The sequence below is a fragment of the Oryctolagus cuniculus genome, chromosome 14, assembly GCF_964237555.1.
Source record: "Oryctolagus cuniculus chromosome 14, mOryCun1.1, whole genome shotgun sequence".
NCBI classification, from domain to species: Eukaryota; Metazoa; Chordata; class Mammalia; order Lagomorpha; family Leporidae; genus Oryctolagus; species Oryctolagus cuniculus.
Genome location: NC_091445.1, coordinates 18,781,611 through 18,853,699, shown reverse-complemented (window position 1 = coordinate 18,853,699; position 72,089 = coordinate 18,781,611). Strand labels below are relative to the sequence as shown.

The 72,089-nt window shown below is 43.0% G+C and overlaps 1 long non-coding RNA gene across 3 annotated transcripts; it reads left to right on the top strand.

Annotated features, from left to right (window-relative positions):
* The first annotated feature begins 35,647 nt into the window (after positions 1–35,647).
* LOC127492853 (uncharacterized) lies at positions 35,648–68,712 on the top strand. Of its 3 annotated transcripts, XR_007922668.2 has the most exons (4): positions 35,648–35,880; positions 37,279–37,383; positions 56,924–57,054; positions 66,631–68,712. It is a non-coding gene; the product is annotated as an uncharacterized lncRNA (long non-coding RNA). The 3 variants fall into 3 exon arrangements; XR_007922667.2 differs by lacking the exon at positions 56,924–57,054 and having other exon boundaries at positions 66,631–68,707; XR_007922669.2 differs by lacking the exons at positions 56,924–57,054; positions 66,631–68,712 and adding an exon at positions 40,192–42,055.
* Positions 68,713–72,089: the final 3,377 nt, after the last annotated feature.

The following is a 72,089-nucleotide window of genomic DNA, read 5'->3' as shown; positions in this document are numbered from 1 at the left end:
AGAATAGGAATAACCATAAAGTAATTAAATTAACTGACATATATGATATACTTTACATATGATGCTACCAGCTTTATATATGACTATATATATTTATATATACTTACATTTGGCTATATATATGTACCCCATGTATACAAGGAATCTTAATAGGATCCATTAGAATGTGTCCCATGAAAAAACAATGCATGGATTTCAATATTTTTTGTATCACAATGAACTTATCTCTTAATTATGTTTTTCATGAACTCTTTGGAGTATTTTCACTTAGGGACGAATGGATAGGATTTGGTGTTATGGCCTGAATAACTGTCTGACTCGTGACAGTTATTCATAGGATATAATCACTCTGCCATTCTAATATACTTGTAAGGCCACCAAAAGGCTAAAGAAGTATTGATCTCTACAGCATTTCCTCATGCCCCCTGAAGAAATCAGTCAGGAACCTGTAGCCTGACATCGAGTTCTCATAGTCTAAGGTCACTGCCAGCATCCACAGGCAGCTGTGATGTTGCTCCCGCACTAGAATCCCTCCCAGGTCCCTGCTGCTGGGATACGGAACAGAGTCACTCATGGGCAGTGAGCAGCCAAGGGTGGGCGTTACGTGCTCCAGCCCCTGCGTGACTTCCACAGAGGAGTTTCAGAGGCAGCAAACTGTGCAGATTCCAAGAAGATATTTGAGAAATTTCTTTCCCCAGAGGGAAGAAACTAGGTCATGTGGTTTTAACCCACTGAAGCTTGGGGTGACAGTGGGTCGGAGAGGGAACTGACCTTCATCAGCTCTCTGAAAGCCCAGAACTACTGGGATTAACCCCACGTCAAGTGGGACTTCTAGGGGAGTGATCCAAACTCCCAAATTGAATGATGTCAAATCTAGGATGGATTCTGAACAATTACCCTTAAACTAGCATCACCGGTTGTGAGCACTAACTGTCTTTGCTGCACCTCTGGCTCACAGATAGGCTCAGCCACCCCCGGAGAGTGTGTTCTGTGAAGGGTGGTCCATGTCTGCCCTGTTACTGCTAAATGCCAAGGCAGGGGCAGAGTGACTGTCTCAGACTTGATAACAAACGCTTATTGTACTCAATTGCTCAAAGTCACACAGTAAGTAACTGATTTATGGAGTACAGTGTAATAATCCCCTATATGTATTCAATGATTATTGATCAGATTGGGTTAGTTAGCATTTCCATCTCTTTAAACATTAAAACTTTGATTCACATTTAATAATCATAGCTATTTATGGTACAGTGTGATATTTCAGTGCATTTATATAATGTACACTTATCAAATCAGGATAATCAACATTTCTGTTTCTTTGTCACTACTTGATGTTTGTCATCTTTGTGAGCCACTCTTCTATTTATTCATAAAATACACAACAGCTTACTGGGAATTACAGTCAGCCCACTGTGCTATAGAACACTAGAACCAATTCCTTCCTGCTGTTGTTACTTAATCCATTATGCAACCTTTTTCTATCCCCCTCCCACCACTGTGCTCATCTTCTAGTAATCATTATTCTATACTCAGATTAAACTCTTAAGTAAAACTTCCATATAGGAGAAACAACATCTAGTAGTTGTTTTCTGAGTCTGAATTACTGCACTTAACAGTTCCATCATGTTGCTGCAAATGATATATTATTCTTTTTTATGGCTGAATAATATTCCACTGTGTATGTATACAATTGTTTTTTTAACCATTAATAGGTTGACAAGCTTCTAGGCTGACTCCATATCACAGCTCTTGGGAATATTACAGAGGAGAACAGTAAAGTGTCCCTGATGGGCTGATTTCATTTGAACCCTGGTCTGACTCTAAAATCCACACTCACCTCTGTATTTCATATTGCCTGCCAAGGCAGCCAGCTAGAACTATCCAAGGCAAGCCCCTACTTAGCTGCTTCTCTAAAGTTTTCCTGGAAACTGAACCAGAAAAGCCAATGGAAGAGGTGCCCTTGAGAGAATTTATAAATCTACAAATTCTGGCAAATTTTTCTATTTGCCTCTAAAATATTGATTTTCTTACTTTATTCTGGTGTTAAAGTTCCCATATAAAAAATATTAAAATATTGAGGCCGGAGCTGTGGCTTAGCAAGTAAAGCCACTGCCTACAGTGCTGGCATCCCATATGGGTGCTGGTTTGAGCCCTGGCTGCTCCACTTCTGATTTAGCTTCCAGCTCTCTGCTATAACCTGAGAAAACAGTAGAAGATGGCTCAAGTCTTTGGGCCTCTGTGTCCACGTGGGAGACCCATAAGAAACTCCTGGCTCCTGGCTTTGGATCTACTCAGCTCCGGCCACTGCAGCCATTTGGGGAGTAAACCAGTGAATGGAAGACCTACGTCTCTGTTCCTCCTTCCCTCCCTCCCTCTCTCTCTCTGCCTCTCTGTAACTCTGCCTTTCAAATAAATAAATAAATCTAAAACAATGGTCATCTCCTAGAAATATTTGGCATAATTCTGCTAATGATCATACAAGTTTACACATGTCAAAATTCATCAAATTGTACACTTCCTACATGTGCAATTTATTGTATGCAAATGTTATTTGAATGGAGTGGTAAAGAACACAGAGATAACACACATCTACCAGGCCTTCCTTGTGATCAAGATGTAAGCAGGAGTCTGCTGGATCGGGCGTCAATCAAAGCTCAGGTACAACTGTAAAATGAGATTTGGCTCCACAAAATACTGTGCCTGCCTCTTGAAATTCCCTTTTCTTCTGCCTGCAGGTGGCACACCGTCTGGGAGAATTTCAAGGGAAAAAAGTCTTCAAGCTAAGTAAGGATGGAGGAACAGGAAGCTGATTTTCTGGAGAGGCTGCCCCAGCTTTGGTCTTCTTAACTCTTAATGTCTTCCTTGTAGCCAAAGAAAACCCTTTTCTGGTTGACTTGATACCATATGGTTTCTTCATATGTTACTGCTTATGGTTACTAAATGCAGGATGTCATTTCTCAAAAGTCTTTAATTATTGCAGAGTAAATCCAAAGACTCTACAGCCTATGCTCCTATCGTGGCCTTCCATGGACACTTCCCTTAACTGCCAGCAAGTTCTTGGCCATTTTCCAAATAAGAAATGCATTTTAAGATTGTTGCTGATCTTGCCTTTTAACTATGAACTTCACAGACCCTGGAAGTTTCAAAGAATTGATGTAGGCTGTGGTTAACCAGTGAAAGACTTGAGAAGACCATTCACTTCTCCTATATATAAGCCCAGAGCTCTTTGCCCAACCTACCCACTCTTGAAACTTGAAACACTCTGGTAAAGAACCTGATTTACTATGGACTTTAATTTCAAAAGCTCTCACTTTAAAAAATGATTAACTATCCTGATCTTGAATTATGTCAGGATGGGAAAACTTTATCACAACAGTCATGAGAAAATCTAAAATTCTGAAATGAATTTTCCTGTCCCACAGTGCCAGATTATACATAAAGATACAGGGTCTGTTTTATCTATATATTGAGGCTACTTACAAATGTAAATCTGTTATGTGTCTCACAGTAGACACTATAAAGATTTAGTATTGTATTCTAGCATGCTGTGTGGAGGCCAAACCCCCAAGTTACTGACCAAAATATTTTATGTCAAGAGAAAAGCTGCTCCTTATATAAGTAGGAGAAAGTGACTAGACTTTCCAGTTCATTCGTCAATACTGTATTTGCCATCTGTCCAGCCTCCAAAGATGGCAAATATTGAGAGGCTCTAAATCAATGCAGGGCTTTATATCAGTTTATTTAAAAGAGACGACCAGTGGGGCTGGCGCTGTGGCACAGCGGGTTAACACCCTGGCCTGAAACGCTGGCATCCCATATGGGTGCCAGTTCTAGTCTTGGCTGCTCCTCTTCCAATCCAGTTCTCTGTTATGGCCTGGGAAAGCAGTAGAAGATGGCCCAAGTCCTTGGGCCCCTGCACCCATGTGGGAGACCCGGAAGAAGCTCCTGGCTTCTGGTTTCAGATTGGCGTAGCTCCAGCCATTGCGGTCATCTAGGGAGTGAACCAGTGGATAGAAGACCTCTCTCTATGTCTCTACCTTTGTAACTCTGTCTTTAAAATAAATAAAATAAATCATTTTTTTTGACAGCAGAGTTAGATAGTGAGAGAGACAGAGAGACAGAGAGAGAAAGGTCTTCTTTCAGTTGGTTCACCCCCCAAATGGCTGCTACAGCCGGCGTGATCCGAAGCCAGGAGCCAGGTGCTTCCTCCTGGTCTCCCATGCAGGTGCAGGGCCCAAGCACTTGGGCCATCCTCCATTGCCTTCCCGGCCCACAGCAGAGAGCTGGACTGGAAGAGGAGCAACGGGGACAGAACCGGCGCCCCAACAGGAACTAGAACCTAGGGTGTCGGCGCCGCAGGCGGAGGATTAGCCAAGTGATCCGCGGCGCTGGCCTAAAATAAATCTTTAAAAAAAAAAGAGAGAGAGATATCAGTAGTGAAAGCTCTTCTCTGCAAATGAGTTTTTATTGATTGAATTTGCTTCTGAAATATTTCAAAGATAAAAAAATGTAATACAGCAGAAATTACTAATTTGCCACCCATTTCTAACAGATATTAGTATTAGTCCATCTTTGTTACATATTTATTCTTCCAATAAAACACTCAAGAGAGTATTAGAGCTAAAACTATAATCTAATCCCTTTCTTTCCCTTGTGCCCAAAGGTGTCCTAGAGTTTTGAGGAATCAATTCCATGTCAGACTGTATCATTTTATTACATATGTATGCATGCTTGAGTATACAGTATTAATTTTGGCCTTTAAATTTTATATATTTGATTTCACTTGTATACATCCTTTTGCAACTTTTTTTTGCATTGAATACTTTGTTTTTTTGAATTTATTCATTATGGATACTTGAAGATTAATGTATACACTCCAACTTAATCGTCAAATAGTAATAATCCATAGTTAATTCATCCATACCCTTCCTGATGGATAGTTAGGTTGTGCTCCTCCAACTCTTTAAATTATTCCAAACAATGTCATAATAAATATCTGGGTATACATGTAAGTTTCTCTAAAATATATAACTTTATTTTAAAACAGAATTACTGTGGACATTTATATTCTTTTATCAAAAATCTACTATTAATTTGACTGGAATTCAGGAAAATTTAATATTTTTATGAGTCTTCCTATCCATGGACATGGTATATCTCTCCAACTGCTTAGAAGCTCATCTCTTTTGTGTCTTTATATAACATTTCATAATTTCATGCACAAAGAAAAGTTTTTGTGCTACTTTTTCCTAAGCATCCTATAGTTTCCTTCACTCTGACTCTCATTCTCCTTCTCTCATAGTTTATTGCTCTTCTGAATACTATTTTAAAATATTTCATTTCTACAACATTGTACTATCACACACAAACCTTATTGATTTTTTGTGTGTACATTGAATTGTGATGATTAAAGTAATCTTACTGAACATTATAAATTCTTTTTTATCAACTTTCATTTAATAAATATAAATTTCCGAAGTACATCTTTTGGATTATGAAAACTATAAATTCTAAAGATGCTTTTATCCATGGTTTTTCTTGGATTTTAGAAATTTCCTTGTCTGTAGATTTCCATGGGTTTTCTTTCTTTTTAAAATTTTATTAGAGAGAGAGAAAGAGAGAGATCTTCCACCTTCTAGTTTAACCCCCAAACGCCCAAAACAGCCAGGCAGGGCTGGACCAGACCAAAGTCAGGAGCCTAGAACTCAATTCAGGCCTCCCATGTGGGTGTCAGGCACTCAAGGACTTGAGCCGTTTCCTTCTTCCTCCCAGTCTGCACATAAGCAGGAAGCTGGAGTTGGAAGCAAAGCTGGCACTTGATACCAGGCACTCTGATATGGGATGCAAATGTGCTAGGTAGAATGTTTGTTGTTATGCTAATTATATTTTCTAGATTTTCTTTCATTCAAACACTTTTGTGGATAAGGACAAGTCATTTCTTTTGTTCATTTTTCCAGTCTTAGTTTGCTAAGTAAGATTTCCAATATCATATATAATAAAAATTGTGAAAATGGGTTATTCAATTTTGTATCAGTGTTTTCTAATTTTGCCCTAGAACCACCTGGAGAGACTAATTTTAATTGCTAATTCTCAACTTCCATAACCCCTATCCTCCAGAGATAATGATTCATAGAAAGGTCTGGAGGTGACTGATAAATTTTCATTTTTAATAAGTACCCTCCCCAAAATTCTGATAGAAATTCATCCCTACTAACACTTAAAGAAACACCTTTCTAGGTAAGTAAAGTATGCACCCAAGGTTGATAGTGGTCTGTGCTAAATCTCTGCTTGTTCAGTTCTTTCACCACTAACATGTGCCATATTTTCTTCAATGTACTCTTTCTTTTCCCAAGTCCAACCATGACCAATAAAAACAACATAGGTACCCACTAGTAATTGGGATTGACAACATGAACCAGATTCTTCTTGTACATTGCCTCCTGGTAATCTCTCTGTTCTGACATCCGGTGGCTAAAATATGGGGTAGGATCCAAACAACTGGATCACCAACAAAACTCAAGGTGCACTTTTTTAAAAAAAATTTTTATTCTAATCATTGTTATTTCACAATGAAAATGATAAATCACATAGTATTCCCAGTGTCACTGTAACCATCACATGTTTAAGTGTGTGCTTAAGTGTACCACTTAAAGCTGTTCAGAATTTTTAATAATGCAACCATCACCGCAATCTAATTTAAAAACATTTTCATTATTCCCCAAAGAAACCCTAGGATAACTCAATTCCCACTCTCTTCTCTCCCTCCCTTGCAAACCCTCATCAACCATTAGTCCAGTTTCATCTTTGGGGATTTGTTTCTTTGTTATTTCTACACTAGTAGACTCATGCACTCTGTGGTCTTTTGGGACAAGCCTCTTTCAGTCAGCACAGTGTTGTTGTTTTTGTTTGTTTGTTTTTTAGGTTCACTCATGTTGCAGCAAATATTTGTGCTTCATTCCTTTAGGTGGTCAAATGCCATTCCATTGTATGGATGTGCAATACTTTGTCCATTCAGTCTTCAGCTTATGGATCTTTGGGTTGTTTTCACTTCTTAGTTATTATGAATTATACTTCTACGATGATTCATGTACAACTTTTTATTTAGACTTTTTTCTATCCTTTTGGGTAACTACCTAGAAGTAGAATTGCAGGGTCATATGGTAATTATATATATATTTAACATTTTGAGAAACTCCCAAACTCTTTTCCAAGATGGCTATATTATTTTACATTCCCACCAGCAAGGTGTGAAGGTTCTAATTTCTCTATATCCTTGTTAGCATTTGACATTGTCATTTTGATTGTAGCTCTTCTAGTGAATGAGATGTAGTATTTCACTGTGTTTTCTATTTGTATTTCCAGCTGCACTGGAAGTGGATCCGCTGGAACAGGAAGCAGTGCCCATATGGGATACTGGCATCACAGGCAATAGCTTTACCTGCTATGCCACAATGTTGGCCCAGAGTTATCATTTTAATATGGAATTTTAAGAGTTATTTATGTGGTCTGGATGCAAGCTCATTTTCAAGTATATGATTTATAAATACTGTCTCCCAGTCTGGAGTCTGCCTTTTGTCTTTCATGATGGTGTATCTTACAGCACAAAAGTGTTTAATTTTCATGAAGACCAAGTTAACAGTCTCCTCTTTTATTGCTTATGTCTTTGGAGTTATATCTGAGAAATCATTACCTAACCCAAGATGATGAAAATTTATTTCTGTGTTTTCTTCTAAGCGTTTTATTATCATAATTATTTTTATAGATGGGAATGGATGGCAAATGAGAGCTAACATGGTGTTATCAAAGAGCTATCAAGGGGGAAAAACTTCAATTATTTACTTCTACTGATAATAATTATTAGAATTATGGGGTGATTTCCAGGCATTCATAAAACTACAGATAATCTGATGAAGAGAAGATAGTGCCAGTGATGAGAAAACTGTAGTCATGGAGGACTTAAAGAGGAGGTAGAGCATCTGGGCTTAGGAGAAGTCAGAGGAGGACTTTCTGCCTCTGCCTAGGGCAACTCTGGGGCACAGGAGAGAAGCCCCGAGCCCTGACTTCTGTCCTGGCAGAGCAGGACATCTGCTGGAGGGAATGGAACCACATCCAGGCTCAAAAGCAGTTATCCCATGCAGACTTGGTCATTCGTGTGCCACCGTGAGACGGTGATGTGTAACCTTCCCCAGATGATGGCAGAAAGTGGTGCTGAGTACAGGAGGTACTCAGCATTCCTGAGGCTTTGTATATGCTCCCTCTTTTGTCCAATGGCCAAATAACAAGGGTCACTGATCAACTGACTCCCAAGTCCAGATGTGAGAAGGACTAGAAAGATAAATTTTTTTTAAGACAGAGAGAGAGAGAGAATCTTCCATCCACTGGCTCACTCCTCAAATGGCCACAACCACCAGAGCTGGGTCAATCCAAAGCCAGGAGCCAGGAGCTTCTTCTGGGTCTCCCATGTGGGTGCAGGGGCCCAAGGACTTGGGCCATCTTCCACTGCTTTTCCAGGCCACAGCAGAGAGCTGGATCAGAAGTGGAGCAGCTAGGACTCGAACCAGTGCCCATATGGGATGCCATCACTGCAGGTGGCAGCTTTACCCACTACACCAAAGTGCCAGCCCCCTGATAATATAACAGAAGAAACATGAATGAGGGTAAAACAAGAATTTACTGAGGGCCTGTCAAGTACCTTCTTCAGAGAATCATTTATTATCATGGGAGATTCTGAAACAGGTTTTCACTTTGATAGCTCCTAAGAAGAAATGAAATGTGTCCTGATTCAGAGACTAGGTCACACAATATTGAAATATTATTCCTTCCTTTCAAAGCACAATACAGGGGACCAGCATAGCAAGTAAAGCCACTGTGTGCAGTGCCGGCATTCCCATATTGGCACTGGATTGAGTCCCGGCTGCTCCACTTCCAATCCAGCTCCCTGCTAATGCTCCTGGGAAAGCAGGGAAAGATGGCCCAAGTGCTCGGGCCCCTGCACCCACGTGGGAGACCCCAGAGAAGCTCCTGGCTCATGGTTCCTGGCTTCGGATCGGCCCAGCTCTGGCCGTTGTGGCCATCTGTGGAGTGAACCAGGGGAGAGACCTCTCTCTCTCTGCCTCTGCCTCTCTGTAACTTTGTCTTTCAAATAAATACATCTTTAATAAAAAAATTTTAAAAAACACAATACAGAATAATCATGCATAATGTTCATTGTGAACTTGACTGTTGAACTACTCATTCAATAAATTTAAGACCCTCAGCAACTTAAAAAGAATCATTCTATAAAACAACTCTCCTACAGTACTTCCTTGGCTATCAGGCTCAGGATTTGCATCCCTCTGCTTCCCCATACTGCACTAGCTTTATGTTGCTGCCACTTCCATGGAAGTTATGTCTCTTTTTCCAATGGACACTCTGCAAACCAAGACACAGTATGTGAAAGCAGTCTCAAACTACAGTCACAACATAATGGTCAAATGGGAAAGGTCATTTGAGGTTTAGTAGGGGAAAATAAAATCTTCCAAGGACCAGAAGGAAAAAGAACAAAGTGTCCCTGGTCTCCGGCATCTTTCATTTAAAAACCAAAATTCTTAGAATGTGATTTTATTTATATTCATGAAACATGATTATTCTCTATCCTGTAAACTTCCAATTTTCTTTTCCATGGAATTTTTGGGAAGTTCATTCATTCTCACCTGAGTGGCATGGTTTGTTAAGTCTTTTGTTGGAGACAGGTAGTAGACAACATCAATGTTTTGTCTTTTCAACCCTGGAATTATTTTTCTTAATGTTTATTTGTTTTTCTCTACTTGAAAGGCAGAACAACACACAGATAAGGGGACAGAGAGACAAAGAGATCTTCCTTTTGCTGATTCATTCCCCAAATGCCTACAACAGTCAGGGTTGGTCTAGGTCAAAGCCCGGAGCCAAGAACTCTACCTATCTCTCACATGGGTGGCAGGTGCCCAGGTACCTGAGCTGTCATCTGCTGCCTCCCAGGAGGTATTAGCAGGAAGACAGGATAACTGGGACTCACATTGGCACTCTATTACAGGATGCTAGTATCCCAAGTAGCAGCTTAACCCACTGTGCCACAACACCCACCCCAGTCCTAGAATCCCATGGTGCCACAAAATGATTGTTTTAAACATAAAGAAAACTCAATCAAGTAATGTTTTTATTACATAAAAATAATTGGTAAATCCAGGAACACAGCACCATTTTTAAACAATTTAGATATGGCATTTCTTATACTTGAGATACTATTACCAGTCTGTTTTATTCTTACTCTTTTTAATTTTTGGCTATATTTTAAGTATGGAAATGAATCATCCCATAAGCCTGAACTTACTATGTCAGTCTTACTATGTGAAGATCCATGATAAACTTGATGAAACTTCCTTAGCAAAAATTAACACAAATGCAGGCACTAATGTAGAAGACATCTGAAAACAGGCTTAACCAAGACAATTACCCATTTATTTCTGCAGGGACTAAGATGGTGATAGAACAAAGGGTGAGCCAGAAATTATAAGGCCTGAAATCCAACTGAGACATGGCTGCTCTGTATTCTATGAACTTGAGCAAATTAATTTCCCAGGGCTTATTAGTTAGGAATGTTCAGAAATATGAGGAATCAAAAAAATGACTAAAAACTAAAAATAACTTCAGAAATAAAGAAAATTAATCACCTCATATAGGAGAAAATTCAGAGGTCAGATGTTCCAGATTTGGTACAGTGGCCAGCTGTGGTCATAAATGATCCAACCTCTTTCCATCCTCTTATTCTGTCATCTTTCCATCCTTAGTTTTGCCACCTCATAGGTCCAAGATGGCTGCTAAGCTCCAGGTCTCAAGTCCTGTTCAAAAACATGAAGCCAAGGAAGCTAAAGCGAATTTTTATCAAGCTACTCTTTTGTTCCAACATTGAACAATCCAGCAGATTTCTGCTATTTTGCTGTTAAAATTCAATCACATGGCTATCACTGGTTCATACGGGAACATAATCTGGTTTATCCAGCCTCTACAGAGAGGAAGAGATGGGAACCTCAAGGCTTTGTTTAAAAGTTGTGAGAGTTGGGCAAACTGATGGTATAGCTTCAGGCTAACAGGGGGTTTTCCAAAATAAAAAGTAATGAGAAATAAATGTGCTGACTTCCATGTCCCATTTTTCAAAATATATTCTTTTTTAAATTTGTATTTATTTGCATTGTAGTTGAAAGGCAGAGAGAGAGAGAGAGAGAGAGAAAGTGAGTGTGAAAGAGAGAGAGGTGGCCGGCACCGAGGCTCAATAGGCTAATCCTCCGCCTAGTGGCGCCGGCACACCGGCTTCTAGTCCCGGTCAGGGCGCCGGATTCTGTCCCTGTTGCCCCTCTTCCAGGCCAGCTCTCTGCTGTGGCCCGGGAAGGCAGTGGAGGATGGCCCAAGTGCTTGGGCCCTGCACCCCATGGGAGACCAGGAGAAGCACCTGGCTCCTGCCTTCAGATCAGCGCGGTGCGCCGGCCGCAGCGCGCCAGCCGTGGCGGCCATTGGAGGGTGGACCAACGGCAAAGGAAGACCTTTCTCTCTGTCTATCTCTCTCACTATCCACTCTGCCTGTCAAAAAAAAAAAAAGACAGAGAGAGATCTTTCACCACTGGTTCACTCTCGAAATGCTCACAACAGCTAGGGCTGGTCCAGGCTGAAGCCAAGGGCTGGAAACTTAACCCAGATCTCCCAGGTGAGTGGCAAGGATGCAAGTTCTTGAGCCTGCATTTCCTGCCTCCCAGGGTGCACTGTAACAGGAAGCTGGAATTGGAGGCAGAGCCGGGGCTCCACGCAAGCACTTCTGTGTGGGAAGTCCCAAGTAGTGTCTTAATTGTTGGGCAAAAGGCTTGACCCAATGGGACATGTTTTAGGAGGCCTCTGAGTTCATTCACATATCCTGTGATGGCACTACCCCCTCTCTCTAAAAACAAAACCCAAGCAAACTTCTTCCATGATCCCAAGTCACTGAAGTCACCAGCGTCCCCTCCCCTACGAAGATCGAGGTGGCCTGGACACTATTTCACCTGATCTCACTTTGGTGGGACTGCCTCTGCTTTTGAGGTCGAGCCATCGTGGTTTGAGAAAACACTGTCTGGGTGCCGACACCTCTCTGACTTTACACTGTACTAAATTTAAATCACAAAATTGAAGATGTAAAAGGCTAAATAAATAATTCTGCTGGAAAAGAAAGCATGGGTGATCATCTTTTTTTGCAAAACTCCAAAGAATTCCACATTGTGTGAAATTTGTCCAACTGACATTGCATTTGTGGTGTCTCATAATCCCATGGAATATGACAACATTTCCATTTGCTACAGAAAATGACACAGCTGCCTCTTATTACTCAAAGCACCCTTCCTCCTCCATCTCCCAATAAATACGTGTTCTGAAATTACAGCAAGACGCTACGCAGGGAAGGTTCGGGAGCCAGAACGTGGCCGGATGTGATTACAGAGCGCCGCTGCACAATGTTGCAGTCAGAGCCGGTGGGCACAGGAAGAGGTTCGGTCTGAACACACAGCTGATGGCGTGTTAACACGCTATCATGCCAAAGGCCTGCTCTACCCAGATACTCTGCGGGAATATTTAGCTGCCACATGGTAAATGCTGTTATTTTGGTTTCTAAAAATGTCAGGACAGGAAACAGCTCCAGGGAGGAGTTGCCAGGATGGCTGGTGGGTACAACAAGAGGGGGTGGGTGGAGTTAAAGCTAAGAAACCAGAAGCTAGAAAAGGTGAATATATGGATTGCTCTTGGCAATGAGATGGATTCTTAAAATCTGGATTCGGCTGAAGTATTTTGTTTCTCTTCACCTTCTCCCAGAAGGTGCCTACGTACTGCTGGGTACTAACACGAGTTGTGAGGTCCCACCCCTCCAGCTCTGCCTCAGTGGCCACGCTGAGATAAACAGACTGAGGAAGACAGCCAGTTCATGTGGGGGCAGGGGAGGCTCCCCGCTTCTGTATTCCTCCCAGCTACAGCCAACCAACACTGAGGCCCTTGGGTGAGAATTTCTGCCGAATCAGAAATCATGTGTGCACTAATTTTTTAAATCTTCTCCCCATCTGCAGACTACAAGACACGGACAGGTAAGTAGTGGCTAGTATGGCTACATTAGGAGTTGGACGGGTTTTGGAGGGATGCTAGGATGTTGAGTGTAGCATCTGAGGAGGGGTAGAAATTCAAAGAAATGAGAGGGAGAGAGAGAGAGAGAGAGAGAGAAGGAGGAGGAGGAGGGGGAGGGAAGGAGAGAGGGAGGGAAGGGAGAGGAGAAGAGCAAAGATATGGGACGAGAGACTATTTGGGTTTTCTCCATAAATCTGTTCATATGAGTAGGCCAGCTCCTCCAACTGTGGAATTTCTGGTTTAGCCAACTTCTCACAGATGCTGTTTGTTAGTTATGTGTCTATCTTTGAGTAACAGTATGTCTTCTTTTGCTGCTGTTTCTGCCCGACTGACAAATACTCAGCCATCGTAACAGACGCCCAAGAAAACCACTTCAGGTAGAAAGTGGTATACATCATGTATATACAGCCATCAGTATATACATTAGTCTGCCCTTCTGGATGGCTTTTTTTTTTTTTTTTTTTTTTTTTGGACAGGCAGAGTGGACAGTGAGAGAGAGAGAGAGACAGAGAGAAAGGTCTTCCTTTTGCCATTGGTTCACCCTCCAATGGCCGCCGCGGCCGACGCACTACGGCCAGCGCATCACGCTGATCTGAAGGCAGGAGCCAGATGCTTCTCCTGGTCTCCCATGCGGGTGCAGGACCCAAGGACTTGGGCCATCCTCCACTGCACTCCCAGGCCACAGCAGAGAGCTGGCCTGGAAGAGGGACAACCAGGAAAGAATCCGGCGCCCCGACCGGGACTAGAAGCCGGTGTGCCGGCACCACAGGCAGAGGATTAGCCTAGTGAAGCCACGGCACCAGCACTTAACTCTGTTCTATCTCGTATCCGCCTCTCTGTTTTCAAATGTAAGTTGCAAATAATTTGATAACTCAGACTGTTGCAGCACTGTCTTCTCGCATATTGCACGATAGGTATAAGGTGTGTAGATCCTTGTGAACTTCTGTAAATCTGCTTTTTAAAAACCAAGCAGGAGGGAGGGAGGAAGAGATAAGAAGCTAAATCACTAACTACTCCTGAGCACCATGGCTGGCCAACGGCTCAGAGGTGGTACAAGGCCTCCACACTCAGGTTCCTGAGCAAACTCCAGTTCATCTCATGTAGATGACAGAGTTTCGGCTTAGAGGCTGACGTATGAGCAAACCTGGAAGAGTCATCTTGCCATCTACTTGTAAGGCAAGAGACTGACAGGTGCACCACTGGCCTTACTCCGGCCCTCCCACCTTCCTGCAGTCCCCAGGTACTCAGAGCAGCCACCCCTCTAGGAAAGTTTTCTCCCTCCTGAATGTCTTTTCTGCAGATGTGTGTGTGAGTCTGATTCTGGTTCAGTTAGGAACGAAGTGCTCGTGGTTGCTAAGTACTCAGTGAGCCTGTTCATCTCATTATTTGTTCATGGATTTATATATAACAATTAACTTCTTAAAAATCTTTCAACAGTTAGGATCATCTCAGATATCGGGAAAATACACTGCAAGTATCCCTCATTCTTGTAGTGATATGGAATTTTTTTTAAATGTGGTTTTTTTTCCCCCTGGGGCTGGTGCCGTGGCGTAGTGGGGTAAGCCACTGTTTCTGACTCCAGCATCTCATGTAAGTATCAGTTCCAATAGCTCCACTTCCCATCCAGCTCCCTGCTAATGTGCCTGGAAAAAGCAACAGAAGATGGCCCAAGTACTTGGCCCCATGTCAGAGACCAGAATGGAGTTGTGGGCTCCTGGCTTTGGCCTGGCCTGGCCCCAGCCATTGCAGCCATCTGAGGAGTGAATCAGCAGATGGAAGATTGTTCTCTCTCTCTCTCTCTCTTTCTCTCTCCCTGCCTCCCTCCCTCTCTGTAGCTCTACATTTCAAATAAATAAATAAATCATTTTTAAAAATGTGGTTTTCTTTCTCTTACCTATCCCAAAGACATTATTTCTGGATAGGCAGATTAATAGCCAGTTTTAGTTTTTTTTTTTTTTTTTTTAGTGCTAAAGTTTTTTTTTTGTTTGTTTGTTTGTTTTTGGACAGGCAGAGTAGACAGTGATAGAGACAGAGACAGAGAGAAAGGTCTTCCTTTATCGTTGGTTCACCCTCCAATGGCCGCTGCAGCTGGCGTGCTGCGGCCAGCGCACTGCGCTGATCCGAAGCCAGGAGCCAGGTGCTTCCTCCTGGTCTCCCATGGGGTGCAGGGCCCAAGCACTTGGGCCATCCTCCACTGCACTCCCTGGCCACAGCAGAGAGCTGGACTGGAAGAGGGGCAACCGGGACAGAATCCAGTGCCCCGACTGGGACTAGAACTGGGTGTGCTGGCGCCGCTAGGCGGAGGATTACCCTATTGAGCCACAGCGCCAGCTTAAAGTGCTAAAGTTCTAAAGAACTAAAGATCAACTGATGTGTTAAAAAATATTTTCTTTTGGCCGGCGTCACGGCTCACTGGGCTAATCCTCTGCCTTGCGGCGCCGGCACACCAGGTTCTAGTCCCGGTTGGGGCGCCAGATTCTGTCCTGGTTGCCCCTCTTCCAGGCCAGCTCTCTGCTGTGGCCAGGGAGTGCAGTAGAGGATGGCCCAAGTACTTGGGCCCTGCACCCCATGGGAGACCAGGAGAAACACCTGGCTCCTGCCATCGGATCAGCACCGTGCGCTGGCCACAGCACACTGGCCGTGGCGGCCATTAGAGGGTGAACCAATGGCAAAGGAAGACCTTTCTCTCTGTCTCTCTCTCTCACTATCCACTCTGCCTGTCAAAAAAAATATTTTCTTTTAAATAATTTTAAGAAAACAAGACTATTACTTGCATTGGTTGCTTCAGTCTGTGGAAGAAAATTCTCCTGTTATATCCATTTTTACCATGGTCCAGAGAACATAATTCAAACAGTCCTGGGACTTGATTTCTTTTTCCTCTCTCCACAAGGTTAGTATTGAATTTTTATTATTTTTTAGTCTCTTGTGATTCATCTAGTATTGGTCTATGTTTCAGCTGTGAGGCATACCTTGTAAAAATGCATTCCCTATCAATCAGTCAACAATTTGGGTAAATGTCAAGTTCACATCCCTGGGGAGAAGAAATGGGTTTCTAATGGTCTCCCTTTTCCCTGAGGACAGTGTGTTATCATTGAGATGCTGGGTAACACGCATGGACCCGCCTGAGAGGTCTTGGAAACGGAATGTGCTTCCTGAGTTCCTAGAACACAAACATCAGAGGTCGGCAACCAGCACCAGGACTGCCTGGCTGCTGCGACTGGGGCGCCTACATGACTGGTGATCAGGTGCAGAAAGGAAAAGAAAAAACGCGTCCTGCTCGAAGTCCCAGGGAAGAAGCGAAACGTGGCAGAGCTAAGGCCATCTTGCACTGAATGAACCTGAATGCATTCTAGATGTTTTCTTGGCTAATTTCGCCATTACAGTGAGACATTTAGCACTAGAAACGCTATAATTTGCTGGTAGTTATTCATTTAACATTAAATTCAACAACACCAACAAGAAAATATTATGTATAATTTGGGCCACCGGCTAAAAATAAAATGTGGTCACCAACCTCCCAAAATTTACGACGTGGACGAGAAACCACATAAATACAAACTTCACCAGCGGGTAATACTTTGATGCACTGATCTCTGAAGCAGCACTAAGGAGAGACATAAAGCGCCCCTGATGGGGACCCTCAGGTGGACACTTGCTGGTTTGGATCAGTTGGCCAGATTCCTGTAGGAAACCATGCGAGGCCATCCCTCAGTCCATGTGGACGGCTGGGCCTTCACCCATGAACCAGGGAGTGGAGCACAGGACCCAGTCAGAACACCTGGTTCTCTAGACACACCAATTTAGCACTTACCCAGACGACCTAGAATAACCTCCACATGGGGGACCCTCAACTTGATCACATCTACAAAGACCATTTTTTCCCTTAAAAGGTCACAGTTACACATTCTGGGGATTGGGACTTGATTTTTCAAGGTTCCCAGGATGCAACCTGCAAGGGAAGGCAACGCAGACAAGAGCAGAGATACGGGATGGGACTCTCTGGCCTCTGACACCATCATTCAAAAGCCTGGGTTAGTCTTGACCTAACCTAGTCCATCCCTGCATTTCCCAGCTGTCAGCCCAGAGGTCTGTCAGTTTAAATCCTCAGTCACCTGAACCCAAAACAGTTCTGACTGACTTGGGTCTAAGTAAGACCCCAAGTCTCTCTCTACTTGCTGGGTCACACTGTGCACTCCCCACCCCCTTTCCTTTGCTGTGCACCGGAGATTCTCTGCTTTCTCTACCTCTTTGTAGCTACCGCATCTATTTTCTTTTTCTATTCCAGATCTACTCTGCCCAAACCAATGGTCTAGTTCGCTGTTTTTTCTGTATTTCATATCAGCACATTGGTCATATTTTGTTATTAAGCTGCTTGTTAAATCCATGGAGTCTGAACAGATTTTAAAGTTTCAGTAGTCTCAAAGACTTCTGATAGTTATTATCAGACACATAACATCTGTTAACCATGAGATTGTGAGTCCAGGAGAGCGACGGTTGCTCAGAAGACAAATTCAAGTGCAACCAGACAAGCAGAGGCAGTGCCACGTGACAATGCCAGAGACCACACATACTAGTTTGCTAGGGCTGCTGTAACAAAGGACCAGAAACTGGGTGACTTCAAATAATAAACATTTATCCAAGAAAGTTTGAATTTAGAAATCTGAAGTCCGAAACCAAACTTTTCATCAAAACCAAAGACTCCAAAGCAAACCCCTTACTTGCCTTTTCCTAGCTTCTGATGGGTGCTGGGTGCTCCTGCCTTGTGGGTGCATTGCTCCAATACCAACCTCTGTCTGCACATGGTTTTCTCCCCATGTCTCCTCTGTGCTTGTGCGTCCCATGTCCCGGTCTCCTTTTCTTTATAAGAACACTGATCACTGGCTTAGGTGATTAAGCCCAGTGTGACTTAATCTTAACCTGCTCACATCTGCCAAGACCCTCTCTCCGAATAAGGTCATGTGTATAGGTGCCAGAGGGTACAGCTTGAACACTTATCTTCTGAGGGGACAGAAGTCAATCCAGCAGGCCAACCGAGGACAGAGTGACATTCAAGTCATCCATAGTGACGTGATACTGCCAAATTTACCAATGAAAAATGTATGCTGTGAAGGAAAAATACTGTGATCTCTGTTGGTGGAGTATCCACCTGTAAATAATGACACTGGGAGTGACACGGCTCCTTTTATTCTGTTAACTATCAGATTAAGAAAGTGCCTTGGAGATAAATGTTGCTTCTTTGCTGTGGAATGACTCAAATCACGGTGTTTTTATTTCAAACCATTTCTTAAGGAATATCTCTGAAAAAACAGAATGTCAGATCATCTCACTAAACAGTCAACTACGCTTGGAAATATTTAGAAACAAAATGAACGGACCAAACAAGTTAAATCATTTCAGATGGTCACTCACTAATCCCACATTTTTAAATAACTCAGCTATAGCTCTGGGTGATGTCTTATTCATCAAGAAACATCATACTGATCTAACATTGTAAATAGAGTTAGATTGCCTAGCTCCGATGCCAGACTGTGCCATGAGCCAAAGCTGTACTTCAGGGGAAGACTTCTTTGTTTTAGACCAAGGTGTCTTTTTTTCCCATAAAACAAAGGATGGATAACTTAGATAATCTCAATGGTTCCTTCCTCCTCAAAAATGTTTTCATAAAAATGATCCAATTCATTCCCAGTCTCATTTGAAGATTTATGTATCATGTTCCACACAGCCCAATAAATGGAATGAATTCTAGGAAAGTCCAGTGTGCCTAAGGATCTCTTTTACCACCTGAGAATAAGAAGCATGAGAAAGGGGTACAACAACACATTACGGACACAACACAGCTGCCACAGCTCCAAGCATCACATCTTCACAAAGCAATGTTCAAAACGATAAGGGTAGAGACTTACCTTAGCTATTACTGTACTTTTTTTTAAAGATTTATTTTATTTATTTGAAAGAGTTACAGAGAGAGGCAAAGACAGAGAGGTCTTCTATCTGCTGGTTCACTCCCCAATTGGTCGCAACGGCTGGAGCTGCACCAATCCGAAACCAGGAGCTTCTTCCATGTCTCTCACATAGGTGCAGGGGCCCAAGGACTTGGGCCATCTTCTACTGCTTTCCCAGGCCACAGCAGAGAGCTGGATGGGAAGTGGAGCAGCTGGGACCAGAACCGGTGCCCATATGGGATGCTGACACCTCAGGCTAGGGCTTTAACCCACTGCAACACAGCACCGGTCCCAGCTATTATTGTATGAAGAAGACAAGCTCTTCCCAGAAACCCCTGAGCATACTATTTTCACATTCCATCAGTCCTGAGTTCCATGCCACAGCAAGAAAGGAGTCAAAGAAAGCCAGTATTTAGCATTTTTCAGTCCCTACCACAGGAGATAGACACTACCATCAACTTAGAAAGGGGAGGGGCCAGGCTGCTCATCAGGCCATAGTCAGCAGGGACTCCCTCTTCCAAAAGAAAATGACCTTAGAAGCTTGGTACAGGCTCTGACAGTCCCTTAGCAGGAGACAGGGCAAGATTTCAGTGGAAACAGAGAGGGAGAAGGAATTTGAAAAGTTATCCATTTTTGTTCATCATGTTAACAACTTTGTTGTGTCCTAGGCAATGCTACTCACTAGCTCTACGACCTTGGGCAAATCAAGCAGTGTCTTTGGTGCTCAGTTTTCTCATCTATGAAATGGGTATAATGGCAGTCTGACAGATTTGTTCTCAGGATTAAAGGAGACGACAGTATAAAACATGGAGGAGTGCCTGACATGTAGTGGGTACATGATAAATGTCAGCTTTTCCTTTCCCTCCTCCTAAATACCCTCTTCCTCTCCACCTTCTCCTTCTCCTTACCAAGACCTGCACGTACTTTCTCTTGTGCATTCTTTGACACACAATCCTCTCTCTCTCTCTCTCTCCCTCTCTCTCTCTCTTCCTTTCTTATCTCTTCTCTCTCACTCTCTCCTTCCTAACTATGCACTTCTTGGAAAGGGGTCATAGTCCACCAGCACCTCAAAGTGGGTCATTAGTAGCCTGGCCACATGCACACTGTGATGTCCAGCTCCACTCTCTCAGGGGATATGCTGAGCTGATATGCCTCCAATGGCCAGAGCTGGGCCAGGCTGAAGCCAGGAACAAGGAACTCAATCCAGATCTCCCATGCAGATAGCAGGAACTGAATTAGTTAAACAATTACCTCCAACTCCCAGGAAGCTGGAGTCAGGAGCTGGAGCAGAAATGGAACCTGGTTCTACAATGTGGCTCAAGCTTCTGAACTGTTAAAATTAAATGCCTGATTCTCAAAAATAGTTTTAAATGATGAGCCTTAGGAAGAAAGGGGTAGGCCCAGCTCCTGAATGGGAGGAGGTGGGGAAGAAGAAAAACAGATTTTATTGAAGAATGTGACTACATGCTAGGCTTGTTCCTTGATGAGTTTTAGAAATATGCTTTAAAATGTTGCATCAAAATGAGATGACATATTTGGTGTTGTGAGAGAGCTGAGTCACCCACATGGCCATGGAATTACCTACATTTTTTAAAACGTTGATAATATTTAATATTCATGGAGCACTCACCCTATTCCAGGCATACACAATGGGTACACCTATGAGGTCCTTTACTCCCCGCCATGCCCCTAAGATAGGAATATCTGCCATTTCCCCTTCCCACTGAAGGAGACTGAGGTCTAGAGACCTCACAACTTGCCCAACACCCCACAAGGTAAGAGCAGAGCAAAGGCTCCAGATGAGCTTTGTCTGCTCGAGGCCCAACTCTGAATTCCATCTGCTCTCACCCCAGCTGGTGCCTCGGTGTGTGGCTGGTGTGTGGCAGGCCCCTGGAGCTTTTCCAGTGTCATTTCCCAGACCACAGGGAAGTCAGCTTTTAATCTGCCTTTTGATCCTATTGGTTTGGGCCGATTGTCTTTGGATCCTAAACCAAATACAGCAAAGAAATCAGATACATCTGTAAACATCGATCGAATCCCAACACAAGCTGGCAACCAGTCAACAGAAGAGCTGAGTTCAGAAGAGGGGAGCTAACCACAGGCTGCAGAGGCTGGGAAAGGCTCTGTGGGTGAGGCAGGGCCCGGGCCAAGCCTGGAAGAGGGAGAGACCTTGAATGTGTAGGGAAGGTGGGGGAGGATTCTGGAAGGGGAGTATTATTTTAGCAAAGACCAAATACCTAAAATGTCTTTTGGTACTAATTCGGCCTCTCCAGCAGAGTATTTTTAGTCACATAGCTCATTCTACCATAGCTTGAATGAGCACATTGCATTATTTCCACGTCAGCCAGCCCCTTCCACTAGACCACAGGCATGAAATGTGGCCGGGGCTCCATTCTGAGCCTTTTCCAGACACAATTCACTGAAAGTATAAAAGTGTCCTCAGGGTCAGAACCCCCTTGGACAGCTTGTCTCCAACCACATACATGAGGGTACCTCCAAAAGTTCATGCAAAAATGGGATTAAGATAAGTTTGTTTGAGTGCAAGAGTTTTCTTGCAACTCATGTAGTTATTTTATGATCTTTGTTTTCCACGAACTTATTGAAAATCCCTTGTAGTACATTAAAAAATTCAAGGGGCAAGAATGATTAATGTTGTCCAAGTTGACCAATTAGTCAAATATAGATTACTATGTGAAAAAACTTATATGGAATGTCAAGTGGCCCAAAAAAAATCCCACAAATTCTTGGTGTAAGTTACCTAATATCCCAAAAAAAAAGAGAGCTCAAATTAAGCCCAGGCAAAACCTTTCAATAACTGATATTGGCCGGCGCCGTATCTCACTAGGCTAATCCTCCACCTAGCGGCACCGGCACACCGGGTTCTAGTCCCGGTCGGGGTGCCAGATTCTGTCCTGGTTGCTCCTCTTCCAGTCCAGCTCTCTGCTGTGGCCCAGGAAGGCAGTGGAGGATGGCCCAAGTCCTTGGGCCCTGCACCCCATGGGAGACCTGGCTCCTGGCTTCGGATCAGCGTGGTGCACCGGCCGCAGCGCGCCAGCCGTGGCGGCCATTGGAGGGTGAACCAATGGCAAAGGAAGACCTTTCTCTCTGTCTCTCTATCCACTCTGCCTGTCAAAAAAAAAAAAAAAAAAAAAAGAACTAACTGATATTACCAGTGTTTTACAAAGCTTGGTCTTGGTTATTATCACCTGGAAGCCTCAATAAACTATAGAAAGAAACAAAGGATAAGAATATTTTCTGAATATTTCACTGAAATACACAAAGTAAAAACACTAGCTCATCGAATTTCTCATTGTCTGATCTCACCCACATGACCAATGCCCTGCTCAAGAACAAAGCATTCACAGCAGTCTGTACTCCACGCCTCCTTCTGCTCGGTACCCGAAGGATAACTGCTCTCCTCATTTCTAGCATCAGAGGTAAGCGTCGCCTGTGTGTTAGTCATCTCTTCATGACTATCATGAAATTCCCGATGTAGGCTATTTTAGAAGGAATAGAGGTTTATTTTGGCTCACAGTTCTGAGTTTCAAAGTCCAAGATCGAATGGGCTCCATGAGTTCTGCATCTGGTGACGCTGTTTTTGCTGGCAGAGTCCTCGGGTAGCACAGAGAATCACCCGGCAAGAGACAGAGCACACTGAGGTCTGTCTTTTTCTTTCCTTACAAAGCTGCAGGATTCAGACCTGGGGGCTCTAGCCTAATGGCCTCATCCAATCCAATCATTTTCATTTCTAACTGCCATGATTGGCTTAAGTATCGTACTCCCATGAATGTGACTTTGGGGACTTAATTGCTGAGGTCAAGGGGACACATTTTTAAACCCCAACAGCCTGTTTTTATGTTTTACATATAGAAGACCAGCAGCACATTTCACAGGCCTCTGGCCTGCTCTCAGAATGGCTTTTCTGAGGGTCATCTGTGCTCCTGTGTGCAGGTACAGGTCATTCACTCTCCGTTCTGCCCACCTGCAGTGCTCCAAATGCATTCCCAAGTGCGGTCCAGCAGTAAACTGTCTTCACAGACATGGTGAGATGGAAGTTCCCCTTCTCACTCTGTTTCTAGCACAAAAGCAACAGCATCAAGAACTCCTGATGCCTTAACACAAATAAAGGCAACTCAGCTTTTCTGGTCATCACTCTACTATTGTTCCACATCAGGCACTACTAGTCAACAAAAACAAGACCCCAAACATGGCAGTTTTACTTAATCACATCTTTTGTTAATATATATTATATTAATTATAATATATAATATTAATTATATTATATATTAATTATATTATTATATTATATAATGTATTATATCATATATAATATTATATTAATTATATTATAGGTATTATTATATATTATATAATATATGTTATTATATATTATATATTAATTATAATATATAATGTATATGGAAGCTATTTATATTATTATATATGGAAGCTATGGTTCTTGGCAAACATTTTCTTGAAAATAAGTGAGCCTATAGCTTCAAGGAAAATAACTGGCAGAAATTTATACCAATGGTAAAGTTAAACTTTGAAACAAAAAGTGGAAATTGAGAAAGCTTAACAATTTCCCTGTATTAAAGACTTTATGTGATTTTTAAAAATATCATATAAAGAAATATATAAACCTTTGGAACATTTGAGTAACTCAATGGACTGATATTGCCCAAATACCCAATGCAAACACGTGTGTGGGTAGAAGATCCATTCAAACCACAAGACAGATCAAAGGATATATATGTTAAGATTTATTTGAAAGGCAGAATTAAGGTGAGGGAGAGGGAGATGGGGAGGGGAGGGAGCGGGAAAGGGTGGGGAAGAGGGAGAGGGAGAGGGAGAGGGAGAGGGAGAGGGAGAGGGAGAGGGAGAGGGAGAGGGAGAGGGAGAGGGATCTTGCATCTAAGGATTCACTCCCCAAATGGCTGCAATGCCTGGGGCTGGGCCTGGCAGAATCCAGGAGCCAGGAATTGCAACCAGGTCTCCCACATGAGAGCAGGGGTCCAAGAACTTGAGCCATTTTCTGCTGCTTTGCCAGGTGCACCAGCAGGTAGCTGGAGATCAGAAGTGGAGTAGCCAGGACACAGATCAGTGCCTACATGGGATGCCAGCAGTGCAGGCAGCAGTTTAACCTGCTGTGTCACAATGCTGGCCCCAGACCAAAGGATATTAATGTAGCAATATGAAAAGTTCATTGATATGGCTTCAAAATCTACATTACAACTAAGTTTTCAGAAACTACTAATTGTCAAGTCTGGGTGGATTATAAAATAAGGCAATTCCACATTTATCTTTAAAAATAACCAAATCATCTGTGTGAGGATGGGTCTTTCTTTATATAAAAACAGCAACAGATTAAATAGAAAGGCAGAGATAATGAAACCAGCTACTTTTCCATAAACCAGATATTAAAGATTGCAAAAATATAGAACTCGTGTGTGTGTGTGTGTGTCTGCTTCTCAAATAAATAAAAATTTAAAAAAATATTCTTAAAAAACAGAGGGTGGGGCATTTAACCTAGTAGTTTAGATGCTGGTTAAAATGCCCATGTCTTACACTTGAGTATCTGAGTTTGATTCCTTCCTTTGCCTTCTGATTTCAGCTTCCTGCAGACCCTGGGAGGCAGGGTAATGGCCCAAACAGCCAGGGCCCTGCCATCCACATGGGAGACCTGGCTTGAGTTCCCAGCTCCTAGCTTTTACCTAGGCCCAGCCCCAGCTATGGTGGGCATTTGGAGAATAAACCAGTAAATAAGCTCTCTCTCTCTCCTTCTGTTTATCTGCCTCTAAAAGAAATAATTTTTAAAAATTAAAACAATGCCTCCCTACTCTCTCAGATTTTTTTGTTTGGAAAATAAAATGGCTTTTAATTAAAACATATTATTTATGTGAGCATGCAGTTTATAAATATTTTTAAATTTCTTGGTTTCAAGTTATAATACACTAAATATCAATAACTGTAATCCACATAATCAGAAGCTCCTTGGAGCCCTCAATTATTTTTTAAGGGCATAAAGCTTGGAATCCCAGCTGCACAGTGCTTCCTTGTGAGAAGGGATTTAATTTTAACAGTAGCTTCTGGGAATATCCTGGAGATAGTGTATATTTAGCCTAATTTCCTCATCTGGCCTTTCTGCCTGTGGTTTCTTCTTCTCTCCAATCCCTTTTGCACTGAGCCAATCAGATCATTCTCCAGTCCAGGACTTACAGCGGCTGTTACATCAGGTGCAGTTTCTTCTTCCTGGCAGGAATATTCCAGAAGGCTTTACCAAGAATGTGGGACTCTGCTGTGGCTTCAAGGATTTGCCCAGAGAGAGGTCAGAGGAGGACACAGCAAACTAGAGCAATGTAAGCAAAGGACTTTTTCTTGGATTATGGATATGGCTTCCTGGACTTCTCATCATCTGCTAACACCAAATATAAAACAGTCTTAATGTCTCTGAGACACAGAACCCTGTTTTGTGCTCCTCATATTGTCTATCACCGTCTTTTTTCTTACTTTTTTGTCTTTATTTTCTTTCTTTCTCACTGCCTTCCCTGTAACATGAGCTCCAAGATTTGAAAGATCTTGTCTATTTTGTTCACTGACAAAACCTTTATGACACACTCTACCCAACATCAGCAAAATTCATGTTCTTTCCAAGAGTCTGTAGGATGTGTCTCAAGACATACCAATCCTGGGCCATCAAACCAACCTCAGCAAACTTAAAAGGACTGAAATCATACAGAATATATTCTCTGGTTGCAGTGGACACAAGCTAGAAATCAACAGAGAAAGTCAAACAACATACCTCTAAATAATCCAAGGATCAAAGAGAAAGTCGCAAGCGAAACAAATTACAGGGAATTGAATGGAGATTAAATTATATAAAAGTCTGTGAGACACAGCTGATATTACAAAAATCAATGAGCTTGAAAGTAGAAAAACAGTAATTAATGAAACTAAAACTTGGTTCTTTGAAAAAATCAATAAAATTGGCAAACCTCTAGAAAGACTGACAAAGGGGGAAAAAAAGAAGCCATTAATGACAATTCAGAATGGAACAAGGTGAATCCCTACAGACATTAAAAGGATAACATGGAAACACTGAACAGTTCTACACACAGAATTCTGAGAATTTCGATGAAATGAACCATCTCCTTGAAAATCACAAAGTACCACAACTGATGCTCTATGAAATTGGTCATGTGCACAGACTAATAACTCTATTAGGAAAGTTGAACTTGAGGAAATTGAACTTACAATGTAAATGCCCCAGGATAGAAATCTCCAAGACCAGAATATTTCACTGGAGAATTATTCCAAATGTTTCCAGAGGAGTTAATATGAATTTTGCATAACCTCTTCCAAGAAACATGGGAGAACACTTCAAATTCATTTTATAACGCTAACATTATCCTGATACCAAAACTGGACAGCTCTCATACAAAGAAAGAAAACTACAGACTGTCATCACTTAGGAAAATATATGTAAAAGTCTCTAAGACACGTGTGGCAATATATAAAATAAATCATACAAATGGACTTTAAGAATTTGTAAAAATGGAATTAAAAGGTAAATTCATTTTAGTGCAAAAAAATGTTTAAGTCCATGCAAAGTTTTTTCATAATACACATTCTCCATGCCTTTCTTGAATTCCCTTACTTACTGTGGCCAAATGGTGCTTACTGCAGGGATATAAGGTCAATTCAATTTTGAAAATCAGTCAATGTAATCTACCATATTAATAGAATAAAGGGAAAAATCACATGATCATAGTTGAGAAAAAGCATTTGACAAAATTCAGGATCCCATTCATGTATCAATTTTCACTAAACTACGAATAGAGGGGAATTACTTCAACCTGACAAAGTTATTATATTTAGTGGCAAAAAACTGAACACTTTCTTTAAAGATCAAGAATATGACAAAGACAACTGTCATCACTTTCATTCAGCCACAGAACTAGAAGCCCTGCCAGTACAATGTGAGAAAAAAAAGAAAAAGAAATAAAGACATAATGATAATAAAAGAATAAGATCATCTCTTTTTGCAGAAGACATACCTGTCCACATAGAAAATCCCAAGGAATCTATAAGAAAACTAGTAAAAACACTAGGTTTTAGTATTTTTACTAAGTCAATTCTATTTCTACATTCTAGCATTGAATATATGAAGATCAAAACTTAAAATATAATACCTCTTAGACTCATGAAAAAATAGCAGATATAAATATAATACAACATAGCATATTATGCTGTAAATTAGAAAATGCTGATGAAATAAATTTAAAATCTAAATAAATAGAGTATTGTGTTCATAGATGGGAAGAATTAATATATAAGCTCTTACTTGTAGGCAAAATTATTCTTTCTGAAATTTATGTGAAAAGGCAAATGAACTACAATAGCTAAAAAAAAGTGTAAAAGAATAAAATGGGAGGAATGAGTCTACTGATTTTAACACTTATTGAGTAGCTTTGGTAATCAAAATTGTGTGATATTGGTGGATGGATAGATAGATTTGTAGATCAATGGGAAACGATAGAAAACATAGAGAAAGAATCAGACAAATATGTCCACTGACTTCTGATGAAGAACCAAAAGCAATTCAATAGATGAAAGGTGGCCTTTGCAACATATGGTGCTGGAGCAATTAAAGTCTAAGGAAAAATAAAGATTCTCAACCTAAGCTTCACATCTTATATGAAAATGAACCCTAAATGGACCACAGACTTAAATGTAAAATGAAAACTATGCTATATTCTAACTATGGTAGGAAACAAACAGAATAAAATCTTTGCGATTGAAGTCTAGGCAAAGAGTTCTTAGACGTGCCACTAAAAGCACAATCCATAAGAGGGAAAACTGATAAGATAAATTTCACTAAAATGAGAACGTTTGTTCTGCAGAAGACTGCAAAGAGGTTGGAAAAACAAGCTACAGACCAGGAGAAATATTTGCAAACCAAATATATGACAGAGGAGTAGTAGCTAGGATGTATGAAGAACCGAAAACTCAACAATGAGGAACACAAACTACTCAACCAGAAAATGAGCAAAAGAGGACATGAAGATGTGTTTATCATTGTCATAGCAGTGATTTGCAGAAGGCTTGAATTTAAAGACTATAAAATGCATACAGATAGGAAATTGACTGCATGCTGGAGGAGAAACAGCAAAAAGAAGCAGACTTGCTCACAACACTATTTAAGGCTAAATAATTGATAACGCATAGAGGCCGGGCTAATAAATTCTGATACAAATTACATATGGCCTGAAGATCACAGGCCAGTCTCTGTGGGTGGAGCTGGCATCTTCCCCATATTGTATTCCCACCTTCCATCTCAGGAGCGGTCTGAACAGCGAATGTAGAGACTCCAGGTGGTGGTAAAACTCTTTTTCTCTGGGGGACTCTTGGGAGGATTTAAACTCTCCCAGACTGAGCTGAAGAGCAAGAGATCTCTCAAGAAGTGCAGAGATAGGTCTGGTCTAGCTTAGTCTTGGATGTAAATTATCCTATATGGCACTTCCAGATATCACTCCTGCCTCCTCCTGTGGTCAGTGAGGTCTTATGGGAACTTGCCGCCTGGTCCCTACTATGCAGAATTACGAGGTGAACCAGCCTTTCTTCTTGGATGCAGTGCCTATGGGGAAAGAGGAGACCTCTGTCCCTCCTAATCCCCCAGCATACAGGTCACCGAGTCACAGAAACAGGGAGAGTATCTTTGTACATCTGGGCTGCAACCTCATAAAAGTCATTGGCAGCCGGCGCCACGGCTCACTAGGCTAATCCTCCGCCTTGCAGCACTGGCACACTGGGTTCTAGTCCCGGTCAGGGCGCCGGATTCTGTCCCGGTTGCCCCTCTTCCAGGCCAGCTCTCTGCTGTGGCCAGGGAGTGCAGTGGAGGATGGCCCAAGTGCTTGGGCCCTGCACCCCATGGGAGACCAGGAGAAGCACCTGGCTCCTGCCTTCAGATCAGCGCGGAGCACTGGCTGCAGCGCGCTGGCCGCGGCGGCCATTAGAAAGTGAACCAACGGCAAAAGGAAGACCTTTCTCTCTGTCTCTCTCTCTCTCTCACTGTCCACTCTGCCTGTAAAAAAAAAAAAAAAAAAAAAAAAAAAAAAGTCATTGGCAGCAGAGGCAGCTGTGGGATGGCTTTGCAGAAGACCAAATGGAAGATGCCAGAAGACCTTGCCATCCTGCCCAGCCTCAGGACAGCACCCTAAAGAACACAGAAAGGTTGGTGGGCACTGCGAAGGCAGAGGCCAGTCTGCTACAGTCAGGCTGGCCTGGGAGAGTGGAGCTCCCCTCGCTTGGGAACCTGGAGGAAGGGAACATTTGGTCGTGGTTGGTTGTTAAGGCAAGGACGTTTGGGTTTCACTAAGTTCAGAGAAAAGACCATTCTCCCCTCTTCACTAACACAATGTCTTTTCATTAGAAGCCTGAAATAGCAGGGTATTTCTCTGCTCTTCCATTCCTTTGCATCGCTACTCATAATTAGCTGCCCACGGCTCCTCCCCGATTCCCTCCGCCATTACTCATTGGGCTGGGCTCTTTGTGTTCCACATCGCATTTCCTCAACCTCCACTGGCTTCACCGAGCTTAGGGCCATTCTGCTATTTTCATTCCACGTTGCTGGTCTCTGGGAAGCACGGTAACTTTTCCCATATGACTATTTTCAAATGCTCCCAAGTTAATCTGATGTCCACAGAGTATTAATCTATCATATATGGCTGTTAGTGTACATGGATAAAACTAAAGCAATCCAAAATGTGGACAGAAACCAACTGCTATCTTTATGTTCATCAGCATCCAACTGAAATTTAGCATTTCCTTCTATTATGAATGTGAGTAGCAAATCAGTGAAATAAGTAGAACATAGAAACTACAGGTTTTTTTTATTGCATTCTAATTGTTTCAGGCATCTCAAATTCAGTTATGCTTATCCCTGGTTAAAATTATAGTAGTTCCGGATCAAATATTTATAATAAGCACACATCACAAATTAAAAAATTAAATATTTTGATAACATTTTCTGTTACTTGTTTCCTTTTGCCCTGTAGGTTTTATGAAAAAATGCATTCTGAGAAGGGATCATGGACTTAAACTGCCCAAAGGAAATACAGCACAAAAATGAAAAAAAAATTCTTGAAATAGACAAATGTCTGTATATGAGAATTTTTTAAAAGGTGAGAAGCCACCTATATGCTCAGTAACAGAAATTTGGTGAACAAGATTATGATTTATGCTTGCGGTGAATATCATACAGCCCTAAACACCATGTAGAAGAAACTACTTAATGGCATACATAAAAACATGTCTATCATATATGAGGTAAACGTTCTTATAAAATGAATATTTTTGTTTCCCAAACCTGATACACCTACAGTGCACATCTATAGAAAATAATGTCAAGACATACACACATGCTCATGGTATGGACAGATGGTAGGAACTATGGGTAATCTCTTTGCTTATCTTGTTTATCAAAATTTCCTGTGTGGGCAGGTGCTGTGGCATAGTGGGTAAAGCCACTTTCTGCAGTGCTGGCATCCCATATGGGTACCGGTTCGTATCCTGGCTGCTCCACTTCTGATCCAGCTCTCTGCTATGGCCTGGGAAAGCAGTAGAAGATGGCCTAAGTCCTTGGGCCCCTGCACCCATGTAGGAGACGTGGAAGAAGCTCCTGGCTCCTGGCTTTAGATAAGTTGCAGCCATCTGGGGAATGAACCAGCAGAGAGCAGACCTCTCTCTGTGTCTCTACCTCTGTCTGTAACTCTTTCAAAACATAAAATAAATCTTAAAAAAAAAAAAAAAAAACTGTACCCATCCCACCAATCAATAACTTTGTCTTCTGGAAAAACTCTTTGTTTTGTTGTGCTGATTTGTAATTTTGGAATTTTGAATGCTTGTAACAAACCAATGAAAAAATAAATTCAGATCCCTGCATACAAATCTTCCTGTTAAAATAAGCCACTTTCAAAACACATTACTGGGGGCCTGCACTGTGGCACAGTAGATTAATCCTTCGCCTGTGGTGCCAGCATCCCATATGGGCACCAGTTCTAGTCCTGGCTGCTCCACTTCCAATCCAGCTCTCTGCTGTGGCCTGAGAAAGCAGTAGAAGATGGCCCAAGGACTACACCCGAGTGGGAGACCCAAAAGAAGCTCCTGGCTCCTGGTTTCGGATTGGTGCAGCTCCGGCTGTTGTAGCCATTTGGGGAGTGAACCAACGGAAGGAAGACCTTTCTCTCTGTCTCTCCCTCTCACTGTCTATAACTCTACCTCTCAAAATAAATAAAATCTTAAAAAAAAGAAGGAACATATTTCTGATTTACATTTCCCATGACAAAAACTTCTCTTTCCTTCATAATTGTGTCATACTTCACAATTATTTTTGTCGCTCCCCCTCTTCGTGGAGGAGCAACACAGGACCCTGCGCTGTTCTTTCTGTCTGCTCGGCCCTCCCCGGGTTTGCTGCTGGTTCTTCCCGGGTTGGCTACTATCCCTTCCACCTCCGTGGAAGGGCAGTTCCCCCTGGCCACATTCCCCACTTCCGCAGGGGAGCGGCACACCGCCGGCCGGCTCTTCTCGGGGGCTGCACAAGTTCCCTTAGATGTTCCCCATAGATGTTCCTGGTGCATGCCGTCTCTCTCTTCCTTTATAGTCCTCCTCCGCCAATCCCAACTCGGCTGCCCACACGCCGAGTACGCTGCTCTCCTCCAATCAGGAGCAAGTCCTACAGTTTATTAGTTGAACTGGAGGCAGCTGTGCGGAAGCTGTTTACTTCTCTCCCAGCGCCATATTGTGGGAGAGCAGATGCATAGAATAAGTCCTAATTCGAGTAACTTAGTCTAGTCCGGATTGCTCCCCACAGATCCCCCTTTCTTTTTATTTTTTAGTGTTGATACGCGCCTGTCTTCGGTGTCCCGCGGCACACACTCTGCTCTACTTGCTAGAGTTGCCACAGGCTCTTACAAGTCCTATCAATCAGGAAAACCGAATCCGGGTCCTCTCTTCGCCATGTTGTGAGGAGGTTTTTAGGCGCTGATGCGTGCCTGTGTTCGGTGCCCTGCAGCGCATGCTCTGCTCTGCCTGCAGGGGACTTACAAGACCTATCAGGCAAACCGAATCCAAGCCTTCTCATTGCCTTATTGTGGGGGAGACTTATTAGTGTTGGTTCGTGCCTATCTTCGGTGACCTGCAGCTCATACTCTGGTCGAGCTGCTTGCTGGCGCTTACCGCCTTAAATCAGGCAGACCGAATCCAAGCTTAATATTGTTGTATTGTGGGGAAGCCTTACTGATGTTAATTCGTGCCTGTCTTCGGTGACCTGCGGTGCATAAGCTGCTAGCTGCCCGCAGGTGCTCATCGCCTCACTTGATTAGGCAGACCGAATCCAAGCTCTCACATTGCAGTGTTGTAGGGAGGCCTTTTTATTTCTCTATTTCTCTATCTCCGGGCATTCCTATTTCTCCCACCCTACTTCTATCTTCCAGCATTCCTATTTTTCTCACTTTACTTCTAAACTCCTGTCTCTCTTATCCCTGCGGCTTTCCGGCACCTCGCCCCGCCGGCGGGTTCCCGGCTCTGCGCCGCTTCAGCCCGCGCGCCTCTCTCATCTGCGCAGCTTCCCGGCTTTGCGCGGCTCGGCTTCGCGCGCTCCGTGGTCTCCACGCTTAACCCTTTCGCGTCTGAACCACGGCCTACGCCAGCCCCGTTCCCTATCTATTCACGCCCCGTGCTCTCTCTGCACGCGGCGGCTTCCGCGAGTAACACAGCGTAGCTTACGTGTCCGCCACTAGCATTCAATCCAAGTTCCCCGGGCTAGCCTGGCGAATTCAACCCAGCGTACGTCTCCGCCCCACGGTTTGGCTTCCCGTCCTTTGCTCCCCGGGCTAATCAGACGGATCCCAACCAGGCTCACGTTTCAGCTTCTAGTTTCAACTTTTCGCCCCCTATTCCCGGGCTAACTTGAGAACCCCAAAGTGGCTTCCGTTTCCGCCTCGGCCTGCCCCCCGCGGCTTCAATTTCCCTAACATTTTTCTCTACCCGGTATGTTTCCCCAAGCTTTCCTCCAACGATATTCCTCCCTCATTTCACCTGGCCTCTCCCCACAGTCTGCATCCGAGTCTGTTTGTTCTAACTTTCACTTTCGCTTTCGACCTTAGAGATTTCTCCCAGCTTCCCCCCGTAGTCCGTATCCGAATCTATGCCTGGGCTTTCAATAGCTTCTTCCGGCACCCTTTTTCGTCCGGCTTTTCCCTAGGCTGTTTGCTAGTCTCTCTCTCCGGTATTTTCCCAGTTCTTCCCGTTTCTTCCCTCCTAAGTTTGCTATCCGTCCTAAGTTTCCTATCCGAGTCACGGCACCATTATGTCGCTCCCCCTCTTCGTGGAGGAGCAACACAGGACCCTGCGCTGTTCTTTCTGTCTGCTCGGCCCTCCCCGGGTTTGCTGCTGGTTCTTCCCGGGTTGGCTACTATCCCTTCCACCTCCGTGGAAGGGCAGTTCCCCCTGGCCACATTCCCCACTTCCGCAGGGGAGCGGCACACCGCCGGCCGGCTCTTCTCGGGGGCTGCACAAGTTCCCTTAGATGTTCCCCATAGATGTTCCTGGTGCATGCCGTCTCTCTCTTCCTTTATAGTCCTCCTCCGCCAATCCCAACTCGGCTGCCCACACGCCGAGTACGCTGCTCTCCTCCAATCAGGAGCAAGTCCTACAGTTTATTAGTTGAACTGGAGGCAGCTGTGCGGAAGCTGTTTACTTCTCTCCCAGCGCCATATTGTGGGAGAGCAGATGCATAGAATAAGTCCTAATTCGAGTAACTTAGTCTAGTCCGGATTGCTCCCCACAATTTTGAATAACTTTGAATCATAATATTGGTAGAAAAGAATGTCCATGGTTATTTTATTTTTATATCTGGCTATTAGGAATTCCTAAGTGTTCTCAGGATAGATCAATCATACCTCCTACATAGTAATACCATTTAATTAGCTGAAAAAAAAACGCTAGATTTTAAGAATGCCCTAAAGTGAAGGTTTTATGACTTTAAATTACAACTCTTAAAAGTAGACATTCATCTAATATGCAAGGTGGGACTATAAAGTAATTGGCTTGATACTATTATTTGTGCTCATAAAGGCACCGGATTTCCCTGAGAAATGATTGTTTGCCAGTGTTGTGGTGCAGCAGGTTAAGCCTCCCCCTACAATGCTGGCAGCCCATATTGGAATGCTGGTCTGAGTCCAGATTCGAGTCCTGGCTGTTCCACAGCTTCCTGCTAATGCGCCTGGGAAGGCAGAGAAGGAGGGCCCAGGTGCTGGTCCCTGCTACCCAAGTGGGAGACCTGGATGGAATTCCAGGTTCTTGGATTGAGCCTGATCCAGCACCAGCCACTGTGTTCATTTGGTGAGTGAATCAGCAGATGGACGGTCTCTCTGTCCCTCCCTCTCTCTGAGGCTCTTTCAGATTAATAAGTGAATCTTTTTTAAAAGGAATTAATTGGAAAAATAAAAGAGAAATGATTGTCACCCCATCTGATTAGTCACCATGAGAGACTCCAGGTCAGCTCCAGTAACATTTACCTTCACTAAAAACAATGTTAGCCTCTCTCTTTTTAGACCTGTCTTCAGGCTGTTTCATTTTAAACAAATATGTTTACAAGTAGCTAACCTTTGTCCTTTAAAGTTAGCTGTGATTGCCATAAATTACTATAAGCTACCTATACCAGAAGAGCCTGGGGTGCACCAGAGAGAGAATCAATGGAACAGTATGAGTGGAGGAGGCAGTGTGACCCTCTAATATTTTAGGGGTGACATTTAAAATAGTCAACCATAGTTCTGGAGAGCCAGGGCAGTCAAAACAGGTAGCACCAGAGCGGGAACTGGCAGGACCTTGGCCTTGAGTAGCTGGATGGGAAGGTGTTCCAGGGGGTCCCTCAGGGGGAAACTATAGCAGTGGGGAGGAGGGGGCATCACGTGGGGTTTTCTGAGCTGTGGGGGGTTGGGATAGTTGGGTGTCTGCTGAATTTTGATCCTCCCAAGAAGAAAATCAAATCAGGCACTGCAGTGCCTGTGACTCGGCCAGAGCCATAGATGGCAAGAGCAGTGGCATTGGAAATGATGGGGGTTGGGAAGGAATCAGAATACCCTCTCCGGGGCACTGCTTCTCTGCCCGTTTCTTCTTTCAACGCCTTAGGAACAGGTCCTGTGCCTTTTTCACTCTCTCATTCCAGTGCTGACACCAGGCTTACCATATTGTCGTTGCTTAATAAATTGTGGAACGAATGGCATGTTTGTTAGCAAAAAATAACCTCAGAGTAAACGCACACCATCAAGGCTTTTAAAAATGATTTTTGCCTTTTACATAAGTAAACTCTTTTTCATTTAATAGGAGATAATTCTAAAAATTTCTTTCAACAGAGGAATTTGCCAATATTCCTGACTCAAAAGACTTTGGAGAACTGCCTATTTCTCTCTGGAAAACCACCCTTTTCAATGTTCTTTTCATTGTTACATAACTTCCAAAAGTTCTAGTATTTAACTCCTTGAAGTTCTAATATTTCTAGCCAGAAGGAACCTTCCTTTTAGTAGGTCAAATGTGAGGCTTTCCCAAGGCTGGGGCCGCTAACCCATGGCTGCTGGCCAACGCTTATCATTTGGATTATCTAGTGCTGTGCTAAGTACTACTGTGATCATTTACTTCTCCCAACAATCCCTTTCCAAGTTGAGGAAATGGGCACAGAGAAAGTAATCCACTGCCTCACATTTGCACAGCTGGCTGGTAAGAGGTGAAGGTAGGTTTTGAATCCAGGCACTTTGATCCCAGAGCAGGGCATGTTTGACCAAGTCAGTGCAATAAGGAGGTTATTGATCTTGAGTCATCAAGAGAATAGGAATTGAAGGGCTTTCTATACGAAGAAAGTACACCAGGTTTCAGAAGAGAGATTCATCGGGCATTCCTATGCATTCCTTTTCCTGACACATGAGATGTTCCACGCCCTGTTCTAGGTCCCGAGATGGAAAGGCAGGGCCCCACCATTTCTTTCTGGTTGGTAAACATACCATCTAGAACTTTCTCAAGTCTTCTGGGGTTCCTTTTTCTACTACTCCACATAGAGAAAGAAACCCTGAACTTTACCTTGTGTTCAGTTTCAATTCTGGATCCTGAGCAATCATTATCCTTGATAAGCTGCGAAAGATACACCCACAGGTGTGTCAAAGAATTTGTGGAAATGGAACTGAAAGGTAAGTGTATTAGGGGACAAAGTATTTTTTAAGTCTAAGCATGATTTTTTCATGATGGCTAATTTTCATGAACTTTTTTGAAGACCCCCCCCCCCTTCATACTCATGGGTTCAATTTCTTTACACACAATAATTTGTCTTTTAATTCTATCTCTGAACTTTTTGAAGAGCCATCCCATCTGCAGAGAGATGGAGAAGTAGTGTTTTCTTCTTCCTTGCTTTTCCTGGGGGAGAATTGGCTCTCCTCTGACTTCCAGGCTTATAGGGGAAATCGTACGAGAAGGAGGCCGTGGCAGGTAGGAGAGAATCGTGGAGACTACACAGACACAGGCATGGTGTGATCATCCTATTAACACAGGCAGCACAGCCCTGTCCCTGCAGGAGTACCTCGTGTAACGCTGGTGCACCCAAGGTCCATTGTTTCATATACCAACGTCATGTTTTTAGGACGCATTTTGGGTTACATTGAAGCCTTATGGATAAGGGTAATTAGAAACAACATTAATTGAACTTTGCACTTTCTTAGAAAACTAACCTGTACTGTAAAGGGAGGTTAATAAATAACCAAAGAGAAGGCACTGAAGCACGAACTCCTTCTTGGTAAATGGTCTAAAAGCCCCACAAAAGCAAAGAGACAAAAACATGAACGTTTTTCACCAGAACATTATATAATGTCAATTCTATAAATTATACAAAGTCAATTAATCTAAAAGCAGTCTGCTATAAGTGGACTGAGGACCCCACTCGTACTCTTTCTGGAAGATTTCCTTTTTCTAAAATATTTCCAGATCTATTTATTTCTTTTTATTTATTTTAAAGGTAAAGAGTCAGAGACACTAGACTAGATAGACTGCAGGTTCACTTCCCAAATACCCACAACAGCCGGGACTGAGCCAGGCCAAAGCCAGGAGCAGAGAACTCAATCCAGGTCTCCCTTGTGTGTGGCAGGAACCCAAGGACTTAAGGCACAACCTGCTGTGCGTGCACTAACAGGAAGTTGAAATCAGATGCAGAATTGAACCTTGAACCCAGGCACTCCAATAGGCAATGCAGGTATGTGAACTACTGTACCAAACCACTAAGATTTGAAGGTAAGAATTTTCTAACAACCGTTACAAAATAGAGTCCTTTCCCCTTTTATCTGAAAACTCGAATTCCCAATATTGAAAGTCATCTTAATGTTCTCAATTACTTCCTTTCAAATTGATTTTCTTATTGCCCGTGTGGCCTTAAATCTTCTGTTTTTGGAACACAGTACAGTACAGATCTTAAATAGAAACAGACACATGAATACATAGATAAATCAGAAAGCTGAAGTTTCATTTCTTCCACCTAAAGATCTGCTCGAAAACTATTTTTTCTGCGAGAAATATCTCAGACTGTTTTCAGTCATTTTCAATTCAGCATGAATGAGTACTTAATTGTCTCTTAAGGATAGATTTTTCTGGAAGAAAAAAAGTGAGGTTTCCCACCCTTTTTTGGGAAGCCTATGTGTCCAGAATTTTCCTTTCTTCCCCCTCTCTGTTCTTTACCTTTAAAATCAAACCCTAAAATCTTTCTGTCCCAAATATAAAATGTTGAGGTATATCCATCTTCTATCTTACAAGAGAGACGCATAGTTAAGCCTCAAATTGAAAGGAAACTTCTTCCTCATACTCCATGATTACACCCAAGGGACAATAACCAAGCTAACCACACTACAGTCACATAACCCATGAGAATAACATGTCCAAAGGTTTTGGTCAAAGAAATGACAGAAAACCAGGCCCTTTGGCTCATGGGGGTTTCCGATCCTCTTAGCATTTTAAGCATCCACCTCTTTTGTGTTTAAGTCATCTGCTCAACCCAATGTGATGCTCAAAACTTGCGATTTTGCACTCAAGAAGGACCTGGACGCAGGAAATGGACATTTTGGCACACAGATGCGCACTGGGGAAACACTGGTATGGTATCTGGAAAAACAGCTTCAAGTCATAAAAAACACAGTTCACTGACCCCTGCAGAGGGCTGCTCTGGGAAGCAGGTCTTGTTGTCCAACACCCTCACTCCACGTCTTGAGCCCTTCTGCTCCATGTGGTTTTTCCTTCAGGGATCATTACCAGGCTTCATAATGATGAGTGTGTGTATGAAAAAGGAAAGCTCAAGGCTATCATTTTAGACGCACTTAGAGAAAAACATACAAGGACAATTCAGTAGCCAGACGCGCGGTCGCCTGGCGCCCACTGCGGTCAAGGGTGCACCTGTGACAAGACCAGCAGATGGATGAGTGTGCTTGGTGCCCAAGGGGTTGGGTCCCAGCTGGTGTCCCCATCAGAGAGCAGGTGAGACCCTCAGAGACACGGGTGGTAGCTGTTAAAGCAAACGCGTACTAGACCATCCACGTGATAAAGGGGTGAGGAGGGAAGAGTATTTCTTTTGTTTTGGCCACCACTTACTTATCAAGATATTCATTAATAAAGGCCCAGACGGGGACTAGATTGAAGCCAAGTGGAACACAAAACAGGCCCGGGGCAAAACTGAATTGAACACCCTGGGGGACACAGCCTGCAGGGCCAGCCGTGCCAGCAGGCAGGGAGGCAGGTAGCTGCCAGGTGAGAAGGCCTCCTCTTCTCTGGATGGCTGAGTCTTCTTACCAGGGGAGGCAGTGTGGCTTCTAGGCTGGGGGAACTAGAGCCAGTGACTTATCGTCTCTGTGCCTCAGTTTCCTCATCTGAGAAGTGGACGCACTTCCTTTTGAAGGCAGGTGCTTGGCACATTGCAACGGTTCGGTGAATTTCAGGCTCGTCATATTCACATCAGCCACATTAACACATGACCTCCCTTTAATGACACAACGTGGAAAACGTTTCCCAACCTCCCAGTTGTCCTTGAGATTTAACAGGAAAAAAAGGCAACTTGCTCACTTTCCCTTCCTGGGTGAGATAGGTTGGGACATTTTCTACATTGTTGAAGTCTGCCTTCATTTCTCTGTGCCTCTATGCATACAAACCAACCCCTTGAAAAAAAACAGCATAAAAACCAAGGTCTGGGGTTTGGGGGAGAAGCTGGGAGTCTGAGCTCTGTGAAGAAGTAGAACCTGGGAACAAGGACTCAGGCAGAAACAGCTGAGGGGTGCCCTCTGGATTTTAACTGGAAAAGATGACCTTGGGCTGCTAATGACCAAGCATGCTGACCCTTCACCCAACCCTGTGATAGGCAGCTGAGGGAGGTGACAGGCTCAGAGCAGAGAGAAATGAAACTAACAATCACGGCTGGAAGGCACAAACTCAGGAACCACATTGTGTCACATGCACGTGACCTCAATCGGCAGTGTCTTGCATGTATGTGATCATCACACAATCATAACAGCATTCCTCTATCAAGGAGCAGCGACACCCATGCTTAACTAATGCAATCAAATCTCCCAGCTAGCCCTCCGCATTCCACTGTCACTTGACTGGGCTCCACACGAAGCTTCCATTATTTTTCTAAAATACGAAGGTAGGTCACCCCCTGATTAGAACATACCAAACTTAGAATAAGGTCAAATCCACACCCTGGCTGGCTCTGTGTGGTCCTTGCCTCACTTTTTACTGCATCCTGCATCTCAACACTGCATGAGAACCGTGCCACGCAGGCTTTTCAGTTCCCCAGCGGAGCTGTCTCAGAGCATTTGCAGCTCCCCCATCCTCACAACTGCTTACAGCGTTCACGTCTCGGCTGTAGGTCACTGCCTCTTTAAGTTATCTCGCCAGAAAGACACTGTCCTCTCCCGCCCCCCACCAACTTCTCTGACTCATTTAAATCTTCGCTAAAGCCCTTGTCCCTCGCTGAAATCTTATGTATTTATCTACAAGCTCATCATTTCTTTCTCTCTACTAGAAAATAGCTTCCAGAAATCAGGGACCTTGTTTAACTGGTATGCAAAGCTGTGCCATTTTGCAAGGCCCAAAGCCGTCTCCCACTAGGTATCTACTGAATGTGCAAATGAAAAATCAGCAAACAGAACTCAGAGGCAAAAAGATGACAAGAAAAATGTCTTCGTGAGCAAACGTTTCTAAAGGATCGGATGGCTCAAAGGACACCATGAAAAAAGTTTTTCCTGGAGTTAGAAATTTAAAACATTTCAAGCGGTGATCTTCAAGTACATATTTAATGGATCGATGGCTTCAGTCTAGCTTCCTTGGCCTATAATTCAGGTTCTGGACTTCTAACAGCAATGCAAGGCCTTGCAGATCACCTGCACAGAGCACTTAGGAGAGAAACTGGAGCCCCACATCAGAGCTGCAGACTCTAAGAACCCGGAGAAGCACCGTGAGGCCACTCCGCCGTTCTGCCCTAATTATCCCATCACTGGGACAGTCTCTCGGGCTGTAACATTCGTGAAAGTAGAAAAGCCTTTCACAACAATGACAGACCCAATAAAAGGCCTCTTCCACAGGAATAAATATATATTTAGCACCATATTAAACCAATATGTGATTTGAGATAGAAAAGAATGACTAATCTTGTATGTAAAAATGTTTGGCACCAACATGCTATCTGGCAATTTTACATGTCTGTATTTCCTAATTGGGTCCACAATTCCTTTGCATCGTGTGAGGCTAATTCTTCTTTCAAGCTGAAAATCAACCTTGCTTTACAAACAGTTGGATGCTTTCATTGCATTCATGTTCAGATAACCGGCTGTTTCAAACATAACTTTAAAATAGCCAGTAATGAAATATGTTATATGTAGTAGATTTTCAAGTACGGATGCCATAACAGAATGCAAGTTCTTTATAAGCTTTGTGGCATCTGTCATCACAGATGCTTCAGGCATTGGAGTTCACTTCATCTACTCTTTTCCAAGGCTCCAGACAACTTCACTAAGAATTTCCCGGGAACCCATTCAACAAGCAGATTCCTGAGCCCTGTTGGTGGAGATTCTGTTCCTACAGATCCAAGTGGAGGTCCAGAAGTCTGTATTTGTTTAAAAGGCTTCTCACGTGTTACTGAGGCCTTTCTGGGTTAGAAAATAGTGGTTTCAGTCCAGCTTCCAGCTCATTCCCCCACCCCTTTATCCACATTCCTAACAAATTATTGCTCAGATGTGCTCTGAGGCCTTCTAGAGACTCCAAAGCTTGTTGATCTTCGTTTTTGGCAAAGTCTGATTGTTGAAGGCTTTACTAACGTGCCATGCTCTGCCAGCAACTTCCTCAAATAGCTCTGGCTCTGCCCTCTGGCATAACGAGGATCATTATATATGAAAGTCCTTCATATATTTTAATATGGCCTGCAGGTTCCTAAGACTCTTCTGCAACTAAACAGCAGGTTTCCACAAACAATGGCTCACAGATGTTTAGTGTCTGAGGTTTCAGGGTACCCTGACCACACCCATGCACTCCTCAGAGCTTTCCCCACTACTACTGCTGGAATGAGAGCTCCTTGTGAGCCCCTGGGCCCTGCAGAACATGGAGCAATATATGCCCAAGACTGTATCAGTGGAATATCCCTTGTCCTGGCTGCTCTCAAATGCACCTGCCACCTGACCCTGCAGTGTGAAGACATTGTCATCAGTGCATGGTGAAATAAGACAAATAAACAGGAACAACCTAGCTGAGTTTCTTTAATCTAAAAGATTTAGTTCCTCTATTATTTCCTGCCCAGTTCCTTTTTAAAACAGCATTTTTTTAACAAGTGAAACTATAAAATAATACTTTTCCTGGTGTATTTGTTTGCTTGTTAAAATAAAAAAGGAGCAATCTCCCCGTATTGGTCTGTTTTTTGTCACTATAATGAAATGCCGAGGATGGGGAACTCAGAAAGAAAAGAGCTTTGTTCAGCTCACAGCTTGGAAGGCTTGAGGTCAAGACTAGGCAGTCCCCTCTGATTCTGCCTCTGGTGACGGTGACTGAGGAAGGGCATCCCAGAGGGAGCCCATGTGAGAGGATGAGGTCATGCGGTGGGACAGGAAGCCAGAGTGACTGAGACCCCAGGAGAACCAGGTTAAGCCCTCTGAGGCCACACCACCAATGTCCTCATGGCCTCCCACTCGGACCCGCCTCTTACACATTCCCCTCTTAATACTGGGTTCCAGGCATCCAACACACAAGCCTTTAGGAGACAAACCACATCGAAACCATGGCCCTGGTGTTGATAAACTTGGATTTCTTTTAGAATCTTAAATGTGTCCTTGAGGACCAGATCTAGGGACCACCTTTCTGGATTTGCTTTCCTCGCTAATACATGAATGTCCTCTGATACAATCCTAGTCTCTCAAACACCCACCACATCACAAGATACCATGGCTTGCAAATCATTAGAATCACAAGATTGTGGCAATCGACTAAGTTTTATGACAATATATAATCTCAGAATCTAGCACCCGAAATCAGGCTTTAGTAGGTATGAGGTTAATATCAGTACCTGCATTTTTTAAGGCTCTTGAAATGATTCTAATTACCATTCAGGATTAGAAAGCACTTTCATGGTATGCATTTATGATGTGTCATTTATATACATTTGTACCTCATTATCGCCAGAGAACAGAGCTGGTTAGGAGAGCCGGAGTCTGGGCAGGTGTATTAAGGCAGCTAGGAAGGCAATCGATTTGTTAAGTGTTTTGCATGCACCCTGCCTTAGGCATAAGTGTGTTATCTTTTACCCTTCTTTCACTTTCCTCTTACCAGACCACCTGCTCCGCCTACTCCACTCCACTTTTGCTCATTCCTCCCAGAATAAATAATTAGCCCAACATCCTAATCTTAATACTCTCAGATCTTATTGATATATCTGTTAGAGGGTAGTGCCCAGAATTGGACATGATACTGATGCAGAATAATCTTTTCATTTGCACACAAACATCTATCAATATAAAATCCAAAAATAATATAAATATATACAAAAGAACATAAAATATTAAAACTACCTTCATTTTAATAGAAGAACCATCACACTATCAAACTCTTTGGCTTCACCTGAATTCTAACAAGCAGGCCTCCTTCAAATGATCCCACTGATATTTAAAAATGGAACTTCAAGTTATATGTGGACTCAAGAATGCAAACTCAAGTCATAAACTTGATCACATTGGCTTCAGTATCTTTTCAACAGATCCTGTCATTGTGAATGCTAATTTTTCCATCCAACATACTGAATCTCTTTTGCAGACAGTCTCTTCTGTGATGGGTCACATGTTATGTAAACTTGATAAATACAACATCTAGGCTGTCACTCAAATAATTGATAACATATTTTGGAACCGGTTAAGACACGAGGATGCTTCTTTGAAGTTTTCCTCCAAGTCTCTTATTCATGCAGCTGTGAATTCAGTGCCTTCCCTCTGGACCCTATCATATTTCTTCACATTTTCCACCGGGACACGATACACGTGGTCGCAGTAAGAACAGAATGACACCATAGTCAACACTTAGCAATTTACTTTTAAAGATAATATGAAACATTTTTCCAAATGCATGGTTTCACACATACTTCACTGTATCTGTAACATTCCATAGACTTTTTTTTTTTTTTGACAGGCAGAGTGGACAGTGAGAGAGAGAGACAGAGAGAAAGGTCTTCCTTTTGCCGTTGGTTCACCCTCCAATGGCTGCTGCGGCCAGCGTGTTGCGTCCGGCACACCGCGCTGATCCGATGGCAGGAGCCAGGTGCTTCCACCTGGTCTCCCATGGGGTGCAGGGCCCAAGCACTTGGGCCATCCTCCACTGCATTCCCTGGCCACAGCAGAGAGCTGGCCTGGAAGAGGGGCAACCGGGACAGAATCCAGCGCCCCGACCGGGACTAGAACCCAGTGTGCCGGCGCCGCAAGGCGGAGGATTAGCCTAGTGAGCCACGGCGCTGGCCCACATTTCATAGACTTCTAAGAATGCTACCCAAAGCAAAGACAAAAGAAAAAACAAGGAGTAAGAGTAATTTGACATATGCTTACTTCAATTGTATTGACAATTTTTTTTTCTTTTTCTAGAAACTCTCAACTTTCCGATTAAAAACCAGTACTTTTGTTTTTTACCGGAAATCAGCATTATGGTGACTGGTTAGTATTTTCAGGCTCTCACTATTTACCTTCTAGAAGAGTCAGAATAGGCAAGAAGCTACAGTGGGAATGAAGAACCGTGAAGTCCCAGCGGCTCAGGATAAGCATGTATTTCTCATCACTGTTTGTGTCCACGGTGCACTGGCAGCAGCCCTGACTCATGTCATGCCTATTCCAAAATGCAGGATGAAGGAGCAGCGCCAGGTGGAACACACGCACGGCTGGTCTTGTGACAGAGGGAGGGGACGCCAGGAAACACAATGGGGCTTCAAGATACAGCTCAGCAGTTGGCCTCTGCTTGGAATTCACTCCCCACCTTCCGTGGGCCACAGCAAGCCACGTGATCAAGCCTGACTGTCAGGGAAAGAAGCACAAGCTTCCTGCCCAAAGGGCCCCTTTGAAAGGCACCTGCAGAAAAAGGGAGCAAGCATCCTTCACACTCAATCCAACCCACCACTTCCCTCCTTTTGAAACTGGTGTCATACATATCTTTCTCCATTCTTTGGCATTCTCCCTGTTTTGTAAACTTTCTCAAAAGACTATGACAGTTCTATAGTCATCACAATGAGATTGTTCATTGTCTAAAAAGTTAATTTATCTGGAGATCTGAAGTCATCTAAAATGTTTAAGTTAATGCAAACCTTCTCTTACGGATGTCAATGACATCTTAATGCACTGATCTTATAAAATTGCCAGTTTAATGATCATAATTCTTGGTATAGACAGAAGCAAAGCAGAAGTGCAGTCTTTTCTTTGAAATGAAACATCATTTGCAAGCAATGGGCCTATAATTTTCATCTATCTATTGTTCTGAAAATAGCTATAAAAATTGCTGCCACTGTCTTTGGTGGTTTTGTGAGCCTCAGCTCATCATCAGCCTCAAGTCTCTTGAAATTCTTGTCATATTCCTTAGACCATCCTTAGTGATGGGACTTCTCATTCATAGGTTACGCAGACATCCTTCAGCCTTATCAGGCAGGCTGAGCACAAATACCTGCCTTCCCATTTCTTTCATTGAGAGTATTTTTAATTGCACACTCAGAATTTCATAATTCAGTCCCCTCCATACCCATAGAACTACATCCACTTTTTTTTGGAGTCTTTTCTTGAAATGTTATTAAATAAAATATCCCATCAGCTAGTTGTTGGATACTCTGCCTTTATTATATCCTCACGGTTTCTTCTCTGACAATCATAGGGCATAAAGGTTACTATCTCAGCTTCCAAAGATGAAATCTGAATCTTGGCTTTTTCACCCAAGTGTTGTGCAACCTTGGGAAAAGTGACTTAACTTCTCTGTGTGAAATCTGAATTTTGGCTTTTTCACCCAAGTGTTGTGCAACCTTGGGAAAAGTGACTTAACTTCTCTGTGCCTGTTTCCTCATCTGTGAAGCGGGGACAATGACAATGCTTTGCTTTTCCTGTTAGGATGGAATGAATTAATCCCAGGGTATGTCAGAGGGTTCATGGAAGGACCTGCACTGTGGTGTACCTGGTAGAGCTGCCACCTGCATGGCTGGCATCCCATGTGGGTACTGGTTCATGTCCTGGCTGCTCCACTCCTGATCCAGCTCCCGGGTGATGTGCCTGGGAAAGCAGTGGAGGAGGGTCCAAGTGCTTGGGACCCAGTACCCACATGGGGGAACCAGGAAGAGGCTCCTGGCTTTGGATGGGCCCAGTTCTGGCCGTTGTGGCCACTGGGGAGTGAACCAGTGAATGGAAGCTCTCTCTCTGTCTCTCCCTCTCTCTGTCTGTAACTCTGCCCTTCAAATAAATATATAAATAAATAAATCTTTCTTTCAACAAAAAGTTCATGGAGCAATGAAATCAAAGGTGAGTTATTTTGGTGCACACAATTTTGAAATCCATGCATGTTTTATTCAAAATACACATTCAAAGTCCCTAAGTATGCATAGATTTTTAACTTTTTTCATCAAAATAAAGCTATCCTTTAATTCCACTATCCCCAAGCTTTTTGAATTATATATATGTGCATACACATGCATGTCATATGAAAGGCAGCCCTGTGTTCACTGTCTGGGCTAAAGCCAGCACACACACCTGAAGACGCTGGGCAAGCCGCCTAGGGAGAGCACAGGCAGCTCCTGAGAGCTCTGGCTTTGCAGCCTCCTACTCACCCCCCTGGACACAAACCCTGCAGATTAACAAACCCTCCAGAGTCTTCAAAGCAGGACCCAGGCAACTCAGGGAAGCAAATCCAAACACATGGCAGCCAAGGAAACCCACATTCGTTCATTGATAAGCAAAGACCACCAAAGAAATACCAACAGCATTAAGGAAAACAGAGGGATGAAAAACAGAGCTACAAAACCAGGAGAAAATAATGGAAATGCAACAACATAAGAAAGGTTTTTTAAAAAAACTGCCAGAGATGGGCCTTTTGGCTTAGCAGTTAAGTTACCAGTTGGGGGCTGGTGCTGTGGCATGGTAGGCTAAGCCTCTGCCTAAAGTGCTGGCATCCCATATTGGAGTTGGTTCCTGTCCTGGCTGCTCCTCTTCTGATCCAGCTCTCTGCTATGGCCTGGGAAAGCAGTGGAAGATGGCCCAAGTCCTTGGGCCCCTGCACCTGTGTAGGAGACCCGGACGAAGCCCCTGGCTTCGGATGGACCCTTCTCCAGTAGTTTGTGGCCATTTGGGGAGTGAACCAGTGGACAGAAGATGTTTCTCTCCATCTGTCTCTCTCTCTTTCTGTAACTCTGCCTCTCAAGTAAACAAATAAAATCTTAAAAAAAAAATATGGACCACTGCTTGCGGTACCCATAGCAGATGATGGCTCAAGTACTTGGGTCTCTGCCTCCCACATGGGAGACCGGCTCAGTATCCTGGCTCCCAGTTTCAGTCCCAGCACAACCCCAGGCCAACGTGGGCATTTGCAGAGTAAATCAGTGGATGACAGCTCTCTCTCTCTCCGCTTTTCCAATAAATAAAAACAAACAATTTCTCAAAAATCCAATGAGATGCTTCAGGATGTTTTAAATAACATTACAGCCTTACAAACAAGAACAAGCATCTATAAAAATAGGAAAGATCATAATAAAAACTAGCTCTTAAAATCCATTTTAGTGTGAAAGTCCAAAACTCATAGAAGGGCAATACAATTTAAAATGTATCAGAACATAGACAGGAAAAACAAAACAATGAGACAGATGAGACAGAAGATAAGAGTCATAAAATGTCAATCCACAAGTTTAATGTTCAGCCAACTGGGGTTCCAGAAAGAGAACAGAGAAAATGGGGGAAAGGGATTTTTGTCTTCAAGGAAGGAAACATTTCAGAGCTAAAGACAGACACAACTGTGCAGCTGAAAGGCCATCTGAATTTGCTCTGGGGGGTGAATACAGAGGGATGCACACTTAGGTTTATATGTGGATAAGGACAGAAGGGCTGCAGCCGTACCACCCGCCTTCTCGGGGAAAATGACTTTGAACCGGGAAGTATTTGCACAGCCAAACAACAGTCTAATGCGAGGACAAATAAAAAACGTTCTCAGGGAAGCCAAGAAGAGCGATCACCACCGCCCAGCTCCTCTCCTCCCCAAACACCCTCTGATGAGATAACTGACAAACGTGTCCACAGAGCCCAGGTGCAGGCCAAGAGAGACCAGGGTGGGCATCCACAGGACAGTGGCACACAACCCACAGGAAAATTAAAAGAAATCTCAAGGCAATGTTTCCTAGCAGGCAAGGAAGGCAAATTAAAGCAGGAAGCTGAAGGCAGAACACACTGTGGTTTTAACTGGGAACATGAGCAGAATTCTGATACATTTTGGTGATAGGGAAGGGAAGCCGTGTTTCTTCTCACAATAAGAAAAAGAAAATGTGAGGTGGCCACTTGGCCTAGTGGCTACATGGCCGGCAAAGCTGCACCTGTTCCGCACTGGACTGCCTGGGCTCCATACCCAGCTCTGCTCCTGACTCCAGCTTCCTGCTAAGGCAGGCCCTGGGAGGTGACTGAGTTTCTGCCTCCCACGTCAGAGACTTGGGTTGAGTTCCTGGATCCTGGCTTCAGCCTGGCCCAGCCCTAGCCACTGGCGGGGCAGGGGGGTGGGGCACTCTGGAGAGTGAATGAGCAGATGAAAGCTCTGTCTCTCAGATTTTTAAAGAAAAAAAAAAGAAAATCAGTTATAACCTACTGGAAAAATTTAGCGTATAAAAACATAAATTCTGAATCTGAAGCCATCAAAGTGTTGTGTGCTTTTAAACAAATAAAAGATGATTTGACATAAATGATTAAAAAATTATCCTTTCAATGATCAGAGTCATAACATTGAACTCAGGAAAAAGAAAGTATAATTTAACCCCTACTTGAGTGAACAGCAGTTAATATTTATACAGCTTGAGGGAAAACTTTTGAATGACTTTAGAATTAATCTATAGGGCATTTAATTACATTATACAAAACGAGATGTAAATGTGAAAGAAAATAGCTGGTGGATATCAAAGGGGAAGGGTGACAGAGAAGAGAGGTTGAGGGAAAGATAACGTATTATCATCACCATCTTACATGTAGTACATAGTAAATATATGTATACACTATATATGTAGTATAGAGGCATATCTAAAGTTGAAGGTACAATAAACAGAACATATTATTATTGCCGACAGCAAAAGTTACAACAGAAGGCATAGAAAACTTGAACTTAATAATGTAACATAAACTACTAGGAGAGAGAACCCAAGAAAAACCAAGTTATATTGCAATAAGTTAAATCCACAACATTCAGAGCAGAAAATCATTAATAATACTTGAAGTTGGTGAATTAAGGAATCACAGTGTAAATGTGTTACTATAAAAAGTCTCCTATAAACCTATAGGAGACACCATGTGAAGAATTTAAAGGTGATCTTAACAGAGAAGAATGAGGTTTATAGAAAGGACAGTGAAGAGTGCATATTTTTATTTATTTATTTTCCTTAAATGAATGTCAGAGAGAGAGAGAGAGAGAGAGAGAGGGAGAGAGGATGCACATATGAACACTCTTATCTGCTGGTTTACTCCTCAAACATCTACAGTAACTAGGGCTTCACCAGACCAAAGCCAGGAGCCTAAAACTCAATCCACATCTCCTATGTGGGTGGCAGGGATCCAAGCACTTGAGCTTTCACCGTCACCTGCTGTCTCCCTAGATGCGCATCAGCAGGAAGCTGAAATCGGAAACAGAACCGGGACTCAAACTCAGGCACCCTTGTACCAGACAGCAGCATCCCAAGAGACCTCTTAATTGCTATGCCAAATCCCTGCCACAACAACAGTGTATTTTTACTACTAAAGCTTTCTTAGTACCTGCTTTTTTATGTCTTATCTCACTGTCGATTGGTGTTAGTATCTTTTTGTACAAGATAAAGGCTTAGCCCTCGTGGAGATAGAACAATAGATAAATGGGGTAATGAAACAGCATGCACGCAGCCGGGCTCTGTGGGAAAATGCAGCAGTTCCACGTAGGAGAGCAGCTCACTGCTGGAGTTGACCAAAGAGCAATGTCATTCCTTGCGTAACCACAAAGGCAGTCGAAATCCCCTCTCAGAACCTCAGGCAAAACCCTGTTTTCAGCTTGACTGAGCTGCCAGGGTTCCCATAGCTTAGTTAAGATGGGGCTCTTCTTTGGAAGCCATTCTGCCACGCCCAGGCTCCATCACAGAGCTCTAACCCTGCAGGTGGCACCTGCAGAGTTGCGTCTAAGTTCTGTGGTCTCAGCTACGTAGCATGACAGAAATGCCCATGCCTCTGCTTTGTGCGAGGAACTGCGGGAAACACTGAGAGATGGCGAGGCAAGATCCTTTTCACAGGCAGTTTAGAAGCCACTGAGCATGAGAGAGTTGTACACAGCTCCTTTGAACACCGGACTGAACAAAATTGACCTGGAACATGAAGAAGGAAGAAAGTGTTCCCGGCTTAGGAAGGGATCAGGAAAAGACTACAGGAGGAGGTGTCAGAAGTGAGTTGAGATCCTGGGCTGTGCGTCAACAGGATGCCTGCAGGCTACTGCTGTGGTGCGGTGGTGACTTGGGCCTTAATCTGAGAGTGATATTATCTGAGCTGTACTTGCCCTGGCCAAGGACGGTGTCATTATCTACAGTTTGAACTGGCCCTGGATTTCTGTAATTAAACGCTATGTTCCTCCTAAATGCCTCATTTACAGCACATAGGCATTCTTCCTTGGAAAATGGGAAACGGGACAGCACAAATCCAGCGCAGGACAGAAGCCTGTATTGTGGTGTACGAAACCAGGGCTTATTCATACGGCAAGGAAGCCCAAACTTCGGAGTTATTTGTTTTCTTAATAACTTATTTCAACATGTGTTCACGTCCCTGTGTCTACTTTCCATCTGCAAATTTAGAAGATTAAAGAGCCAGAGAAGGATCAAATTGGAAGGGCCTCTGACTGCCATCCAACAGAATCCTATTGTTCTGCACATGCAGCAGCAAGGCCAACAGAGGGCAAGTGTGACTTCCCAAGGTGGCAGGACTGCCAGGAGAGAAGCCTGGACTTCCACCAGGTTCACAATGCAGGTCCCAAAGCTCTTCTGGATTCTAAGCCAAGAGGAAAATGAGAAATGGAAAAAACTCAAAGATAAATTTGTACAGGTAATGCTCAATGATAAAGTGTTAGGGGCAAAAGATCTCAAATTGTGTTTCTGAAGAAAATTCCAAATAGCTATTAAGAGATCTATTTTTCTTGAGATCTTTTCTACTTGAACAAACTATATCCTCTGCCAAAATATAAAATATTTATTTTCAAATTACTTCATTATTTTCATTATTAAATATTTTTAAAATAATTGTATTCTGTTAAAGCAGCCCAATAAAATGGTAAATGGCTAATAATTTACCTACAAAGGATCTTCAAAGTATCCATGGAAAATATGTATCATGAAAAAATCATGCATGAATTTTAAACTTCTTGCAGCACAATAATATTATCTTTCAATTCTATTTTTCCACAAACACTTTGAAGTATCTTCAAATATATAATTGTTGCTTCATCCAAGCAAAAAGGGGACCTATTTGTAAAAAGAGACTCTTGCTTTACGTAATATTGTATATTCAGAGATACTGTATTCTTAAAGCAGAGCATACTACAACACAGATTGTTAAATGTGCTTATGAGTTCTTCAACATCTGTTAGCCAATAGCAACTTAGAGAAGATACTCAATATTTGTTGAGTAAATAAAAGAATTAATAATGTGTTGTATTGGAATTCTGTATCAATCTTTGTATATCACACATTATATCCAATGTTTATATGGTAAGTCTGACACACAGCACCATTGCAAAACTTTTTCTACACTTAATTTAAAGTCAATCCCGACTTGGGGCTGGCAGTGTGGTGCAGCAGGTTAAGCTGCCACCTGCAACACTAGCATCCCATATGGGCACTGGTTTGTGTCCCCAGCTGCTCCACCTTCTATCCAGCTCCCTGCCAATGGCTTGGGAAAAGCTTCAGAGGATGGCCCAAGTGCTTGGGGCCCTGCCACCCATATGTGAGACCAGGATGAAGCTCTTGGCTCCTGGCTCCAGCATGGCCAAGCGCTGGCCATTGAGGGAATCTGGGGAGTAAACCAGAGGATGAAAAAGAAAGGTCTCTGTGTTTCTCCTTCTCCCTCTGTAATTCTGACTTTCAAATAAACAAATAAATGTTGCTTTTTTTTTTTTTTTTAAATCAATCCATCGTGTCCTAAAGAAGATTCCCTGGTTAAAGGCTTTTTTTCCATTCACCCTGGAATTAAATGCTAAGTCATAGCCAAAGCCTGTTCAGAATCCAATACCCTTTAGCCCACCAGGGCAGGGTTCTAGAAGTGAAACCCATGACTTACTCCAAAACCTTCACCTCCGTCTCAAGAGCCTGTGGTTCCAAAAACCAGATGTTTTCTCTGCACTAGCCTACAGATATCAACGAGCTAAGTAAGAAATATCTTAGGAATTCTGGAAAGAGAGGCCAATCCAGAGGCTGCTTGCCAGGGCATAAGTGCAGCAGTGTGTGTCAGGAAAAGAAAAGAGGAAGAAAAATTCAGCAGGCTTTTTAAGAGATTAAGAACATCACCAAGGAGGGTAAAGATGGTTACTGAATAGGAAAAGCAATTTCAAATCATGAGGACTTCATTTAAATGTTTTGCATATAAAGAAGTAAACACTACTGCTCTTCTCATCCATCATCTTAGACATTTTAGCAAAATGAGGAAAATGCCACTTTGAAAACTGGTGCCACTGAGGTTTTCCAATTGTTTCAAAAATAAAGGACACTGCCACTTCTAATCTTCCTTGATATGTTTATACAACATAAAAACTGATGTTATCACAACCTCTAACTTGTCTACTTTAATGTCTGTATTTGTATGCAACTTAACTACAAGTGAAAGATGATACGTTTGGTCATCTTTTCAGGTACTTATAAATCAAATACAGTTAAAATATAAGATGGCAGTTCCCCCTTCTCCCTAATGAAGAAATAACCATAAATCAAATGTTGGGGAACATGAAAAAGACACCCAGGAGCAGGAGTTAAGGAAGCCGTGTTGTCCCTGCCCCTGCCCCTGCGTCCCACTGATGCCCCATGTGCCTGAGTCTGTTTTCTCCTGAGAAATAAAGACCTGGCTGGGTCACAGGTATGGGATGAAGAGAAAAAACAGCAGATGACGATGGGTAGAAGGTCTTGCTGAGTTCCTTGGGAGGTAAACTGTGGCTCTTCAAGGTACTTTGCTGCTCTGTGTCCCTAATCCACCTTGGTAAGCGCCGACAGCCCCAGGAGAGGGCAAGAGGAGGGGGCAGGATCTGAAAACCCTCCAGGACTTGGCTACATCCACAGAGGAAAATTCTTGCTCTGATTCTGGAGGAAGAAAAATCCTAATATTGAAATGTTGGGCCTTTCTAATAAGATTGAATTAGGAACTAAAATTTATGGACTGGAAAATGTCAGTCCAAGTAAAGATTTTAAGAGATTCCAGCAGGAATGAAGGGTAACAGCTTGATTATTTTATAAATGTGAATGTGTTTCTTGTTACGAACAATCTCTTTGAAAAATTTTTTTTTAACAGGCAGAGTGGACAGTGAGAGAGAGAGACAGAGAGAAAGGTCTTCCTTTTGCCCGTTGGTTCACCCTCCAATGGCTGCTGCGGCCGGCGCACCGCGCTGATCCGATGACAGGAGCCAGGTACTTCTCCTGGTCTCCCATGGGGTGCAGGGCCCAAGTACTTGGGCCATCCTCCACTGCACTCCCTGGCCACAGCAGAGAGCTGGCCTGGAAGAGGAGCAACCAGGACAGAATCCGGCGCCCCTACCGGGACTATAACCCAGTTTGTCGGCGCCGCAAGGCGGAGGATTAGCCTATTGAGCCATGGCGCCGGCCATGAACAATCTCAGGGCTCCACTATGCCTCTCTGAACAAGAGTTAACCAACAAAAAGCAAAAGAAAAGCAAGATATTGAATGATAACTTTGGACAGACACACATGAGGGGCTTTCAAAAGGTTCACAAGAAGTACATATTATGAAAAACCAATGCACGGATTTCAAACATCGTGGGCACCAAGATAAACTTAGCTTTGCACTTTTTGAAGTGTCCTTATGTAAATGAGCATATAAAATTATCTGAAGCAGATCGATCATTTCCTTTGGGGACTTGGTTCTGGATGCAGTAGACTTTTGCAGCACTCAGCTCTGGCTCAATAATCGCACTTTCCAGCAAGGTCAGGGGGTCTGTTTGCTCACCAAGCTGCCCCAAGCTTGGTTTGCTTGTTCCTAACCCTGTGTTTGCAAGAAGAATTCACACTTAGACAATTTTCCTCAACTGCAGTCATGAAAATATTTCCATGTAGCCAGTGACGCGTTTTCCCTTCAATTAAGAAAAATACTTCATTTTGTTTGTTTAAATACTCTTTACCTCAGTAGCTTTCCTCATCTTTAAAACACCTTCCTCCATGTGTTCTTCTCTGTTTTTATTTTTGAAATTTTCTCTGGCCTTGTCTTAACATTTTATTTCAAGCAGTCAAAAGAAAATAAACAAGCAAGCAGGATAAAAATCAGCCAAGCAAGATCAGGGAGCGAATGCCCCAGGAGAAAGTTCCTCCCAAGGTTCCTCACAGGCAGGACCCGTGTGAAGAAAACAAGGGTCTGAGAGTGTGAAAGGTCGTTGGGCTCCCAGCACAGATTCTCCAAGTCAGACTTGATATTTCCTCCCAAGGAGGCTGCACAGACGGCCACAGAAGACACAATGACAATGTTGAAAGGAGACATTTATCTCACAACTTTAAACCTGTGCTTCCAGTCAGTCATGACTAAGTATTTTTTATATAAATCCTTTCATGTCTCATAAATGTAAATTAAACTGCATTGCAACTTTTGAGTCAAAGGGGCTAAGTGTTAAGTGTACAAAGGTAGTTCAAGGAGTCTGTGGGAAAATGGAATTAAAAGATGCATTTATTTTTGTGTGAAAGAAATGGAATCTGGGGCTGAGGTTTTGGCACAGTGTGCTAAGTTGCCACGTGCAGCACCAGCATCACATATGGGTGCTGGTTTAAGTCCTGGCAGCTCCACTTCTGATCCTGCTTCCTGCTAATGCACATGGGAAAGCAATGGACAGAGAGAAGAAGAGAGATCTTCCATCTGCTGGTTCACTCCCCCTTTGGCTGCAAAGGCCAGGGCTGGGTCAGGTTGAAACCAGAAGCCTGGAACTCCATCCAGTTCTCCCACATGTGTGTTGGTACCCAAGCACTTGGACCATCTTTTGCTTGTTTCTCAGACACATTAACAGGGAGTTAGATAGGAAGTATGGCAGCCAGGACTCGAAAAAGCACCCATATGGGGTGGGTGATGCGATGGTCCATTACAGCACAATGCCAGCCTCATGCAGTTTTCTTGTAATACACAATTCCCAGGTCCTATGTTGTGGTGCAGTGGGTTAAGCCACCATGTGTAATGCTGGCATCCCATATCAGAGCACTGGTTTAGTCTTGGCTGCTCTGCTTCCGACCCAACTCCCTGCTAATGCACCTGGGAAAGCAGCAGATGATGGCCCAAGTACCTGGGCCCCTGCCACCCACAGGGAAGATCTGGATGGAGTTCTAGGCTCCTGGCTTGATCATTTGGGCAATGAATGAGCGGATAGAAGATCTCTTTCTCTATCTCTCCCTCTTTCTAGGGCAGTATATCTTTCCAATAATTTTTTTAAATAAATCTTTTTTAAAAACACACATTTTGCACATACTTTCTTACACATTCCACATATAAGAATGCATTTCCAACCCACTTGTAATTCTCCCCACAGGGCGAGCTCTCCCATGCTCCTTGTACTCTGCTTTAAATGCTCTTCCCAGCCTGGTCCTAGTCCACCTTCTCAGTGTAATTTTCTGCGGTTACTCCTTGCATCCTTTACCTGCAATGTGCCAGGCACTCTGCTAGCTGCTGAGTTGCAGAAAAAACAAAACACGGGGCTTGTCCTCCAGAGGCGTAATGTGTTAGCACTGGTCCATATGGGGTGGTCTGGGAACATTTTGTGATGGGAGCCAGGAAGAAGAGTGAGGGGAAGGCTTCCTGGTGGAGGCAACTGCTGAACCCAAATGTGCAAAGCAAAGAGGAATTAGGCAGAAGACAGGAGGAGGGGAGAGCATCCAAGACAGAGCAGAGGATGAGGTCTGGAGAGGGGAGAGAATACTGACCGAGGGATATATATATCCCAGGAGAGGAGTTCAGGTTTTAATTTTTCCCTTGGCTTTTAAGCAGAACGAGATGATCTGATGTGTATTTGAGAAGGTGTGGAGATCAGGTTAGAGGCAGTTGGGAATCTTATTCCTGAAGGGGAATGATGTGTACCTATTATGAGAATGGAGAACATGGAATAAAATTCGAGAGACAAACGGGTTAGAACTGAAAGGACTTGGTGATTGACAGGCTATCGTGCAAAAGGGACAAAAAGCAGTCAGGAGGGGAGCTCAGGTTTCTCTGTCTTCCTGCCAGGGTGGATGGTGGGGCTTGGATTGAGATCAGGAATACAGGAGAAGAAGCAAGAAGCAGTCAGTGGAGTTCAGTATCTGTTGACAAAGACCTGTGGAACATCCAAGTTTCCAATGCTTCTTCTATGCACCCGATGCTCCATCCTATTACCTCATGCTGGGGCTGTCTATCTCTACCCCTCACTCTCAAAATCTGCCCATCAGATTGTCTGCACCAGCTCTCACAACTCTCATAAGCAAGGCTCTCTCTTGCCTCTCTCTCTCCCTCTCTCAGGTCCCCATGAGGGCAATGCCAACTCAGAAGAAATGCCCTTCAAGGGTGGAAGTCTACCACCTTTTAGGGAAGGCCAAACATGGGCCAAAGGAAGGCAGAGGAGACATTTCCCCTCCACTTCAGTAGTCCCCATTTTCAAAAGGGCCATTGCTTCAGAACCGAGCAGTTTCTAACATAAATACAGAAATGAATAATAATGGTACTTACCGTTCCAACTTATTAACAGAAAACATGTGTAGACTTAAGAATTAAAAAGAAAGAAGTCTTTCAAGATGACCTGAGAGGCTTTTCATCTGCCAAGAACAGAATTTAAGATCTCAGAAGTCTGTGCTTTCCCAGCTATAGTTCCCAGGTATATTGCTGAAGATGGACAGAGGCAGTAAATGACACAGGATTCCACCTGCCATGCTGGCACTATTGAGGAAAGTGTTCAAGAGAGTTCAAGACTCACCTTGAGCTCTGGATCTCAGGTTGGTGATTTCATCCTTTGAACAAATGTTTCCAGTTCCTGCTTTCTTTCCAGATGTATGTATTTGGAATGAACTCTTATTAATGTTTGAATCATATCTTAGTGATCTCGGTTGTGTTGGTGTGTATAAATATGATGGGTGCCCAAAGAGCTCATGCAAAATGCATATTGTGAAAAAACTATATATGGTTTTCAAACATTTTTTGTACCCAAAGAAACTTATTTTTCATTCCATTGTCCCCAGTTACTTTTTCAAATCTCCTCATACAGACTCATTTTTAGAGCATTTCCTATATGGGTATTTTGGTCCAACTGAGCATTTTTAATGAACTAGATAGTTCTTCTTTCAATGAGGTTATTCATTCCAAATTAAAAGGAGGTTTCTGAAGGTTGTTAGGAGTCAACCTGGCAATTACCAGCAGCAGAATGTCTCCAAATGGACCCTGGCGAGAGACAGCCCAGAAGCAGGTCAGCTCACTGAGGAGAGATTGATGTTGTCCTCAGCATTCAACGACTTGTCTGGTTTTCCTATGACAAATAAACAGATGAGTCAGTTTCTCCAATTTTCTATGGGCACTGTTCATGCTTGGGGTCAGAAACTCATCAAAGCAAACCTAGTTTTATAAGTATGCACTGACAAGATGCCACGGTGACTCATTTTGAAGGTGCTGGCTATTTTCAAACAACTGCAGAGAGCCCTTGCATTTCCTGAGCTTGGAAGGCTGGTTCTAGCACGTGCACAGGCTCAGCTTGCCGTCTGAGCAAAAGTGAGATCATACGGGTTGATCCTGGCAGACTCTCTGAGAGTGCAGTAATTCACGCTGTCAGTTACTATCAGCAGCAATTTGCTTCTGGATTGGTTCCTGGGAGCACTCATGTAAGCATTCTGCACAAAGGGCCCGAGTGCAGTATTCCGTGGATTTCAGGGATTTAGCGTGGTTTCAACACAGAATCGAAAGTGCCACGTAGTTCACCACCTCACACTTTGTTTTAAAGAGACAGAGGCTTAAAGCTGAATTCCTTTCTTCTTTCCTTTCACCAAATAGGAAGTTGGTGGTAATTTAGAAGTTATCTCTAGAACAATCTGTAGATGCTTCAGCAAAACCACCCTGTTGCTAAAGTGCAGAGTAGTTTTTTTTTTTAAAAAAACTGAGTATAATTTCACTGTCTCCACAATATAGTAATAATTTGCTTAGTAACAAAATTGTACTTCTTAGATTTAACTCATAAACGCAACCAACAATTAATTGTGCTAGGACAAATACTTAATTGGAAATTGGAAATTGAAAATTTCCTTGAATTTGTAAGTATTGCCATACTATCTTTGCCCAAGTTTAGTACAAGTTCTGAAAAGGTCTGTGATAGAGAGAATTAGATTATGCAACCCGAAGCTTAAAGAATCTCTGCAAAATAATCAATTTTTATCAAGGGCCAAATAATTTAAGAATTCCAGAGCACTCTTGCTACCAGTGATCTATGATTTCACTGTTGAGAGCATGAGGGACACAGGGTTAGGGAGCAGTCCTGAGAAACATAGTTGATGACCACACAGAAAAGTCAAAGTCTACCAAAACATCAAGGGCGATTGTCAAAAATATTCAAGTTACTGCAGCAAAAGATCCTGTCCAATGTGCAGAACCAATGAAACCATCAACTGTATAGGAGAGATCTTCATAGATTTTTTTCCTCGCGAAGAAAGGGGAGCCAATGCGGCCTGGGTTCCTGCTCTTCTCTTGCCTTCAACTTGAAGACTCCCATTTTATTTTCCTTGGTGGACGGAAGACTGAAGATTGGCTGAGTCGTCAGATTCCTGTTCTGCTCTCTCCCTGCACTGTCACCCACCCGCTCAACCTCAGTCAGAGCCCTCACATCCTCTCCCGCCATTTCTAGTGTTGCTAAAGCAAAATGCTTACATCTGTAACCATCCAGTGACAGTCTCATCAAAACAGAACCACGTGTATGCACCCAAGAACCCCTCCATGTCTCTTTCTCTTTCCATGCTATGTCCTCCAGGGACCATTCTGGAATCTTCTTGCCAGTACCATCCCTAATATTTCTGCTTAACTCACAAATTCATTTTACAAAGAGAGAAGAAAAGGCAAACATTGGGTCTAAGCTTACAGAATTTATTCACATTCTTGGCTGACCCAAGGTGGACTGTAACCAGCTAAAGTTACATCTTTTTTTCTTTTTGCTTATTCTTTCTGCATGTTCCCCTTCAGCACTCTTGCTCATGCGCCTCATGAACACAGCTTTGAAGACAGCGACACTGTCTGCCTTGTTTTCCTCTGTATCTGCATTGTCCAGGAAAGGATGGGTATTCAATCAGTGTCTATGAACTTTCATAGTCAACCATCTTCCTTATTTTACCTTGCAATGCCTATTTGAGAAAAGCTCACTCTTTGTGGGTTCCACTGTTCTACATTCTGTTATTCAGACAATGATCCAGACTAGAGCTACAACAAAGCTACATCCAAAAAACAGCCAACTGTTAAGGCAGTTTACTCCCTTTACTTTTTATTACCTTTAGAAACTAACAGTCTTCTCTCTCGCACATTTCTTGGAGCAGAGAAGCTAACTGATATTTATTTTTCTATATCCTATATACCTTGCTCATAAATGTACTTGATACATTTTATCAATTAAGTAGATTTCCCTTATACATATGCCTGTGTATGTAAATGTATTTTTCCTCCATAAAACATCTGTATGGGGGCAAAAGGGGGGAGAAAGAGATTTTTCAGCTAAAGTTTATTTAGTGATTATGCCTAGAGTCAAGTATTAGTCTATTATGTTCTATTTACTAATTCATTTAATCCTTACAACAGTCCCATGAGTTAAGGTAGTCATTAAAGTCATTTTACAGATGGGGAAACAGAGATATTAAATAATTTGCCCACAGTTAAATAGCTTACAAGCAGCAGGGCTGGGATTCAAAGTCACCGAGCTGACTTCAGTGTGACTCCACACAGTGACCATGCTGTGCACTGCATATCTACCCCTCAAAGCGATATTATGGGTTACAAAGAAGTCATCCTGCCAACGACAAAGAAAATGGAAGCTAGGTAAGTTAAGTAACTTGCCCAAGATTGCACAGTACCTGAATACCAATTCCAGTAATGGACCATGAATAGCATGACCTCAAATTCAGTGCCAAGATTGTTCCTAAGGTAAACCTTGAGGTCTAACTGGATTTCAGGCACAATGGTCTGGCCCTAGAAGTGTATTGCTGAAACTAATGTTCTTCTACATTTCTAAGAACATCTTTCAGACAATAATCAAGCAGTATCTATTAAGATTTGACATGTACAACAACTCTACTTTATTAATCAGTCCTGAAGAATTTAAAGTACCAGGTCGTAAGGTTACACAAGGAAGGATATTTGTTATGGTTCTGATTGTAGTAGCAAGCATTAGAAACACTCTAAACACCAATCATTAGTTAAATAGCAAATACAGAAGAGAAAAATGGGAGGGAAGACCAACAAAACCAAAAGTTTTTAAAAGTTAACAAAATTCCAAAACTTCGGCTTGACTGATGAAGAGACAAGGAAAATGATACAGATCATTAGCCGGGAATGAACAATGAGACATCACTTCTGACTTTCCAGAAATAAAAAGCATTATAAGAGAAACCAATGAACAAGTATATGGCAATAAACATAAACTGGATAAAATGGACTAACTCTTAAAAAATGACAAACAGGCCGGCGCCGCGGCTCACTAGGCTAATCCTCCACCTAGCGGCGCCGGCACACCGGGTTCTAGTCCCGGTTGGGGCGCCGGATTCTGTCCCGGTTGCCCCTCTTCCAGGCCAGCTCTCTGCTGTGGCCAGGGAGTGCAGTGGAGGATGGCCCAGGTGCTTGGGCCCTGCACCCCATGGGAGACCAGGAAAAGCACCTGGCTCCTGGCTCCTGCCATCGGATCAGCGCGGTGCGCCGGCCGCAGCGCGCCGGCTGCGGCGGCCATTGGAGGGTGAACCAACGGCAAAGGAAGACCTTTCTCTCTGTCTCTCTCTCTCACTGTCCACTCTGCCTGTCAAAAAAAAAAAAAAAAAAAAGACAAACAAAACTGACTCAAGAAAAAATAGAAAATGTGAATAAACCTATAAGAAGCAAGATATTGAGTTAGTAATTTAAAAGCAATCCACAAAGAAAAGACCAGGCCAAGAAGCTTATCTGTTGAATACTACTAAACATTGGAAGAAAAATTAATACCTACATTTTATTAGTTACTTCACAAAGTAAAAGAGGAAGGAGCATTTTCTAACTCATTATAAGACACTAGTATTACACTGATAACAGAATCAGATGAAAACATAGTAAAAAATGAAAAATACAGACTAAGATCCCTTGTGAATACAGATACAAAAATCATCAACAAAATAGTAGCAAACCAAATCAAAGCAAAATATTAAAAAGTATTATACTGGGGCCAGCACTGTTATGGTGGTGGACAGACCTGGATGTTGCAGTCATTAGGGGAGTGAATCAGCAGATGGAAGGTCTCTCTCTCACTGTCTCTCTGTTTCTTCCTCTACTACTCTACCATTTAAATACATACATACATTTTTAAAAAGGTTTTATATAACATAATCAACTACCAGAAATAGAAAGTTAATGTAACATGTAAAAATCAAACAAAGTATTACAGAATATTATTAGAATAAACTAGAAAAACCACATTATCATTTCAATAGGAGTAGAAAATATAGCATTTTATAAAAATTCAACATTTTTCTTGGATAAAAGCACTCAGGAAAATAGAAGTAGACTTTCTCAAAATGGTAAAGGGCACCTATAAAAACTTAAAGCTAATATTATCATTCATAGTATAAGCCTGAATACTTTATCCCTAAGATTAGAATAAGGCAACAACGTTGGTTCTCACCACTTCTATTCAAATTTATACTATAGGTTCTAGTCAAGACAAGGGGAAAACAAAAAGGAATACATATTGGAAAAGAATAACAAACTATATTTGCAGATAATTTGAATTTGAATATATAAAAGCAAAAAGCAACCACAAGAAAACTACAGAACTAATAATTTAATTCAATAACATTTCTAATTCAAGATCAACATACAGGGGCCAGCATTGTGACATAGTACGTTAAGCCTTCGCCTGTAGCACTGGAATCCCATACAGGTGCTGGTTCATGCCCCAGCTACTCCTCTCCCAGTCCAGCTCTCTGCAAATGTCTGCGAAAGCAGTAGAAGATGGCCCACGTGCTTGGGCCCCTGCACCTGTATGGGAGCCCCAGGAGAAGTTTCTGTCTCCTGGCTTCAGACTGGCCCAGCTACAGCCATTGCAGCCATTTGGAGAGTGAACCCGCAGATGGAAGACTTCCCTTACTGTTTCCCCCCTTCTCTGTTAACTCTGCCTTTCAAATCAATTTTTAAAATGAAGAAAGATCAACATACAAAAATCAATTATATTTCTATATATAGAAACTCCTTGACTTATGATGGGGTTAAATCCCAATAAACCCACTATAAGTTGAAAATACCATTGAGGGGGCTGATGTAGTGTTAAGCAGGTTAAGCATTAGTAGGTTAAGCCCTTCCCTCCCCAGTGTGACACCAGCATCCTATGTGGGTGCCAATTTGAATCCCAGCATCTCCACTTCTGATGCAGCTCCATGCTAATGTGCCTAGGAAAGCAGCAGAAAATGGTCCACATCCTAAGGCCCCTGCCACCCATGTGGGAGACCCAGAAGAAGCTCCGGGCTCCTGGCTTTGACCTGGTCCAGCCTTGGCCATTGTGGCCATTTCAGGAATGTACTAGTGGATGGAAGATCTCTCTCACTCTCTGTAACTCTGACTTTCAAATAAATAAAATACACCTTTAAAAAAAAGGATGAGGTTGAACCCTCCACCCCACATCATATACCAAAATTTAACTCAAACTAGATCCACAACCTAAATTTAAGTCCCAACTATAAAACTTGCAGAAGAAAACAAAGGATGAATTCTTCATGACATTAGTTTAGGCATTGGTTCCTTAGCTACGACATCAAAAGCACAGGTGACAAAAGTAAATAAATTCATCTTCATAAATTTAAAAATTTTGAGTTGCAAAGGACACCATCAAAAAAATGAAAAGACAACACACAGAGAAGTAAAAACACTTGTAAGCCACATATTTGATGAGATACATCCAGAACATACAAAGGACTCTTACACCTGAGTAATAAAAAAGAAAATTCAAGCTTGAAAATATTGGAAAGAGATTTTCTTAGACAGTTCCCCAAAGAAAATATACCAATGGCCCATAAGCACATGATAAAATGCTCAACATCTATTAGTCATCCAGGAAATGCAAATTAAAACTGTCATGAGATAGCACCTCCCACCCACTAGCCAGAAGGATGACTAAAATGAAAGACAAACAATAACAAGTGTTGGTGAGAGTGTGGAAAAATTGGAATTCTCATTCATTGGTGGCAGGACTAAGATGGTGCAGCCATTTAGGAACAGAATTTGACAGTTCCTAAAAATGGAGTTGCCATATGGTCCAGGAATCCTACTCCTTACTATATTCCAAAGAGAACTTCTGAAAACTTAATTCAAAACAAAAACTTGCACACAAAAAACTTGCATCCAAAGTAGAAACAACCCAATTGCCCATCAACTGATACAGAGAGAGAATATTTTATAGTCATTCAACAGGATATTACGTACCCATAAAAAGGAAAAAGTATGGAGACCTGCTACAGTATGGAGAAATCTTGAAATAATTATAACGAATGAATGATGTCAGACACAAAACTTGTATATTATATGATTGCACCTATTTGAGTGAGGGTACTTCAAAGGTTTGTGAGAAAACTGAATTAAAAGCATGAGCTTATTGTGGTGCCCTTTTTTCCAATCCTTGCACTGTTTTTTTTTTTTTTTATAAAATGCACTTTTCAAATATTATGAAAAAAATTTTTTTCACCAAAATAAACTCATAACTTTAATTCCATTTTTCCATGTTTTGTATCAAATGCCTAGGACATTACAAATCCATTTAAATGGAAACTAGTTTAGTGGTGCCAGGGACTGAACAAGGGGCAATGGGGAGTGACTGCTTCAGGTACTGGGGCTTCTTTTGGGGCTGGTGAGATTTCTAAAACTGTGAAGTAGTGATAGTTGCACAGCTCTGTAAATACACTAAAAACACTTTACAGTTTAATAGGGTGAATTAAATGGTCTGTGAATTCTAGCTCAATAAAGTTGTTGTTCAAAAAAAAAAGCAACCTTTCCTTGTAAAAAATTAAAACAGTAAATTAAACTATAATACACAAAAATGGGAAGTAGAAGCTATGTTCTAGTTCAGTGGGTTAAACCACTACTTCCAGCGCCCACAGCCCATGTCAGAGCACCTTTCCAAATTCTTACTGCTCTGCTTGCAACCCAGCTTCCTGCTAATACAGCTGGAAAGGCAGTGGAAGAGGGCCCAAGCTCTTGGGCCTCCGCCACACACATGGGAGAACCAGATGGAGTTCCAAGTTTCTGGCTTCCGGGCCTTGGCCTGGCCCAGCCTCAGCCACTGGGGCCATTTGGGGAGTGAATCAGCAAATGGAAGATCTCTATCTCTAACTGTAACTCTGCCTTTCAAATAAATAAATCTTTTTAAAACACAAATAATAAAAATAAATCTTTTTTAAAAATGGTGATATGTATCTTTCTACTGACCTAAAGTTATATTGTATGCCCCCAAAAAGAAAGTTAAGAGAATAATGTACATCTGATCTCATTTTTGTAAAGCATAAAACAAAAATTTGCCTATGTACGTATCTGCTGCTACAAGGAGGAGAAGGGTTGAACAAACAATAGATCACCGGTTTCTTCCAGTGGGGCCAGGGAAGCTGGGTAGCGTTTCCTTTACATATCTTATCTGCTTTGGACAACTTTGCATTGCTTTGCTTGTCGAAATAAATCATTACTTTTACAGTTTAAAACCCTAATATAGACAAGTTAATAGGAGGGAAGCAGTATTTTAAGGACTGCCACCTACAGTCCCTCTGGGCAAGGCAAGTCCTACCCACACCTGCACCCAGGCAGGAGGAGAGGAAGGCACCGAGTGGGGGGCGGGGGAGGAGGAGGTGGCAGTGGCGGCAGCCAAGATGCTGATTCATAGTCTCCCAAACACTCAGACCTTAAAGAACAAGACTAGGAATACCTTTGCCATGTCTAAATCCTCCCTGCTTGTTTAGCCTTGAACATGCTGTGGGGATTTTATTAGCATTAAAAAAGGGCAATATATTCCCCCCAGTGGAATTTCATGATTTAAAACTCTTCTTCTTAAGCCTAAAGGAAAGTCTACATCAGGTTCCAGCTGGCACCTAGAATTTTGCCTTTTTCCATCCACTTTGCGCACACCTGGCAAGCAAAACAGCTGACTTGAATAACTGAGGGCCACGAAACACTAAATTGATACAGCTAAGTCCATTTAAGTATTAGCCATATAACCAGATTAATTAACCTAACCTTTTTTTATTTTTATTTTTTCCTTATTTGCAAGGCAGAGAGAGAGAGAGAGAAACAGATCTTGCATCCACTGGTTCAGTACCCAAATGTCTGCAACAGCCAGGGATGGGCCAGCCTGGAGCCAGAATCCCAGAACTCAATCCAGGTCTCCCATGTGGGTGTCAGGAACCCAAGTACTTGAGTCATCATCTGCTGCCTTCCAAGAGTGCATTAGCAGGAAACTGGATCAGAAGTGGAGAAGCTGGGACTTGAACCCAGGCACCTGAATATGGGATGCAGGTATCCCATACAGTGACTTAATCACTACTCCAAATGCCTGCCCCATCCTAACTTTTAACACACAAACTGTGGCATATAATACAAATTACCAGTGTTCTATCTGTATTCTTCTTCTTTTTTTTTTTTTTTTTTTTTTTGGACAGGCAGAGTGGACAGTGAGAGAGAGAGAGACAGAGAGAAAGGTCTTCCTTTTTCCGTTGGTTCACCCCTCAATGGCTGCTGCGGCTGGTGCACTGCGTTGACCAAAGCCAGGAGCCAGGTGCTTCCTCCTGGTCTCCCATGCAGATGCAGGGCCCAAGCACTTGGGCCATCCTCCACCACACTCCCGGGGCACAGCAGAGAGCTGGACTGGAAGAGGGGCAACCAGGACAGAATCTGGTGCCCTGTCCGGGACTAGAACCCGGTGTGCCAGTGCCGCAGGCGGAGGATTAGCCTAGTAAGCCGTGGCGCCGGCCCTATCTATATTCTTCTAAGGGCGGCATTAACGACTTAGCATGGTACTGACAATCATTTTCACAAAATACACATTTGCCAATTTTCATAGGAAACATCTCCTTCTGTTTAGCCACAGTGTCTACATCTGCTTACATATTAGATGCCAATGCTTGGGCACATTAGCGTCTTCCGTATGATAGATAGAAGGCATCTTTTGCACAAAATGTCAAATGTGTTGTCACCAACATTAACGTAACAAAACTCCCACGGGAAAGCAGGCAGCACTGTAATCTGGGATACTTGCCTTGGACAGAAATACAAGATTCTTGATTTTTCATTTCCTGTATAATTAATGTTCTCCCCCCCCCTTAATTATATCGTTATAGATCCTTAAACATAATATCCTGTGAGTAAAGAACTCTGCTCCGGAAAGCAAATGAAATGATGGTGAGAGCGGCATAGGGATGCAGTTATTAAAAACTGGTTTAGCAAGGAAACTCCTAGCATTTCAGATTGGCTGAAGAAGCAATCAAAAGCTGCTGCTGACAGACGCAGATTGTAATGATAAAAAACAATAAAAGGCATTAGAATAAAATTTGCTGTAAGTCTTGCCTGGATCAGGCTGTACTTACAAATTAAACCTCCATGACTGAATCTTTTCAAGCTCTCTCCTCTCGTTGCTTAGTCATAAGTCTTTCCAGGATGTGGATTGGATATGGGTGGCTGCCTAGGTGCGGCAGGTTCTTACTCAATTGTAGTTTGCATTGTTAGGCTAGTTTTTTGTATTGAGGTTTGGTTTGGTCTGGTCTGGTGTTTGCATGTTTGTTTGTCTCTACTGATCTTATATTTCAAGAACTGTGGTCTGTCTCTTTTGTGCAAACTTTTGCCCTGGGAAAACCAACAGAGAGTCATGATTATATTTGGAGCCAATGGGAGACTTCCTTGATGGAAATCTAGTCTTTAGATTAATGTTTATTATTACTGTCATGTCCTAATCCACTTGCTTGAACAAAGAAAACATGGAACACAATCAGCTTATGGCATGTTTACAGGATGTGACATTGATTTCTATGTTTTATGCATCTGTTTCTCAAAACACCATTGGCACACACACACAGTTTCAGAAAATTAAATAAAGGTGTTTTTTTTTTTAATGTAATGCAACCAGGAAAGGTGAGAAAGCCAATCGCTGGCTAATTGGCGTAAAAATGAGTGCACTCAGCTGAGGTTCTCTATGAATAACACTGCAGTGAGGAGCTGGAGAGCCTCTGTGTCACCAGCCCGTGCTGCCTACCGGGAAGACAGGGGTGTGGCAGTCCTCCTAGGCCTCCTAGGCTCGCCTGGCACCCTGACAGGGAAGGAGGGCCTTGGAGTTGATGAGGATGCTTTGTATCTCAAGGAGTTTTCTAAAAGGTTTTGCCAAAGCTACAACATCGTGGTCAGATTAGGACGGCCTTCTCACACTCAGAAAACAGTCATCGGAGATTTGCCAAATCAAATCCTATTATCTGAACGTAAAGCTGGACGAACTTTAAAAATCAGCGAATCCACCCTGCTCCTCTACAGCTGAGACAACCAGGCCCAGGAAGTCAGTTCTCCTGGCAGTCCTACAAGCAGGGCAGAACTGGACAAGCCTCCAGGACTTTCTGGTTCAATAAAATCACTTCAGCAAAAGGCTCTGGGGTGACAGAGAATAAATATTTTTAAAAGTTTTTGGCCTTTTGATTTAAGAGAAAAAAAGTTAACCCATAGAAGTGTATATCGCAATCAGTCATTTAAAAAGCAATTTAAGAGGTGAGCATGGTGCTGCAGTGGGATAAGTCCCACCTTGGGACACCCACACCCCATATCAGCATGCCCAGAATGGGTTCCCAACTCTGCAGCAGTTCCAGCTGTCTGTTAATGCACCTGGGAGACAGCTGCTGGGGGCTCAAGTGCTCGGGTTCCTGCTGCCATCTGGGAGACCAGCTGGAGTTCTGGACTCATGGCTTTGGCCTCACCCAGGCCTGACTTGTGGGAATTGGGTAGCGAACCAGCAGATGGAAGATCTCTCTCTCTCTCTCTGTCTCCCTCTTTCTGTCATTCTGCTTTTCAAATAAATAAAAATAAATTAACGGGGCCAACACTGTGGTGTAGTAGGTAAAGCCACTGCCTGTAGTGCTGGCATCCCTTATGGGTGCTGGTTCGAGTCCCAGCTGCTCCACTTCTGATCCAGCTCTCTGCTATGGTCTGGGAAAGCAGGAGATGGCCCAAGTCCTTGGGCCCCTGCACCCTCATGGGAGACCCAGAAGAAGCTCCTGACTCCGGATCAGTGCAGCTCCAGCCATTGCAGCCATCAGGGGAGAGAAATCAGTGGATGGAAGACACCTCTCCCTCTACCTCTGCCTTTCAAATAAATAAATAAATCTTTTTATTTTTTTAAAAAAGATCACTCTCCTTATAACTCAAAATCATTGAAATATGTAGTTCTCATTTTTTTTTTTTTTTTTTTTTTTTACAGGCAGAGTGGACAGTGAGAGAGAGAGACAGAGAGAAAGGTCTTCCTTTGCCGTTGGTTCACCCTCCAATGGCCGCCGCAGGAGCCAGGAGCCAGGTACTTCTCCTGGTCTCCCATGGGGTGCAGGGCCCAAGCACCTGGGCCATCCTCCACTGCACTCCCTGGCCACAGCAGAGAGCTGGCCTGGAAGAGGGGCAACCGGGACAGAATCCGGCGCCCCAACCGGGACTAGAACCTGGTATGCCGGCGCCGCAAGGCGGAGGATTAGCCTAGTGAGCCGTGGCGCCGGCCTGTAGTTCTCATTTCTATCTTGATGGAGCGAAAAGAAACATTTGTGATTATCCTTAAAGTATAATGAAAGTCAACACAAACCAAAAGATATATCAGCAAATACCTGTTAATTACAAAAATAACACTTAAACTAAATTAACTTTAAAATAATAAAAAATATTCAAAGGGCAGGCGTTTTGGGCCGACACCGCAGCTCACTAGGCTAATGCTCTGCCTATGGCGCCGGTACCCCAGGTTCTAGTCCTGGTTGGGGCACCAGATTCTGTCCCGGTTGCTCCTCTTCCAGTCTAGCTCTCTGCTGAGGTCCAGGAGGGCAGTGGAGGATGGCCCAAGTCCTTGGGCCCTGCACCTGCACGGGAGACCAGGGGGAAGCACCTGGCTCCTGGCTTTGGATCAGCGCAGCGCGCCGGCCATAGCGACAATTTGGGGGGTGAACCAATAGAAGGAAGACCTTTCTCTCTGTCTCTCTCTCTCACTAACTCTGCCTGTCAAAAAAAAATAATAATAATTCAAAGGGCAGGCGTTTGGCACAGCAATTAAGTGCCTGCTTAGGACACTGCATCCCATATTAGAGTATCTGGGTTTAAGCCCTGGCTCCACTTCCAAACCAGGTACCTGCTAACATGCATCTTGGGAGGCAGCAGATGATAGCTCAAGTGCTTGAATCCCTACCACCCATGTGGGAGACCCCACTGGAATTCAAGGCCCAGCCTTGACTATTGCAGACATCTGGGGAGTGAAGCAGCAGATGGAAGATGTCTCTCTCAGTATGTCTGTTTCAAATAAAGCTGAAAATAAACAAGTTTAAAAAGCGATTGAAAATACAATAGAATATTTGTCATGATATTTTCCAAATGAACCATGGCTTTACAACATACATAATACAGAAAGGTACTTCCAAGAGTTCATTGCAAAATAGAATTAATAGTTCATTTAGGTGAAGAAAATTGAAATCCATGAATATTTTTATAATACACATTTTCCACAAACTTTTTGAAGTACACTTGTACTATTTTAATAGTAAACAAATGAAATATAAGACTTAAGTAGTTGAATATTTTTATGGATAGAGAAGTTTAACAGAAGAAATAAATTAGATTAGGTTTGGAAGGATTTTGCACCCTAGGGGGCACTTTGGAAGGAAGATCTCTGAGAAACTTTACTCCACTCATCAAGTCGCATCATAGATAACGAATAATAAACTTATTTATCTAGTCCATCATTATGTTTAATTTTTCAACTTTGAAAAAGAGACACAACCAAGATCAGAGAGAGATTTGAAATGCTTTATTTCTTCAGTGTCAACATGCTTAATTATTCTTCCCTAATTAGAGCTCAAATTCAGCGAGTTATTTGAAGATTACTCATCTTCTAAATTACATATAACATTTTCCTTCTCAGAAGTTCGTTTCATTTTCTAAAAATCCACACTATTCCTCTAAATTAGGTGCGAGAGTCAGGAACCCCCATCTAAAGTTTAAGAGACATAGGCGCCGGCGCCGCAGCTCACTAGGCTAATCCTCCGCCTTGCTGCGCCAGCACACCGGGTTCTAGTCCCAGTCGGGGCGCCGGTTTCTGTCCCGGTTGCCCCTCTTCCAGGCCAGCTCTCTGCTGTGGCCAGGGAGTGCAGTGGAGGATGGCCCAAGTGCTTGGGCCCTGCACCCCATGGGAGACCAGGATAAGCACCTGGCTCCTGCCTTCGGATCAGCGATCAGCGTGGTGCACCGGCCACAGCGCACGGGCCGCGGCGGCCATTGGAGGGCGAACCGACGGCAAAGGAAGACCTTTCTCTCTGTCTCTCTCTGTCACTGTCCACTCTGCCTGTCAAAAAATAAAAAAATAAATAAAAATAAAAAAAAGAGACATAGACATGTGATTGTGGTCCACATGTCATAGGCTGGGCTCAAGTGAAACCCATAGAAGAGAATCTTCCTTCTGAGTAGAAAGACCAAAGAAGGGAAACGTCACTGCTGAAACATTCCTGGAAATCAGTCTCCACTGCAACTCTGGTGCTTTCTAGGACTCGCACTGCCTTGGGACTTAGCCCTCAGCCCACACTGGCCTACTGCAAGACGGGAGTTGAGTTTGACCAGCAACATATCAATATGGGGTCGCACTGTTGTCCTCATTAGAAGAACGCAAGTCAACCCTGAGAGTTTGTAAGCAATATGCCAGTTATTACTGTGAGGGCCCAGCCTTCGTTCTGGAAACCTCCAATGGCAAACATGATACACGAATACAATTGACAATGATTTACTTTCCTATAGGGTAAACTAGCCAAAGACTTGGTTGGTCAATAGTTGCTGCCCTCAGCAGGTCTTGCACTTCTAGAATGAGGCCCTCGCCTGCGACCCTCTGCCCCTCAAGGGAAGTAGCCTTTGCAAGGCCCAGCTGCAGTTCTAGAGCAGAGACCATCAGATACTTACACAATTACCACTGTGTAGAAGCAAGTTGCAGAAGCCACAGAGGAAACAGAGAAGAACTAGGATTGAACAATAAAAATCCCAAGAGGGTCCTCCCACAGCTTGCGGGGACGGGAGTGAGGGAGGAGAGAGAAGTGAGGAGGAAGGAGACTGTGCATGAGACCCTAGGGCAGGTAGAGCTACCTGAGGTAGGTAGGAACAGGTGAGAACCCCTCCTCCCACCAGATTTGCCTCCGTATACATCCTTCGCAGTCCTGAATAACAGCAATTCAAGAGTTTCTATGAAAACAGGCCTGACAAATGCATGGAAGGGAATATCATTAGATTCTCAGAATTGTATCCATGAACTACATGGAGTCTGTTCTCTCTGTATGAATATCACATTAACATGGGAAAAAAAATAAAGTAAAAAAAAGAAAACCTCCGATGCATGAAAGGGAAAGTTTGCCTTATTTTTCATTTTTTAAGCTTATACTCTTAGGCGTCCAACACCGTGCTTCCCAGGACATCCCTTCAGGCTGAGTTTTTTTTTTTTTTTTTTAAGATTTTATGTATTTATTTGAGAGGTAGAATTACAGACAGTGAGAGGTAGAGAGAGAGAAAGGTCTTTCTTCCATTGGTTTACTCCCCAAAT